General features: G+C 40.1%; 1 protein-coding gene across 1 annotated transcript; it reads left to right on the top strand.

Moving 5' to 3' along the window:
* The first annotated feature begins 57,517 nt into the window (after window positions 1-57,517).
* LOC101475920 (homeobox protein Dlx4a-like) lies at window positions 57,518-70,228 on the top strand. The gene is made up of 3 exons (XM_004570299.3): window positions 57,518-58,404; window positions 61,273-61,469; window positions 68,738-70,228. The coding sequence occupies exons 1-3, from the start codon at window positions 58,068-58,070 to the stop codon at window positions 68,978-68,980; spliced, it is 777 nt and encodes a 258-aa protein (XP_004570356.1). The 5' UTR covers window positions 57,518-58,067; the 3' UTR covers window positions 68,981-70,228.
* The last annotated feature ends 1,861 nt before the right edge of the window (window positions 70,229-72,089 follow it).

Raw genomic sequence — 72,089 nt, 5'->3', positions numbered from 1 at the left:
GGATAAGAACTTTAGAGATACTTCTTTGTTAGTTTTGAATGGTTCGCGGCCTCTCTTCCAAAGACCACCCTTTTCTTTTCTTCTCTCAGCATTTCCATTGCTATAAATACTATTTTGAAAAGGAAAAAAACAGGTATCCACATTCTTGCCAGCATTCATGCAGATTTCTGGCAACTGTACAACAAAAGTGATAACGGGTTAAACCCCATCTTAAAAACAGTAATTCCCAAAGCTCTCAGTAGAAGTGACAGTGTGTAAAAATCAGCATTTTTCACCAAACAAAATGAAAGCGGTCTTTGATGCCTGGCAGACAGCTTGTGGGCACATGCCGCCCTCCCCCCCTGCAGCAACGGAGACACCCACAAATCCCCAGTGGTGCCACCCTGCCACTCTGCCACCCTGGTGCCACACAGAGACATGAAACAGTAAATTAGAGTCAGTTGGGCTGGCAGATTTGGATGCAGAGTCAGGGTGGGCTCATTGGTGTGGTTGGTTATGTTGGTGAAATGTGGTTAGGTGTGGGCACAAAGTATTTATTTTGGTGATTGCGGGCTATATCTGTGTGTGTGTGGTCAGTGTCTGTGTGTGTGTGTGTGTGTGTGTTGAAAGGAGGTCTAGTCTTTGTCCAACCGTGTGATCTCATGATTAAAATGTCACTACGAGGCAGATTGTGAGCTAAACAGCCCGTCAGATAGAGTCACAGGATATCTTACACCAGAGTAAAAAAGACCCCTATCTCCCCACTCTGTTTTATTGTTGGGTATTAGTGAAATGGAATGAAACAATGGAATAAATGTTTTTTCTTTAAAAACACCAAAATTGCATAAACTGGTTGTATTCGGTTAGGATCTTAAAGTTTTACTGAGGGCAAACAAAGAAACAAAAAAACCCCAATGGTGACATTATTATTGAAGTGATACTAGCACAATACGATCGAGGCTTTTCTAACCAAAGTTGACCCAAAGTCCTTTAGAGATAGGCACATTCACAGTCCAGGTCTCCAAAAAACTCTGTTTTTATAGAAAGTAAAAATCACAGTGATTTAGGGGTCATTTAAATATGTTCACAATTTGCAGACAGTTTATCTCATAAGTCACGACACACTGTTCTCCCCTAAACCTGCCTTTTTAAGTTAGAAGTATCAGCTTTGGTACTGGCAAAATATTTACTTGGTATAAGATTGATACAAAAATGTATAGCATTTCTTCCTGTGCCTTACCCATCGTGCATACTGGACGTGAATTAGAACTTCCACAGCAAGACCTATAAATAGCCATGCTGGGAGCAGCGCAGATTACACGGGAAGATTACCTTAAAGTGGAACTCATCCAAATTGAAATACGATTTCTTGCTTTTGGTGTGCTGTCTTTTATTTCACATCATATTTTCTATAAAACTGCAGAAATGTTTGACTGACATATGCACAGTTTTTTCTGTAGTTTGTTAAGCAAGACCTTTAAAGTTTTCCTTTTTCTTAAATTCAGTAATTACATTACATTATTGCAATGGACTAATTACATTAGTCCATGGATACACTGCACAGTCTTAGCGCTGTCATTGTGGAAACTAGAGCTTAACATTGTTTCTTTGCGCACTCATTTGTGATCCTGAGTTCTTGTAGTTGGATTATTCTAGTTGTCTCCAAGTCTACAAGGTTTTAGTTTCATTGGACCCCCGTCTCACACTGGGGTGGTTTGTAGCAAAGTCTGAAGCCATGGCTCTTAGCTGGAAAAGTGTCAGGAAGGAGCTGAGGGAAGGACATGGAGAATTTTAAGTATCTCAGGTTTTTGTTCACAAGGTAGGAGACAGAGTGAGAGATTGACAGGCAGAGCTGTAGTTACGGGGTCTGTTGAGCACGATGATATCTGGGTGCTTCCTAGATGAATTTGTCTTTCCAGCCAGCTTGGGAATGTCCTAGGCTCAAAAGAGCTAAAGTAGGTGGCTAGGGCAAAAGAAAATCTGTGTGTCTCTGATTTTAGATGCTTAGATTACTGCTCCTGTGACCGGCACCCGGATAAGAAAATGGACCAGTGACTAGTTAGAACAGGGGTGGGCAACTCCAGGCCTCGAGGGCCGGTGTCCCTGCAGGTTTTAGATGTGTCCTTGAACCAACACAGCTGATTTAAATGGCTAAATTAGCTCCTCAACATGTCCTGAAGTTCTCCAGAGGCCTGGTAACGAACTAATCATGTGATTCAGGTGTGTTGACCCAAGGTGAGATCCAAAACCTGCAGGACACTGGCCCTCGAGGCCTGGAATTGCCCACCCCTGAGTTACAACCTGGCGGTACTTTCTCGTAAATGCTTTATGGCTAATTTCAAAATAAGAGTTTTAAGAAAAAAATATCTAATGAAATTAATAAAAATAAAATAAATAAATATATAAAAATTCAAAATATTACTATATCTACAGGTATATCATCATTGGCAAGGATTCAAGGAACAACTGTGTTCATTTATATTTATCCTAACCAGCAGTTTCTATAAGGAGAGATCACTTGGAAGAATTCAAGATGATTTATTGAGATAGAGAAATGAATGTATTTGGCGATTAGACTCCAATGACCCATCACAGCAGAATGAAAATCCCAACAGTGATAGAACAGAGAGTCTGAAAGTCTGAGAGTCTGAAAGGAAGCATGATGAAGAGCACAGATTTAAACCACGTGAAGCAGAGGCTGATTGGCTCAAAGAAGGCGGGTGAGAAGATGATTGGACTAGAGTAATGATGTCAGTATTGAGATTGACAGCGTGGGAAAGCACTGTGAAGTACAGCAGCCGACACCCAGGAAGGCAGGCACATTAGTAATTAGTGCTTCACAACAACGACAAAAATTAATATTACTGAAGTGAAAACCATGTACTTTGGTTCAGGATTGATTAAATGGGTCAGTGGGAACAAATGAAAATATTCAGTCTGAGGACTTCAACACACCCATCAGCATCAGAGGATGAATTCTTAAGTATAAAAAAGTACAATATTAATTAAATGTGTAAATGCCACCATGGGCAATAAATAATGAAGACTTTTCATACTGAAGCTCTTTAAACCAGTAATTAGTTTAAACAGGTAATTAGTTTAAACAGGTAATTAGTTTGCTAGTTTTAAACAAGGTTTGCACGACGACTAACGGGAAAAAAATCTAATGCATATATAATATTGCAAAACTTGCACAACACTTATCATTCTGTGGATGAGGAGACTTTCTGTGAAATTCAACTATTAATGCAATGCAACAACATTATAATATACTGACAAAAAACTGTTATATATGTTTTAAAAACTGATCAAAAATGTTAAAAATTGTTGTTTTTATGAGCAGTTAAACAAGAGTAGCAGACATTTTTTCACTTCTTATGTTTAGTCCATTTGTCAAGATATGTAACCATATTTTTGAAAAGTACACTCAAAAATCTTAAAAGTACCCAATTTGTATAAATGACAGGTAGTAATGAAACTTCAGAACTTTGCTTGATCACAGTGCTGCCGAAACACAAAAAGACATCAGTTCAAGTTTGAGCGATTATTCATTAAAAATCATTTGTTTTCAGTTAGCACCGCTCTAGAAGGAGCAGTGACTGCAACAAAAGAAATTGGTACCAACTTAATTCTTGTCACGGCTGCACTTTGTAAATCTCCTCCTGAGTGCACACACCCTGAAAAGCTGCTGAAAAACACCCTCCTTGTATTTAATCCAAGAGTTTTTTTTTTCCACTTAGAACACCCGTCTCTTTTGTTTTTGCCCAAACTCCAGTGAAATTCCAAGACAAGGCGAATGGGGCAGGAGACGGACGGAGGAAAAACATGTTGGAATTTTCTTCTCCTCTCAGATCTTCAGGGTTTCTCAGCAGCAATTACACAGAAGTGTTACCAGATGCTTCTCGCCATTGTCGGACCCAAAAAAACCCTGTATCTGCACAAAGTCAGCCTATCTTTCAAGACTGGGAAAAGGAAATGCTTCCCTCACAAATGCTTTCTTTTGCTTCAGTTTATGCCAATTCAGTTTTGAAATTTCATAATGTATCTTCTTTCTTTCTTTTTTGCAGAATAGCTCAGAGTCGGTCGCTCACTCGATGCACGGACCAACAGGAAAACTTGGATTCTGAGGAAGGAAAGCTGCAGTTGCGTGGTTATTTACCGACAGCAGCAGCATTTGGTTTCTGCCATCTTATCTTATCCTTGAGCCTTGACTCCAAGCTCTCGGCAATTAGTTGAAGAGAAACACACTTTGATGAGTGCACATGCACTGTTGCGCTTCACACACGTTTCTGCGTATGGCTTTACACACTCAGTATTGCATGCCGGCACAGAAAAGTTAGTTTTCCATCTCGACACTCTGTATAAAGCAGAAATGTTAGCATAACATAAAACTAGATTTTATGATTTCACAATTTTTTGCTTTGGTAATTAATAACCTGTGATTTAGTCCTAATCCAGCTAAATCAAATTATCGTTTTCTTCCCAAAACCTCAGTTCTTGAAGCACTTTCTATGCTGAGTGTGAAGGCTCATTCATGTCTGCGTTGACTGTCACATTATGCTGTTGCTCTACAACTATACGGAGACCTTAATTACGTAGTGATGTACACTCTTTTAGAAGATCTATCTGAGTGCACTGGCCAGTTTTTGTGTCCACTTTGTATGTTTTGGATTGCTTCTTAAATAGCTTTATGACTCTGTGACCTCAAAGCACTTTTACAGTACAAGCCACATTCACCCATTCACATACACAAACTCATACGGCACTTTATTCTTTAGTCACATACCAGTGGATACATCAGGGACAATTTGGGGTTCAATCTTTTGCCCAAGGACACCTTGACATGCAGACTGGAGGAGCCTTGGATCAAACCACAGAGCCGCTCTACTTCCTGAGCCACAGCTGCCACATTTTACTGTGTATGTCTGTTCTTTTTCTGTTTTTCCGGGTGTTCCAGTTTCTGTCCACAGTCCAAAGATGTCCGTGTTTAATTGGTGTTTCTATATTGGCCGTAGGTGTGGATGTGAGTTAGAATGGCTGTCTGTGTCTGTGTTGCCCTTCTGATAGACTGGCAGCCTCTCCTGGAGGTAAGAGGTACCCCACCTCTTGCCTAATGTAAACTGAAAAGGCTCCAGACTCCTGCAATTCCAGTTAACTAATGGTTACAAAAATGGATGGATGGTGATTTTTGATTCACAGTGGAAATAACAAGTACTTCATTTGATTTCAATGGAGTATTTCTGTTGTTAGGTACTGAGGCTTCCACATTACATAAAATATCAGAGTACTTTATAGCATGAACTTGGTCATTTTGTTGAAAAACGGGTAATGATATTTTTGTTGCAGTCCTTTTCTCACATGAAGCACACAGCTGGAAATGGTTCACTTCAGACGTGTTCAAAGTACTCTGTGTGATTTAGGCGAGGGAGCTGCCCGGATAAAGTGCAGGAAGCAAAGCACATGACGCTAGTGGTGAATGAAACGGACGATTAGTTGTGCTATTTGCACACTGGCGCAATACAACATGGCACAGACTCTTCACTAAGGAGCCAGCAGGTTAAAAACTGACTAATGTGCAATCCAACCGTATCACACATACGCCTTCTCACTTGTGCACCTCTTTTAGGTGAAAAGTTCAGGGCTTCTGTGAAAATGACTTATGTTAGATTCACAAAACCACAGACTCTACATACCATGTATTATGTCGCAAAATATTTTGATCATTCATTATTTATTTATTAAAACCCCAGAATATAATTCACTAAGACACGCTGGACTGGATGCAGATCCAATGACAGATATTTCTACAAGCTATTTAACCTTAATCCACCAATCACGCGGCCTGCTTTGCCCTTCAGGTCGTCCCCACCTACTTTACAAGGCTAATGGAAGAAAGCGCAATTATGACACATCAGATATTTGTCACACTGGTTACTGTCTCACTGGCTTAACCTCAGTGTGTATCAGCTTTCAGTGTTCAGATGGCAGGGAGCTGGGGGCTGTTTGTAAAGGGGAAACTAAATACCTTCTGTGGGCAAATGAGGGAATTATGGGTATTTTCAGTTTTCTGTGGGTTCAATTTTCTGGCACAGTCTCTTTGGGGTTTCACTTCAGAGCAGAAGCACATTTGATACACACACAAGTGCAAGCACGCATTCCTATTGTAGCATACAGTAAGGATGTACATGGATCTTATCTACACATAGCAACCTTCTCCTCCCATGCACAGTCACTCTTACTCACTCATTCGTGCACCCAGTGAGACGCTGCCTATGCTCTGAGTTTCTCCCAGTGTCTCGGGGGACACAGTAATTACTGCGGAAGCTGAGCTACTGAGCGCCAGCCGTCTGTTTGGTTGATAGGGATCAGTGGGCAAAGTAGAACTCAGCACAACCTTAGAACACAACATACAACAGTTTCCTCTTTGATTCAAAATATTTTTGGAACTATTACAAACTTGTATTTCCCCTCTTAACACTTCGTTTTTCTTATTGGAGATTCTGCTACAGCAGATTGAGGCTTTCGGTACAAGATGGAATAGAAAGCTGTGCAATGAAGGCAGTTTTAATTATTATTTTGCCTTGGACCATTTGTGAGAATTTGGCATCTGGATTATTTTTGTTTATTTGCTTCCATCAATCCATCAACTGTACCAACTTTAGCTGTAGCAAGCCATGTAGCTGTTTATCTTTAGTTCAGCCTCTGACTAATATCAGAACTCTCAAAAGCCAAAGGATACACCCAAAGTTTCATTCAAGCACAAACATTTGAACTTGCACAAACACATCATTTTTTGCCACCCTGGCCTAAACTTGCGACATTGCACTGCCTCTAAAGGAGTCAGTTAATATGACAATAAGTTGTTGCATTCATTGTTGCAACTGAGGTCATTTTAAAGTTTATGGAGCATGAACAAACAAAGATCTTTTTTTAATGTCATTATAACTGTTTACATAACCATAACCACAAGCCATAGTGGATGGAGTTTGAAGAGCCAGGATCTACACTGTACATTGACACTGAAATCAAACCATTTTAAAACGAAGCTACGATCATTTGCAAATTAGGTTCAAACTACAATTTACAATTTTGCCAGTTCTAGCACAAAAATACATGTTTGAATGGCTCCATACTTTGTTAGTATAGTCAAGCATTTCTAAAGTGCAGCCATGGTATACTAAAGACATATATGTGTTAATTTTCTGCTGCATTTCAAGTTGCAGCCCACTTTCCACAGGGACAGTGTGCAATTTATTCCCAAAGCTAACATTTGGTAGAAATTTAAGAAGTGAGGTGCCTTTGATCTAACAGAGTAATTAATGTTACTCACCAATAGTTGGGTGCATTGCCATAAAACTTCTGGTTGTTAGAGAAAGCTATCCTGTTGACTGTTGTTGATTTTAGAGAGATTTGATCAGTGTTTTTATATTTGTAGCCTACTGTCTGGAACTTTTAACATAAAAGTAAGACTTAAAAGTCTGAATTTTGCCATTTCATTGACCATTGCTTAGTCTGATCTTTGGGTAAATTTGCTAGAAGGTCCACTCTTGGGAATATTATGTCTTTGTGCTAACAAATACAAATGCCTGAATGCGTCAGACCAGCAACTTTCCAAAACCTCTGCTTTTGTGGAGGTGGTCTCAGTTGCTGATGATCAGTCAATCAGGTGCATTTGATTTAATGACACTTTAGATTCCTTGATTGAAGCATTAAGGCTGTACTTAGTTTTTTAAAAGACTGTACAGAGTCGTGTGAAAACAAATCATCAGTTGTGTACGTACTGACATGAGAAAAGAATAAGTATTTGTTTCATTTGTGATATTAAAGCTTAAACTGGAGTTGCCATGTGTAGTGTCACAAAAAAGTTTCATGTTCATAATCTGTAATAGAGACTTTCTTTTTACTCTCGATGTTATTGACAAACCTTTTTGTGCTGCATGCAAACAAAGTTTCACCACCTCCACCCAATGGCCACCTGCTTATTTCTATTTAGAGTCCCTGTTCCCTGTTTGATGCTGGCAGGGTGTAAGCCCCTCAGTTCAGTGCTTCAGTGATCAAAGTTCTGCTTCCATAACCGTCAGAGCCTTAAAATAACAACAGTAATTTCCAAAACCTGTCTTTCTGTATCAAAAAATGACTCATCTGCAGTATCTCTTCCACTATGAGGTTATACTTGCAGCGCTGGCAGAGCTGATAACTTGAGTTTCAGTGAGGTTTATTTAGTTTTTCGAGGCTCGACCATCAGGTTCATAGTTGTAGAACGATTAAAACACACCACTAAGGCTATGAGCTTTTCATTTTCATGTCAGAGACACTCTTGCTGAAAGTGACCCTGCTGTCATGTGCTAAAAGTTATTCTTTCAAACTGTAATCAGGTTCAGATGTTGTTAGAGAAAAGAGAGGTACCTTTACTCAGGTATTTTTTAAAAAGCAGGGGTCAAATATTACAAATATATAGATTTATATTATATATATTTTAAAAGGGGAAGCTGCCAATATTCTGTCTATAATAGCAGATCTAACAAGCTGATTTTAACCTTTTCACTCACTTATTTGTGTCTTTTCCATTTAATATAATTCTGTGCTGTCATATATCTGTTTATATTTTTAATACAAAAGAACCATCATTGTCATTAATGAGAGACAGTCCTCCGCTATATTTAGAATCACTAAACTGCCACTATAAGAGCAACATTTCTTCTTATTGTGTTTCTGGTGTGAAACTGACTGCTGATTTATACACTGAGAATGGCAGTTATAGCTAATGACGGTCGTAAAGAGAGTGAAGGCAACAAGTGAAACCGAGAATCAAGAAACCAAATGAATAAGATGTAACTAAAAGGGGAAAGAGACAACGGAAAAGAGAATGAAATAAAGACTGACCAAAGAAAACAAAATTAGAGAAAGACCAAAATTACAAAGCCTGTGAAGTAAAATTATGACTCAACTCTAGAGTGTTGTGGGACTTCAGTCAGGCAGCTCTTTCTGGTATTCTAAGGAGTTTCTGTGTTTCTGTGTGTTTATGTGTTTTCTAGGTGTTTTCCATACTTTTTTTGGTCCAATATAGCCTCACTGCTCAGGGTCGATGATGCAGTTTGCAAATATGCAAATTTGAGCTGTGACGAGAAACCAGTATAGTCAAGTTGGCTGAGTTGGAAAGACATTTTGCAAGTATACCATACAGCTACACATTTATTATGGATGAACTCTGGGATTTCATTGGAATTCATAAGGAGGGAGAGGCGCTGTCCAGTGAGGTTTATGCTCAGAGACTTTACAAAATTATACAAGTAGAAAGAAGTGTCATTAAAAGCAAAGTCCACTTCTGGTTCAAAGGCCATGGATTGTCCAGAGAAATAAAGAGTGTTTCTGGAAAGGTGAAATTTTTGTTGTATCACTGAATCCCAATCAGCTCTACTCCATTTGGGATATTTCATGATCAGATTAAATAAAAACTAGTACAAAACCAGTATATATATGTTAAAAAATATATAATGTTTGTTTATTTGTTTGTTTATTTATAAGGAACCCCATTAGCTTCCACAAAAGTGGTTGCCAGTCTTCCTGGGGCCCAAACCATCAAATACCACCAAATAAAATGTTACACAATGAGTTGGATGTAAATTGTCCACATAATTTGGCTCTTACATCCACAATAAGGTTTTAAAATTCTGAAAATGTAAACATGTAAATATTAAAAATTATAAAAAAAAACACCCAAACAAAATACACAATTTCCATTACAAGTGACATTACCCTCTACAATTTTTACAAATAAATTAAAAACTGCCTAAATAGGCTTTTAGGTGATTTTTAAAATTCTGAATAGAAGCCAATTCTCTAATTGCATTAAATATAACAGAGTTTTTCAAAAAGTCTCTTTTAACTCGAGGAATTACTAAATTGTGGTTGAGAATCGTGTAGCATGATTATGTATTTCATCTGGATGCTGCAACTGAGCATAAAAAAAGTGTGGTGTGTTTACCAGTATTGCTTTCTTTAAAAATACAAGTAAGCCATAGTATAATTTAGCTTGTACAGAAAGCCAAGAAAGTTTATCGTGCATTTTATCAATACTTGTATAATATGAACACCTTAACACTAATCTGGCCGCCCTATTTTGGACTAACTGAAGTCTGTTCAGATCTGTCTTATTAGCTGCTGACCAAATGATTGAGCAATACTCTAGATGAGATAATACTAGTGCATTAATGACATCTTTCATAATTGAAGAAGTGATATAAAAAGAGCATTTCCTAGCTATAGCTATGCCCTGTCCCATTTTCTTAATAACAGAGTTGATGTGCTGAGACCATGAAAGGTGGTGGTTTATGGTAACACCAAGTAATTTAATCAGGGTGACCTGTTCTAATACCGATCCAGCTATGGAAAGATTTAGTTGTGGGCTGTTGACTAAGCGTACTCTACTTCCTATTAACATGGATTTGGATTTAGACACGTTTAAAATCATGTTGTTTTTACTTATCCAATCAAACACGTTCAGCAAATCTAGTTGTAATATGCTTGTCAATTGAGAGTGGCTACTGGCTGAATAAAACATGGTGGAGTTGTCAGCATACATTACAAGATGAGATTTATCCAGGACACACGGCGAATCATTTGTATGCGTTGTACTTATATTATTATATAAACTTAATTCATGGTTCAGGAAAAAGTATATTGCTGCTGCGTATTTGCACTGATTTACTAGCTTATTTAAAGAATATTTATCTTGTTAATGCACCGATCCTAAATGGAGCCCTCTGTTAGACTGGCAGTCTGCCCAGGGTGTATCCCTTCTCTTGCCCAAGAACGGATTCTCAGTAAATGGAAACGGCTGAAAGAATGGATTACAAATGCGTTTTCAGTAGCTAAATCCATGAGTGCTAACGGTCCAGCCCCTGAGATAGTGAACAAACCCTAAACTATGACACCTCTATCACCATGCCTCATAGGTAGCATAAGGTTCTCCTGCCTTGGAAAATTACCTTAGAGTTGTTTGTCCAGCGCACATTATTCCAGCATACTCAGTTATATGACCGTTTATTATTTACTTTTACACTGTGTATACAATGTCTTTTATTTATTCATTACTTTATTTAATAAAGAAACTGTGCTTGCTTGACTAATATGTGATTTTTAACTGTGGTGATTCAACAAAGAAGTCTTTAAGAAGGAGAGAGTACAACCATTTCATATTTAATCTAGAGGCACAATTTAAGGATGAAATGGATGGATTGGTACAACACCATTAATGGATGTGAAGCAACTTAGATATAGCAGACCAAGCTACAAGACTAAAATGTAGAAATATTTGCCAGTTTGGCTGAGCAAACAAGCTAATATTAACTAGTAGTCTCATTTACACTTCCAATGTCATCTCAGAAATGTGAGTAAAAGTCTAAACCAGTGTATCCTCTAGTGCCAATGCGTGTGTGTGTGCCTTTTTGACAGCCATTGTTTGCGAGCTGTAAAACTCAAACACCCGTAGCAGATTTTGAGGTGGGCTATGATGATCCAGAAAAAACATAAAATAAATAAACAAAAAGAAAGAAACTGTGTGACATATTTAGTTTATTCTTTGATTATTATGTTTTGACTGTTTAATCCAACTTGAAGCAAAACCTTTCATGCATCGACAAGTTTTTCTATTTGATTTATGGTTGGTTGGTTAGCTGTGGGCTTGTATTATCGTAGAGTCTTTCTCTTACAGTGCAAAGTGCCTTGAACCAATTGTTTTGATTTGGTGCTATATAAATAACGTTGAAAGGAACTGAATTGAAATCCATCTTTATGTAAAATAGATCAAACTCTGCATGGGCAGTAAGAGTGGGCACTTTTAGCTGTTCACTTATTTACCGAGGTGTTGCACAGCAGATGGATCCACATGTTGATTTTGTGCAAATTTTATACCAGAACTCCCTAAGGCTTGGTTTGTGTCTCCTCCAACTCGTAGGTACTTGTAAGTACAATAAATTGAGGCACGGGTTTATTTATTAAATTTATGAATGAAAATTTAGTCAATACAATGCAGCTAATTGTGCACCTTTTTGGAAAGGTCACATTTTATACCATTAATTAAAGTTAAAAAAAATCTTACCAGAGTTAAGATCAATCTATGCAATGTACAAACCTAAAATGTACTAATAAGGTGGGTTTTTTGAAAGCATAGAAACGTGACCATTTATTTGGATTCATTTTCAGAGTTTTTTAGCTCAGCAAGGCTCATTCTGTGTTTGACATTAAGTTACTAACTTTGTGACTTTATCAGAGCATTTATATAAAAATCACTGTAATGAGACAGAACTGAAACTGCTGCTGATCATTCTCCGGCTGTGGCCTTTCACATGTTACATGTAGCAATTTTATTTTGTCTAAATTGAATTGAAGACTAAACCTGTAAAAAGAAACTGTGACATAATTTCATAATTTTGTCAGTAATAGCTGTTGTAGCTGTTTCAAGTTATTTCACAGGTGAGAAAGTTTTCTTAAATTATGCAGTTACATCGATACTGAAACTCTTCACTCATCCCTGTATTTCTTTTTGAATTTGCTTATGAAATGCACTTTTCAAAAACTGAGTGACATACTGATGTGCTTTCTTTCATGTGGCTGTCATGCTCTTCAGTCACACTGGCGGACAGTTTAATCCGTATCCTACCTTGGAACATACTGTAAACTGTCATCGTCAGCCCAGAGTCTGGGTGGTTCGAGAGGGCGCGGCGTAAACAAACCTTTCAGAGAGATTTGATTTCCACCACAGTGGGAGGACAGCTGCCTCAAGGTCGACAGCATGTTTTGAGTTCTGAAGCCAAATTGAAGAGCGTTAGCTGAAGCTGCAATAACAACAGAGCAACTGAGAGATACTAAGATTTATACGGATAAACCACACACACGTACTGTGATACAAGGTTGCCTAAGAGAAATGGTTCCATCAACACAGTGCAGCCATATATATATATATACATCCATGAGACGATGCGATAATTGTGTGCATTTGCAACACAGGAAAGATGTCAACATTTACACAGGAGAAAATTAATGCAAACACACACACACACAGAGATGGTGGCAGTGGGGCAGACCCCCTACTCTGTCCACATATGGCTGCAATTGACCTGTATGGTGGGTGGATAAATGGCAGCCGACCAATCGGTGGTATAATTATCTGACCAGCCTCTTTATGTAGCCTTAAATAGCAGTCTTGTTTGCACTAAAAATAAACCGTCATTTCAGCTTGATGACATTTGACCCCTGACACCTGGCCCTGGGTCAGAAAGGTCAAAGTTTGGCGGCATTGGTCCTGATGCTAAATATAGCAGGTGGTTCTTTTTTTCCCCCAACCTTGAACCTGAATCTTAAAGAGAGTGTTTTGTTTTTGTTTCAAGCAAAAGCACAGTTAGGTATTTTTCACACTATCTTTTATTGTATTTGATTGGTGGTAAATTTGCAGTTCATTTTACTCCCCTAGAGAAAAAAAATGCTTGAGCAACATCCAAAAACACAAAAATTAAACCAAAGGTAACCATGTGGATTAGATATTATAGACAACAATGTGCAAGGTAAACCTGCTAATATGTCTTGCCTTCTTTTTGTATACACCAATTTTATTATGGCCTTGCACTCATTTTCAGATCAAATTCAGTTTTCAAGCTAGGTCCCCATATGGAAAAGATATATATAAAGCTTATAAAGTTTGTATCTGTCTTGTGTAAAACTTGTATGAAACGTATACAAGAGTGAAAACAGATATAAGATCCCTTGAAAAATTATGTAAATGAAACTTGTATGTTTTGGATACTTACTAAAACAATATATGAAAGTAATGAGAAAGTGGCCACTTTCATGAGTAAATCATAGAAGTTTTTAATATTTTTTTTCCATATGGGTCTTAGGGGTAAACTGCCATATTTGCAAATGGCCTTACTGGAATTCCTTTACCAAATGTTACCAGTATATCTGCATGGGCTGCGCTGTTTTAGAAATGCAGCAGGTTAGGTAGATTTACAACGGGTTCCATCCACCTTAACGTTTTAAGAAGCATTCCTTGGAGAGTAGGAGACAGTTTATAGTTTTATAGCACAGCTCTGTTTTACTTCACTGTACTGACAAGCATTGATTCATCATCATTCATTCTTGTTAAACACATTGCATCTAGTTGAAACATTTGACACTGTCAAACACTGTCAAACACTGTAAATACTTATCAAATCCCCTGGAATCCCCAAATTATGCACAATGGTAAGACTCTTCACGTATGCACACTTACAAAAGCAGTAGAGCACTTCAGTCTCAGGCTTACTTGTGGCTCCTGGGTTTTTAGAGTAGAATGGGAAGCAGTCCCTTCAGCTTTCAGGCCTCTCTTCCATGGAACCAGCCCTGAGTTTAGAGTTTGGGTTCAGACGCCCTCTCTACTTCAGGCTTAAAGCTTTCCTTTTCAATAAAGCTTATAGTTGAGGCTGGATCAGATGACCCTGAATCCTCCCTTAGTTGCACTGCATTAGGCTTATGCTGCTCAGGGTTTCCCAGGGTTTTTTTAATCATTAGTTTTTATTCATCTCTTGCTCTTTCGAACAGCGTGTCTTTTGTCATGTCTCCTGGTTCTGCTGGGTTTCCTTCTGTTAAAAGGGAGTTTTTTCTTCCTACTGTCTCCAAGTGTTTGATCATAGAGGGTCGTGTGATTGTTGGGTTTTCTTTGTTTTACTGTGGGGCCTTTATCTTTATCTTACTAGTGGGTAAAAGCAGAAAAAAAGAATGACTGGAGACAAAACTAAGTTAAAAGCAAAGTTCCCAAACAGGACATGAAGCAGAGTCGTCTGGCTGACAAATTCAAACTTATACCTTCTACTGCGACCCCTCCAGCCTCTATATCTGCTAGTTATTGAGCAGATTGTTCCAAGGACAGTCATGCACCAGTTTGCTTTGATGAATGGTCGTACTTGATCCAGGGTGAGAGAAAATGAACTGAATTAGATGAAAGAGAGAAAACAAAGAATGATGGCACCAAACACTAAAACAATCATTTCATAAGACACAGTGCCAGGTATTTCTGGTCTCAAGAGCTTGCTGAGGAGTGTTGCAAAGAGCTGCACTTGTGGTCTCCAGTGAGACTGATTCTAAGTAACATTGGATTTAATCTGTGGCACTAGAGCACTGAGGTAGCTAAAGCATGAATGGGACGGAGGTGTTACAAAAGTAGGATCTCATGGGGCTACCTGCAAAAGGTTTATCTGTTTACTGTAGCACATATTGTCACAATTCATTGGCAAGAGCAAAAAAACAAATACATAAAAGCAAAGGACTAATTATTATTAGAACCACCAAAATCTGATCCAGTTCATGGTATACTTGCAGCTAAGCACCGTTTGTCTCTTGGACACTCTCTCTTTTGCTTTTGAACACCAGCTCACCACCTGTTCACCCTCAAAACACCCTCGTCTATTTCCCTCTCTCTCACACACACCAAAAAACGTAATGACCCTGACCTGTGATTATGGTAGCCTTTGGCGTTCACCTGCAGCTCTGCTCCAGACACACACACACAGGCCATGACTACAGAGACCCAACACGTGTATGAACCTGCAATAACACACAAGACCAGATGTGCTTGGGCAACTCTCTCATACGCCAAGTTGTTGCCTTCTTTTACACGGGCTCAGAATAACAATATGCTGGACAGACAGATCTACGTGATGCAGACTGATCTTACACCAAACTACATATCAGTAATTTCGGGATACTGAAAGTCAAGTAATTGATGTTGCATGTTTAGTCAGGCACATATGCAGTTTACAGTATTACTGGGGCTAGATTCTGTGTATTTATACAAGTTTTTAAATGAAAACAGATTTCACAGAAAGAAAGCTTTTTTCATATCCAAACATTACATGCATAGAATGATTGAAGAGGATCTTTCCAGCTGGCTTTTAAATGTTCAGTTTTGCATATAAAAAAAGCACATGGTGGGTTTGTATAATTTCTTGCTAAAAAGCTAAAGCTAACAATTCAATTCAGTTTTATTTCTATAGCACCAAATCGCAACAACAGTTGCCTTGAGGACCTTTATATTGTTAGCTAAAGACCGAACAGTAATACAGAGAAAATCTGGCACTTTGGCGACAGTGGGAAGAAAAAACTCTGTTTAAACAGAAAGAAACCTCCAGCAGGATCAGGCTCAGGGAGGGGCAGGGCCATCTCCTGCTACTGGGTGGGGGTGAGGGGAGCAAAACAGGACATGCTGTGGAAGAGAGCCACGGATACAAAATAACTAAGACCAGAGAAATAGACCCAATTGGATGGGAAATTATGGCCTTGCGCTCATTTTCTTAATAACAAACAAAACCTACGTTTCCAAATACAGTGACTACTTTAATCTTATCAGAAAAACAAGTGGATGCCTTCATTTCATTCGACTGTAGAGTTCAAAAACAATTTCTCACCTTTTGCAGTAATTTTATTTATATATTTTGTTTTTATTTGTTATTATAAATAATATTAAATCATGCAACTGTCAACAACCAATGACATTATATATTTTTTTATATACAATGATACATAGTACCATAAGACCCAGTTCTGTAGATTTGTGTAAATATAGGTTTACCGACTGATTTCACAGTGACAGCCTGCAACCTTCAGCAATCAGTTGGGGACACTAAGCAGTAATTTGAAAGTGTCTCCTGAAGGTCTCAACCAGATCACTTTTAGGTGCTAATTAGTCAACTTTGTTTATCATCTTGAACATTAACTTTGTTGCCTGCACTTTGGTAAATTTGCAGGTTCTGTTCAGTGAAATTAGCAATACTTTGTTTCCTTAAAGAGGTGAGAAAACCAGGGTGTACTCCACCTCTTGGCCCAGCCACGGTCACAATCAATGTGATAAGCAGTAAAGACAACGGACAGATGATAGATGGGATGAGGAGATCCGAAGGCCTTTTTGAATTATGAGAAAGTCTTAACATTAACATCCCCCTGGCTACATTTTACTACACTAAGTATTCAGTGGTGTTTTAAGCTGCATATCAAATGTTGTAGAGACTGAAGCACATATGTTGAGTTCATACATCCAATTCACACAGGCAAAACTCTCTTGCCAGTTTTAACATGCATATCCATTTTCAAAAAAATATGGTTCTTATATGTGCTGATGTCGCTGACATGTGCTTAAGCTGTTTGATTTTCTTCTGGGAAGCTACTACAGAGAGTGTAAGGCAGCCAAGACACTCGAGACGCGAGTGAAGCACTCTTTCAACAACATCACATTTGATCAAATATGACATGGAAATTGCTCTTTACAAACACACCACCCAGGCAGAGACTTCATTACAATACCAAAGCTCTAAGATTAAATATTCTACATCACCTTTCTTTACAAACCTCCAGTTTCACATCAGCACCTCACACAAACCACAATTTACCTTTTTTATTTTGCTGTAAAGTCTATGGGACAACGTCTGTTCAGAAAATGAATCAGTCTAGTAGTGTGAAGAAGTTGTTTTTTGGGGGGTTTCACACAAACAGGGATATTTGGGAACACTGTGACACAGCACCGCATGCTGAGAAGTGAAGAAAGATGGCGCGGCCACGTCCGGACGCCTTCCTGACCGCTCCGCTCCGACTATCCACTTTTCTTGTTTTATACCAATTTTTTGCTCTGGTTTACATCCCAAAATCCTCTAGTCTTATAGTATACGACAGTTGATCACTTGTAAACATCGGTGCCAAGGTTGCACATCTAATCTTGGACACTTTTAAACCTGACCCTTCCTGGCCGCCAGAGATTCTACGCGGCGCGGAGAACAACAAAGGACGGGCCGCTCATCCGAGGCGCAGAACAAAGAAGCGCCGGGGAAAACGCGCTGGTATTAGGAACAGACTGAGACAGCAGGCGCATCGCGCACCACTGCCCAGTATCCTACTGGCCAATGTACAATCCATGGAGAACAAGCTCGATGACCTAAGAGCAAGGGTCACCTTCCAACGTGACATGAGGGACTGCAACATTCTGTGCTTCATGGAGACATGGCTGACCCCCACCGTGCCGGACCAGGCCGTAACTCCGTCGGATTCATTCTTTGTGCTCCACACGGACAGAACGGCAGAGTCGAACAAAACCAAAGGTGGGGGAGTGTGTTTCATGATAAACAGAAAGTGGTGTGATGCCAGGAGCATTTCTACTCTCTCCAGCGGCTGCTCGCCACATCTGGAGTTCCTGAGCATTAAGTGCCGCCCTTTCTATCTGCCCCGTGAGTTCACCTCAGTCATCGCCACGGCGGTCTACATCCCACCCCAAGCGGACACAGGTATGGCTTTGTCCGAATTACATGATGTGCTGAGCTCGCTTCAAAACAAGGACCCGGGCGCAGCCCTCATTGTAGCAGGAGACTTTAACAAAGCGAACCTCAGACAAGTCATGCCAAACTTTTACCAGCATGTCTCGTGTCCAACGAGAGGGGATCGGATTTTGGATCACTGCTACACGCCATACAAGCAGGGCTACAAAGCTGTCTCACACCTGGCTTTTGGGAAGTCTGACCACAACGCCATCTTCCTCATTCCCCAGTATAAACAAAGCATACGGAGGGAAGACGTGACCAAGAGGGAGGTAAAACGGTGGACTGCCCAATCAGAAGCTACGCTACAGGACGCACTCAACGACGTAGACTGGGACATGTTCAGAGCATGCGCAGTCGACATCAACGAGTTTACGGAAGTAGCAGTATGCTTCGTCAATATGCTAGCGGAGGAGATTATCCCCACTGCGAGAGTCACCACATTCCCAAACCAGAAACCGTGGATGGACAGATTGATCCGCACTGCAGTAAACGCCAGGACCGCCTCCTACAACACGGGTCTCGCCACTGGCGATATGAGCGCCTACAAAGCGGCCTCATACGGCGTGCGGCGCGCGGTGAGAGATGCCAAACGCCGGTACCGGGAACGTGTGGAGTCCCGCTTCCACCAGGGCGACACACGGAGTATGTGGCACGAACTACGCACCATTACGGACTACAAAGCCAGGGACACTGCGCCGATCAACGCCGACTCTGCATTCACCAACGAGCTGAATCAGTTCTACGCCCGTTTCGAGGTTAGCCAGGCGGCTAATGCTATCTACCGCCTGACTACCGAGGACAGTGACGTCATCAGCGAGAGACCGGTGACCAGCATCGCGGAGCATGACGTCCGAGCGGCACTGAGGAGAGTGAACACAAGGAAAGCGGCGGGGCCAGACGGCATCACCGGCCGTCTGCTACGCTGCTGTGCTGACCAGCTAGCAGGTGTGTTCACTTACATCTTCAACGAGTCCCTGGCGAAGTCTGTGGTCCCCACATGCTTCAAAAGATCCACCATCATCCCTGTGCCCAAGAACAGCAAACCCTCATCCCGGAACGATTACCGGCCAGTTGCACTGACCTCAGTAGTAATGAAGGTGTTTGAGAGGCTGCTGAAGAACATCATCTCCTCCTCCATCCCAGACACCACAGATCCGCTGCAGTTCGCCTACAGATCCAACAGATCCACAGAGGATGCCATCGCCCACGTCCTACACACCACTCTCAGCCACGTGGACAAGAAACAGGGTAACTATGTGCGAATGCTGCTTGTTGATTACAGTTCAGCGTTTAACACAATAGTGCCCTGCAGACTGTTCACAAAGCTGAGGGATCTGGGACTTAACAGCCATCTGTGTGCATGGGTGTTGGACTTCCTCACTGGCAGAACTCAGGTGGTGAGGGTGGGCAGGTGCTTCTCCAACAGCATCACCATCAACACAGGAGCACCTCAGGGATGTGTCCTCTCGCCACTGCTCTACTCCCTCTACACTTCAGACTGTGTGGCCACCCATGGCTCCAACACCATTGTGAAGTTTGCTGACGACACAGTGGTGTTGGGTGCCATCTCCAACAACGATGAGGCGGCCCCCCCCCCCCAATTTTTGCACATGTCGAGGAGCGTGTCAGGCTACATTTCACTGTGTGTTATACTTGTATAACTATGCATGTGACAAATAAAGAACCTTGAGACCTTGAGATGCTTTGCAAATTACCTCTGCTGATGAACGTCATGTTACACACGTGGAAAAAACAAGACAAGCAATAACTTAACATTGAGCTGGTATTGCAGTCTTCATTCTTTGGAACAGAACTTCCGTCTTTTTAATGTAAGATTTTCTGACAAGGCTGCAGTGCAGAAGGGATTTGTTATGAAGGTTCTCTTTTTAGACTAATCGTCACATATTTGATGGTTTCTGCTCATCCCATAACTTTACATCCTGGAAAATGTGGGAATGTTTTTTTTATCAGAGAAGATGCATGAAATAAAATAATATATTGACCTTGTTTAGAGGTCTATATGGAAGATTTTCTTTGGGTATCTGTAGTCACCTTTACTGCAATACCATCGGTGACCACTGGCAGCAGTGATCCATGCTTTATCCAACTACTTTATTACTATAAGTATTCTAACCTTTCCTCTTATCTTTCCTCCTCATCATTCCTCGCCAAAAACATATCTTCCCTCTGCACCTGCAGGACAACTCAGACATCTGCTGGTCTGATCTGCAAAACTATGCGTAAGCTCTTTTTTCTTTCTTTTTGCTATCGTTTAGGGGGAACTGCACTGTGCCCATTCCCTGTAGCATGCCAACAATCAGGTCAAGAGGCTTACAGGTCGGTGATAGAAATCTGACACATGAGAGGACAGATGTCTACAGACACACATACTCACAGACAGAGGAAGCTGGGAAACTAAAGGAAGCTATGGTGACAAACCATTTCCCCTGTTCAGCAATTACCAACCATTCAACTCTGTTCTGAGCCTCATTACACCCAGGCCTGGAATGACATTTGGAAACGGTTGAAGGGGGCCCGTTCAGCTCTGCACTTTGTTGTTGTTATTATTGTCTGTGCTGAGAGCAGCCCATTAGCACATACTCTGGTCCCCCCGCTGCTTCTCACCACCTGCACGCCTTAAACAAGCACACTGTGCTGTTGTTATTAGACGTTGGCTATAATTTTGGGCTGAAAATATGATTATATCTGTTACTTTGTGTTAAACTATATGATTAATGATTCATTTTATTTTGTTTTTGTATTAAACCTTCTATTACTGATCAGTATTACTGATCACCTATAGTTTTACTCCTAGCTCATCATAAACTAAAATAAAAGTGAAAATTCAGTTTTATTCAATTTAATTTTATTCGTTTTTTACACAGTGCTAATAAACAACAAGAGTCGCCTCAAAGCTTTTTATATTGTGAAGGTAAAGACCTACAATAAACTTCAAAACATGATTCACATCACCAACTCACTTGCTTCCTGTAAAACCTAAAGTTAAAAGTCATTAAAAGTATGAAATTAAACTCAGGCCCTTCTTGCTGTGAGGCAACAGTGCTAACCACCATGCTGCTGACTATATCGAAGATTTGCAAATTATTAAGCTCTCAACCTGAGCTGTCAATCTGATGTACTCATTTCTAATCCTGTTGTTTTGTCAGTGCTGTGTGTCTGTGTCTCCAAATCACACATCACAGCAGGCCTCTGCAGTAAACCTTCTCTTTCACTCTTGCTGCTATCACCCCCTTCACTAAACCAGCTTCACCCTGCCTGCACTCTCTTCTTCACCTGTGTAGTGTTGCTTGAAGTAGTTCACCCCAGATATTTAAACTCTTCCATCTCAGTTTCTACTCCTTGCAGCTTCACTGTTACACCTGTCTCCTTCTTATTCACACATGCATTCTGTCTTCTGCTCCTTACTCTCACAGACCACAATCAGTCCTGAAATCATCTCAAAATAGCAACTAGCGTGACAGTGACTTCACTGCACTCAAATGGTCTCCACAGTCAGAGGAATTGGAGATTCCTATCATGGATGTTCAGCTGACAAATCTGCAGCAACTGTTTGATGCTTTTATGTCAATATGGACCAAAATCTCAGAGGAGTGCTTCCTGCACCTTGTTGAATTTGTGTCTGTTTGAGAAAACCACTAATGATGAGGTAAATCATTTCAAAAAAACTTATGACTGAACCTAATATAGTAAATAACGTGTATTGTCTAACAATTTGCTGCTCTTTGATTAATGGTAACGACAGAATTAATTACTTAAGTACTGAGGGGGATCAGCTGTAACTAGAACTAAACTTTCCACTGAAGAAACATTTTCAGTGAAAACTAATCTAAGTATATTGTGAGGATTATCTGGCATACCGAGGATTTTTTATTGAGAAAGGGCAGTTGTATTCACTTTTGTTGTGCTGACAGTGGAAGAGCTGAACTAGAAGAAACTCTGCAGAGGTGGGATAAAAGACAGACATGCTCAGTGGAACCTCAGGAGGGAGTAGAGACTTCCAGGTTTCACAGCCTCTTTTATGGAGGGAAAAGTGTCAAAATTTCCCCGCAGCTCTTTCCACTGCAGATATGCTGTGCCAACAACGACCACAGACACACACACACACACACACACACACACACACAAACACTGTAGGCGCGTCTTTTAAGGCTGCTGGAGAACAATATTACAGACAGTGAAAAATCAGCAACTGTTGTTTGTGACGACTATGAGGAAAGAGAAACAAGGCAGGGAAGGAAAAAGTCAAAATATAAAGCATGTGCAGAAGTTTGTGCATGTGTGCGTATTGAGTGTGGAGTTTTGGCAAGTCACAGAGGCTAAGATTACGTCAGTGGAATATCCACAACACTTCAGCTTTGTTTGCAATCATCAAAAATCATTTGCTTCCGTGTCTGCTTTTCAGTGTTTGGCATAACCATAGGCATTGCTAGCTCTTTGAGTATTGGGAAGATAAATTGGAGATGTCAATAAAGTCTGCATTGTGGTACTTATCTTCAGCATCTAGCCATTAAGCTAGAGCTACAGGAGGGGGCTGAGCGTGGATGGAAAGGAAAGCGAGAAGAGATTGGGGCGATTAAACCGATACTATATGTTTATTTTTCTAACCATGGTAAAAAAACAAAACTGTTTTAAACTATAAATCTGGAAAGCCAAACTTATTTTCCATTGTGGGTGACATACAGCCCTCTTTACCTTGAAAGGGCCAGACCAGCAAACATTTCTGTTAGTGTTTAATTACATACTGAATGTTTCAGATAAGTGCACTTACAGGAGTATTTCTCAGTTTTTCTTCATGATAAAGAAATGTTGCTGAATGTCTTGATGACAATCATCCAGGTAAGGTGGACGTAGCGTTTTCAGTGGTAGAAACATTTCATCACTCATCCAAGTGACTTCTTTGGTCTTAGCTGACTGCAGGTTTCCCCAACCTTATAAGCCCCTTTAAACCCCAAAACACGCTGCGCCAAAAACTGGTCCACCCCATTGATCGGGTCCCCCGACACAGAGTAACATAGTGTACGCTGTTAAGTGCGAGGAGGATTGCCAGGATTTATACATCAGGGAAACCAAACAACCTCTGGCTAAGAGGATGGCACAACACAGAAGAGCTACCTCGTGAGGCCAGGACTCTGCAGTCTTTACACCTACAGGCCAGTGGACACTCTTCCAAGGATGAGGATGTAACATCCTGGACAGGGAGGAACGCTGGAGTCAAGGAGGCCATTTATGTGAAAAGGGAAAGACCATCTCTAAATCAAGGAGGGTACAGCTGTCACCATCTTACAATGCTGTGATTGCAGCCATTTCCCAACTTTCCGTGAATGGTACTGTTGACCAATGGTCTTTGATCAATGGTCATGATAATTTGCATATTAATGATGATTAATGATGATTAACTGACCTCACAGCCCATTGTTCATTCAGTGCGCTGGTTTCAGGTATTATGCAAATATACCGTTTATAAGATTGGGGAAACCTGCAGTCAGCTGAGACTGAAGAAGTCACTTGGATGAGTGACGAAACGTTTCTCCCACAAACGCTACATCCAGATGAACACAATCAACCTTTTGGGAAATGCTGCCGAAGTTAATGGGAAAAAATCTGTGCTGTGCAATACTGAAAATGTTTGTAGTAATCCAAGTAAATATGAGACCAGTATTGCCAGTAGTGATACTGATATTTTCAACCTACAGAGGCAGCGGGGAGATCAGTGTGTCATGATTTATGAGACATCAGTTTGCAAAGTGTGAACATATTTTAATGATCACTAAATCATTTTCCACAATACTTAGTTAACCCTTTAAGACCTACCATAGATCCAAGTCCGCCAGAGCTTATATTATATTTTTACATGCTGTGGAGCCATTTTTTGGAGCATTTCAAGTTGCTATACATCAATACAACCATTATAGCCCACATTTTAATAATATGTCTGCATTAAGTGCATAGTAATTACATAAATTGCAAAAAAGTGCAATAAACTACAAAAAAATTGAAAATCGTTTTTGCTTTTTTAACATATATTTGTAGTTAGAGAAATTTAAGAGGCTTATCCCTCAAAACTGTAAATACAAAAAAGTTGCACAAACTAGTTTCCCACCAAAGGAAATTTATTTTAAGTGTCTTCATAGTTTTATTTTTGAGATACACCAAATTTCATATACTGCAGGAAAAACGAAAAAATATATTATAGTGCAAATTTGCAAAATAACAGCATGTGCATCAAAATAAACTTTCCAGCAGTGCAATATGAGTCCTCAGCATCCCAGAAACGACACAGAAAGTCATAAAGTCAAACATAACTTTTAAAAACACAAGTATAGGCTCATAAGGCCACGATGGTAAAAAACTACATTTCCGCAAAATGACGTCACTTCCGGTTTCGGGCAGGTCATGCGGTCATGCGATAGTTCGCGCTGATGGACGTAGGAAGTGTTACAAACAGCTGATCGGATCGGCAAAGCGTGTTTCTGGAATATTATGTTTTTGTTGCTGTAAGTGCTTTTTATGCAGTTTTTGCAAAGCTATATGTGGAAGGAAACCGTGACCGAGGACAAGCTGATGGCATAAGATGTAAGTACAACTCCTCTGGTTTCATATGCAAAAAGATTATTGCGCTAGCTTAAGCGGTTGCAGTGCTACCGGGATTTTAAAAAAGTTGCGCAAAATGGAGAGTGTCCGCTCCGACCGGCTTTAAAGGGTTAACACAACAAAACATACCTTTCACCTTTTTTATTTATTTTGAAACTGGGGTTTTGGACACCTGGAATGTAAATGTGTCCGTCTCTAAAACGCTTTGGGTCAACCACTGTTTTGCTTAAATGTGCTTTAGGCTACAAAATGAACATTTAAACTTTATTTAACACAATTCAGTGGGCTACGACAAAGTATCAGTCCAATGCCAATACCAGCATCGGTATTGGATCCGACATTGGGATCAATCCACTCAACTCTAGAAGAAATCCATCAGCATGACACTGTGGACTTAAACTGTAATTGTAAGAAATAAATGTGGAAAATTACAGAAAAAGTTCTGGTAGCTCATTGCTCAGACTGTAGTGTAATAATAAAAGTTTTGGCTAATCATTTACGTTATTTTGTTATTTATTCTTTTACTGTGGAGCCACCATAAAAATAGATAATTCTATGAATGACAACGTCAGTAGGAAAAAGCTCAAAAATTTGTTAAAATTACCATAACAAATGAGACAAACTCAATATGCAGGATGTTGCAGATCAGATTGAGTGAGTTTATTTACAGTGCTTATGAAAAGTGACTATTTACACAATCTTCATGAGGCGACAAATCCAACATCTCTAATTACAAGGTCCTAGGAGAGGAAAGTCCATTAATGGGGCTTCAGCACAGAAGAGAGGAACAAGTAAGTAATTGGCAAGGCTGAAAGGCAACAGACACATCTCAGTAACATGGTTACTTCAACGCTCAGGTCAAGACTGAAGGTTCACTCCCTCCATAAGTAGTGAAAGTCCCACAGGATCCTAGCTCGGTCATTCTCCACCACCCTTGGGGGCGTCTCCTATTTTGACCTCGGGACTTCCAGGCCATAAGTGATTTACATGACACAGTCACATCTGTTTTTAATGCAGATCACAATACAGATTTTCACGATTCTCCCTTCTGCACAAAAATTTCTCCAAATTCTCTCGAGTCTTCACAATTTTACATTGAGGAACATTATTCTGACATTGTTCCACAATTTGTACTTGTTTAATAACATTTGGTAAAACAGAGTAAAAACACAAATGAATGGTTAATTAGCATTTGATTAAACTAACACACACAGACACACACAAACAAGAAGCAGGATCAGCACGGCACATCTAGAGTCTGATCTCAACTCTGCTGTATGGTGTAGTTTTGGTCTGTTGACTTTATGACTGGAGGGATGTGTGTGTTTGTATGTGTGTGTTTGTATGTGTGTGTTTTGTATTTTTCAGAGTTCACTTCGTTCTGACCATTTGTGTTTGTGCCGTATGAGGTTTTGTGTCAGTAATGAAATGTGTGTTTCTGTGTGTGTTCCATCTGGGTGGTCAGCCAATAGATTAAGCAATGCAGATGTAAACAACAACCAGCTAATGAGGCACAGTAGCCATGAACCCGATGTTTGTTTGTATAGGGATACATCAAAATGACCGTGTCAGCTGCAGAACCACCTCATGGATACACTGAATTCTTTTCTGTTTTACTCCAAAATAACTCATTGCCATAGAAACTTTAAAGAAAAAACACTACACAGTGTAATAATCACAACGTCTCAGCAACAAAAAAAGGACTTTTACTTGGGGGAATACAGTAACTCGTAACTGTCCCTGCTGTTTCTAGCAAAGTAATTGTAGATGTACAGGAACATGCAAGGAAAGAGCCCGTTAAGAGGAACTTCAACTGGACAATTCAAAATAACTAAAGGATAATTCCTGTATAGGTAAACCTGATGTTAACATGGCTGCTGGGTCTCTATAGGTCAAGGGGTGCTCAAAACAATATGAATTTGGGCTTGTACGGATCAGCTGCAGGATTATTAGGTCAGACAGCAAGTAACCCAGATAGAGATCCCAATTGCACTTGGTAAAATTTCTGTTCTACTTAAATAACGCCAACTAACTAGCTTCAAATCCTTGTTTCCCCAACTCTTTACAGTATAAGTGGAGAATGCAAATTATTGGCCACAGGTGTATAAAATCAAACACCTAGGTATGCAAGACATTTTTGGACAATTTCATGCACTGAACTGTGTTGGAACAGTTTGGGTATGGCTCTTTTCTTGTTCCAGCTTGACTGTGCATCGGTGTTAAAAGCAAGGTCCATAAAGACATGGATGAGTGAGTTTGGTGTGGAAGAACTTGACTGGCCTGCACAGAGTCCTGACCCCAACCCGACAGAACACCCTTGGGATAAATTAGAGCAGAGAATGTGGCCAGGCCTTTTTGCTCAACATCAGTGTCTGACCTCACAGATATGTTTCTTCTAAATATTGTAGGAAGCCTTCACATCAGAGTTGAAGCTGTTAGCTGCAAAGACTTTTGGCAGTATGGTGCCAAAAGTATACTTGAAGAATTGTGACTTTCACATGCCTAGCATGGAAGCGAGACAAGATTAGGCGGTCTGAAATGGGCTTCCAGGCCAGCAATGATGTTGTTGCATGTCGCGAGAGGATGAAGCCCACGCCGCGTGCATGGTCTTGGGCATGGCCAGAGTAGAGCACCATCTTTCCATCACTAACCATCTTCCTGCTTCCTGCCCATCGCATTTCTGAGATGCCCAAGATGTCCATACGGTACGAGTCAAATTCATATAGAAGCTGGGCCAATTTATCTGTTTGGTACAGAGTCCGTACATTCCATATTCCATAACGAGTAGTTTCTTTTGGGTCGAAAATTGGTCGACGCATCGGGCAGTGGACGACCCGAGGGCTTTTCTCCACTGCCGTCATTAAGGGTCGCCGATCATCTTCGCCCTGATTCAGTCGATAATGAGATTCACTTGCTGTTTCCGTAGCAGTTGGAGTTTTTACAGGGTGAGGTTGCTAGCCCCACGCCCAACCCTCATCCAGGCTTGCGACCGGCAATGGCAGAGTTAAGGAAGGCCTCCAAAAGTTGACCGCGGCCCTGCAGAGGGAGGCGACGAAAGTTGGATTAAGAACTAAATAATCAGGCCCCATCTTATCTTAATGACCTTGTAGTACCATATCACCCTATTAGAGCACTTCGCTCTCGCTCTGCAGGCCTACTTGTTGTTCCTAGAGTATTTAAAAGTAGAATGGGAGGGAGAGCCTTCAGTTTTCAGGCCCCTCTTCTGTGGAACCAGCTTCCAGTTTGGATTCAGGAGACAGACACTATCTCTACTTTCAAGATTAGGCTTAAAACTTTCCTTTTTGCTAAAGCATATAGTTAGGGCTGGACCAGGTGACCCTGAATCCTCCCTTAGTTATGCTGCAATAGATGTAGGCTGCCGGGGGATTCCCATGATGCATTGAGTTTTTCCTTTCCAGTCACCTTTCTCACTCACTATGTATTAATAGACCTCTCTGCATTGAATCATATCTGTTATTAACCTCTGTCTCTCTTCCACAGCATGTCTTTATCCTGTCTTCCTTCTCTCACCCCAACCGGTCGCAGCAGATGGCCGCCCCTCCCTGAGCCTGGTTCTGCCGGAGGTTTCTTCCTGTTAAAAGGGAGTTTTTCCTTCCCACTGTCGCCAAAGTGCTTGCTCATAGGGGGTCATATGATTGTTGGGTTTTTCTCTGTATCTATGAAGCGCCTTGAGACGACTTTTGTTGTGATTTGGCGCTATATAAATAAAATTGAATTGAATTGAATTAGCGCCAAAAAACCAAGGTACTCCGAGTTGGCTATGCACGTGCCTGCATTCCTGTCATGATCAACCAACAACGTGCTGAAGAGGTGGAGAATTTTACATATCTTGGCAGCATCATCTCGAATGACGGGGTCTCTGATCGGGATGTCGACGCCAGAGTAGGGAAGGCAGTTGATGTCCTGCGACGTCTCCAACCTATTTGGAACTCGACCTCCCTGAATGTTAGGGTCAAGATCAGACTACTGAACTCTATCGTCTTCCCTACTGCACTTTACACTAGTGAAATCTGGCACTCAACAAGTGCAATTATTCAACACCTGAACGTGCTTCAACAACGTGGCCTGCAGCGAATCCTGAGAATTTCCTCCCGGGACCGAATAACAAATGAAGAGGTCCTACGAAGAGCAGGCACCCGCCCATTAGCCGATGTTGTTGCAGAAAGGCGCTTCCACTTTGCGGGCCATATTTTACGCCTACCCCCTCATCGCCCAGCTAAGATTGCCATGACATGGCGTCCACACACTGGCAAGCGAAAGCAAGGCCGACCAAAGACCACATGGCGTCGAACATTCATGGACGATCTGAGAACTGTCGACATTGCCTGGGACGAAGCTCGAAGCAGTCGCTGCTGACCGACATCGATGGAGATCACTAGCTGCCCGATGCGCCGCCAGCGTAGGAGGAACTAAGTGCTAAGTGTGTGGTGCCAAAAGTGCCAAAAGCTAAAGTGCCAAAAGCTAAATGGAGCCTGGCAATTTAGCTCTCCGTCAGTGCTAAAACACAAATTTTAAAGCAAATCCTAAAATCTTTTGGGAGTTAGTGGAAAGAGTATAAAATAGAAGTGATGTGAGCTTTCTTGCAAAAACATGTTAATCGTTTCGGTGCAGAGTTTGTATGACTTGGATTCATGAAAGACATTTCATGCTTTTTCCAAGTGAATCTAAACACAACACATGACACAGTTACATGACTATTTTTTCAGCCAAAGACTATGTTGTACTTTATGTGACCTGTGGTAGGTACCTATTTAAAATAGGACAGAGCCGTAGGCGCACAGTCAGTTAAAAAGGGTTTAATTTTGATACAAAATAAAAGTAACCGTGTAACAATTAAAAACTCTACTTTATTAAATATGATTAAAAAAAAAACAACGATAAAATTATATGATTGCCCGTGAGACAGCATAAGCGCTGCGGGGAACCGGTTAAGAACAAATCCACATATCACCACGTTAACAAAGAATGGCAACTCACACAGAACACCAAATGGGCACTATAAAATTTTTTTAAAAAAGGCAAATTTCAGTGCCGTCTTCACTCAGGCCCACCGCGCACCGCTTAAAACAAGTTAAAATACACAAGTTAAAATACACTGATGTGTCGGGTCCTTTGCCCGCAGCCACAAATCCAGTCAGCAAAGCAGCAGCTCGGTACTCTGTAAATATAGGCAGGAGATGACTTACGCTGGACAGTAAAACGCAGCGGGAGTATCCCTCCAACTGTATTGTTTTCGGTACCTGTCCACAAGTTTGCGTCACACCCTAATAAATGTGGGTCAGCGGCGATGAAGTCCACTACACGTTTCTGACACGATGTTTCCCACCTACAAGGGTGCAAATAACTGTAAATCTCTGCCAAACAGCCAGAAGTCAAGTGGTACATTTTTCTATAACCTACCGTTCTAACAGAAGGCTAGGGGGCCCGCATCAAACTTTCATAGAAAGAAGTTAAAAGTGCCAACTTGCCCGACTTGGACCAAGCACTTGCAGCTTCAGGTTTGTTAGAGAATACCTAATTGCCCACACCTGAGCTTATAAAAGGGACACAGACCAGCTCCGCCTACCAGGGGCGGTTCCCAGAATCAGGTCTCACCTGTCACATTTAGAAATGTTTCTTATATGAAAGAAATAGGAGCAAGACATAGATTTTATATACAAATGACACCCCATAGAAAAAATAAATATTACACATTTCTTATTACAGTTTGAATGCTGGACTTAGCAGTTAAACAAAAAGAGCCAGGAGCCTGACAGATTTCAGGATATAATTCAGGAGGAGCTATAATCAGGGTTTCAGTCTTGTTGGCATTCACAGCTATTACTTGAGAGCCAATCACTAACCTGTGTTAAAGGAGAGTGTAAATCAGAGCTTGAGGGAGTAAGAGGTGAAAGGCTAAGAGAGGAAATCTCTCTCACTCTGTCTTTCACTCTCTCTCTTCGAAAAGACTGTTTAATTAAGAGATTAAAGTAAGCAAGATGAGATTACCGGAGAGAATCTGTGGATTAAGGTGTTCAAACATGACTGCTAGCTAAGTGCACAACATTTATGGGAACCGTTTCAGCTTTGTTCTGCGTTGTAAAAATGAAAACTTCCATTTCCTACCTGAATTTTGTCTTTATTTAGATGAAGAAACCCTTTTTCTGCCTCCTTTTCTTCTGAACAAAGCTGAACAAATGCATGTACCAGCAGCAGCTTGGATAACTGCTCGCCATTAACTCGTGTTGTCGATACCATACTGTGTCTAAAGTTGACTTTGGCTGACATAATGCACTGTATGGACAAATATACTGGGCCACAACGCTCAGTTTGAATTCTAGTTCAAACTAAGCACATCTGCCTTTACAAACATTTGTGAAAAAAATGGGTTGTTCAAAAGAGCTCACCAAATTCAAAGATGGTACTGTAACAGGATGCCAGTGTTGCACAAGTCAGTTGTAAATTCTTTTCTCTCCTGGTAGTAAAGGGTTTTATTGCAGAAGTCTTTAAGAACCACTACAACTCAGCCACGAATGGGCTGACCACATGAAATTACAGAGCAGGGTCATCGAGTTAAGAGGCACAAAGTGTGTGAAAGTCGCCAACACTCTGGTGACTCTGTAAGTGCAGATTTCCAAACCTCCCCTGACATTAACATCTGCACAAAAACTGTGCACCAGGAGCTTCAGTGTAGCGCGTATCTCCAGTACATTTTGCCCTATAATGCATTTCAAGTGCAGCTTGTTTTTACTGAGGGATCAAGTGTTTGGCCTGCATAGGTCCATCTGGGTAACCCTGAAGTCTAAGTCATCCTAACCCCAAATCCTTACTCACTCTAACCCTATGTTTTGGACAAAAGCAATAAAGGACTTTAAAAAATAAACAACCAATTTATAATTTTTTATTTGTGTCTGTAAGAATCATTATTTGTTTGTCACTTGATTTACAAAATGCTGCTCATTTATTTGGGGTTAGTATCCTGCGTACAGATGGGAGGGATCAAACCACCAACCTTCCAAATAACAGATGAGGTGATGTACCACCTGAGCTACAGCTACCCAAGGGTTAGCCATTACCGATTTAGATATTATAAGTTATAATAGATTTTATAATTTGTGACTTTTATTTACCTGGTTTTATTAATCAGATGCAATTTTAAATACATGGTTTAAACAAGTTAACAAAGCAAAGCAAAATACCTATAGTAAAATTCTATATAATAATATCCATCCATCTGAAGTTAACCAACACCACGGCGTTCCCAGGCCAGCCAAGATATATAACCTCTCCAGCGTGTTCTGGGTCTGCCTTCTTCCGGTGGGAAATGCCCAGAACACCTCATTCAGGAGGCGCCCAGGAGGCATCCTTGTCAGATGCCTGAACCACCTCAACTGGATGCTTTCGATGTGAAGGAGCAGCACCTCTACTCTGAGACCCTCCCGGATGGCCAGAGGTCAGCCACCCTTCAGAGGAAGCCCATTTACGCCGCTTGTATCTGCGATCTCGTTCTTTTGGTCACTACAAACAGCTCGTGATCATAGGTGAGGGTAGGAACGTAGATTGACCGGTAAATTGAGAGCTTTGCTTTTACACTCAGCTCCCTCTTCACCACAACAGAGCAGCACAGCGTCCACATCACTGCGGCCGCAGCACCAATCCGTCTGTCGATCTCTCGCTCCCTTCTCCTGTCACTCGTGAACAAGGTTATAAAATAATATAGTGTGTGATTACAGATAACCTATGCCCATTGTACAGTTTTACTAAAGTAGCACAACTGCCAAATTTTGATCTTTCTTCACGATCTCATCATGTTATAGCTTCTCTGCAGTGGCATCATCAAAAAAATAAGTTTTTTTCCTGTACTTAGCAGGGAAATTTTTGTGAATAGGAGATTTCACTAAATCTTTTCACACTGCATGGTTCTTGTATGTTGAAATGTCTTGTGAAAGCAGTGATATATAAAAGCCTCATGGATTGTGGCTATTCTGACTGCTGCTCTGGCAAGTTTAGTCTTGTATCCCTTTCCCCACCCTTTACTTTAAAGGTGAATGCACTTACTTGCGAGGGCGCATAAACACGTTTTAAGGAAACAGTCTCTGAGCCTTTGTCTAAGATTCTGAGATTAATTTGGAAAAACAAAACTTATATGGCATGGTAGCAAAATCTGATGAACTCAACTCCAGATTAAATGATGCTTTGATTGTATCAAACCTTCAAACTGGAAAACTCATCAGAGAACACATTTTCTCTGTGTTCTGCCAACAGAAAAGAAACAGTAAGAAAAATATCCACATATGACACAACCAGGAAACTTTTCCATACACGAAATCACCAAAAGCAAAGTAAATAGTTATCAGTGCAATCTGAATTAGTGGCATTGCTTCACCATCTAACTTGACCAACACCTAAAACACCTTATAACCATGAAACAATCACATTGTTTGTTTCTTGTTCTTAATTAAGTTTTTTACTTTATAACTGGTTTGTTGCAAAATGGGCTGGAGTCATCTTATTTTTCTCACCTTAAAATAGTTGGATAAACTTTGATGCTCATTTTTAGGGAACTTCTAGATTTATTTGGTGGATATAGGGTTCTGTCATTGCTAAGACAGGCTGTGGTAAGTGCAAGTGTATTGTTGTCCAACAATTCAAATGTTTTCATTGACTTCAAGAGCTGCTGATTTTCAAAGAAGTGGTCTGACAGTTAAAGAGAACTTAGAGTTAACTTACAGAATTTTTAAAGCTTTACCTTACAATATAAAATGCCTTCAGGCAACTGTTGTTGTGATTTGGTGAATTGAAGTGAGCTGAATTATATTAAATATTATGACAAAAGCATAAAATTCATATTTTTTGGCTGCAGCTCTATGGTGACTCATTAATTCAATCTTGTGAAGACAGCCTATGAAACTCAAAGTTCACGTAACAGGACTCGATTTGGTAAGACGTCACCTGGCTGTCCCTGAGAGGACCATTACAGGTGACATCATGCTGTGCAAAGTGTTGGAAACAGAGCATTGTAAATGCTCAGCATTTGTAGCATTTGGCCACAGTTAATATAAGTTTATAATGTGTACATATAATATGTTTTTTTTGTTGTGATTTGGTGCTATATAAATAAAACTGAACTGGCTTGAATTGAATTAAACTTGTGTTTTTTGGTAGTTTTTGTGGGGTTTTGTTGTTGTTTTTTGGGGGCGTTTTTTGCACTGCATAAAAACTGAGTGCACATAAATTCCAGTGTGGAAAATGTTCACACTGCTCAGTCGCATACACAATTTAAGGAGTCACACTGATTTGTATCTGTAAGGCTTGGAGTTCAACACTGGACAGGCTGATAAATGGCTGCAATTAGAGCTTTTTCATTAATGTTGTTTTTAATTCGGTCCATCCGCCTAGGGTATTCATCATCTCTCTTTGGCAGGGCGCATGCATGTAGCTGTGTTTGTTTATGCTTGTGCGTGTATGTTTGGACAGTTAAAAAAGAGAAAAAGGAAGAAGGAGACCAAAAACGAGAAAGAAATCGAGAAACACTGAGAAAGAAACAAATGTCGACTCAGTCTGTTGCTTTTGGCCTCGTGTCTCAGTGGAGTTATAAGCACTGCTTGATTTCAGACACGCACCTGTTAATGTGTCTGTTGTGATCTTCAGTTCAACAAAGACTTTTATGTTGTTGTTTTTATGTTTGCTTCTTTTTTTCAACCTTTATTTAGCACATTTCTCAAGGCTAATAGTGAATTTTTGATCATTCATAATGTATTCACTGCATAGTAGTAATGATAAAGACTATGATGAGCGCTGCTTAGAATTCTTCTGACAATAAGAAGAAAGAAGAAACATTAAAAAAAACGGAGTGATCAAAAAGTAAAATTATGAAATTGTGAGATCTTTAATGACTTAGCTGGATATATACTGCAGTTGTTGCTAATCCAGCACTAGCTACTCAGCATTTTAAATCTCTGCTGGGGATTAAAAGGCTTCAGCATTTCTCTCAGAGCCCACTGAAATACGAGGATGATAAATTCAAAACAACATTTATGACTGCTGAGCCAGTATGAACTGGAAAGAATAAGAAAAGTAATTCACAACATCTCAGATAAATTTATAAGTAAATTTTAAAGGGGTCATATCATAAATTTGTTTATTATTTTGACTAATCCCAACTCAGTTACAGATATTTGTTGCATGGATTTTACTCACTTAGCAGTAGAAATAGTAATAACCTGATATGGCTGTGAAATGGTACATTTGAAGAATTCTGATCATTGTTATCGCCAGGTCACAAATACATGTTTAAAGGGTCTATAACGTGTTTGTGTGCCAGTGTCATCATTGCTGCTAAATGATGTCAGCAATGACACAATGTCGAAAAAACTTATAATTCAGAAAAAATTATGATGAAAATACATAGAAATTATAATATACAAACGTTAATACTCATAATTTTAATGTTTAAGGGAAAAATGAATTACTACTTTTACTAAAGTTTTACAAACAAGTGTTATATGTAAAGTGACCAAGGCGAATTTGATCAAACCAGAAGAAACATCGGGTTGATTTTTATCATTTCATAGAAACTAGTTAGCATGTTTCACTAAACTATATCACAAATTCATCAGGTACATCCTGGTGTATACACAAAGGGTAATGTTTAGGGGTTGAAATGGGCCAGAACGCCTGTTGGAGCAGAAGCCCAGACCAAATGGCGATCCAGCTGATATTTGAAAAGTCTAGCAGAATGTTTTTCTTGGGGAAAAAGCTGCTTATGGAACTGTTTGAAAAAGTAGCTCAAGAATATTTTTTGGAGCTGAATACAGGCTGAGTCCTCCTTACAGCCCTTAGAGCATAACGGGACCCGGTGTTATAAAGTGTTCTTACAGTTAAACATTTCAGTAAAGTCTGTCAATATGAACAAATGAAGTAAGCTGAGAACATTAGTAGGAAGTTGGCATAAATCTGCTTTATCCCTAACATGGAGTGCCAGGCTGACATCACAAGGAAAACCCTGACAAGCTGTAATGACGACATAATGGCACATGTCAAACATGCCATCCACATTAAAACATCAAAACAGCTCTTACATGACAGGAGGACCTGGAAGCAACCAACAAGATACTGTTTTCTTTTTTTATACACGATGCATGTGCATAAGCATGCCCCAAATTAATAGCCATTAACTATTCATTTGATGAACAGCTGCAGGAATTAGTAGCTCCCAAACTTAACTATCCAGTTAATGAATGCATGTAAAAATAAATAAATAAATAAAAAAGATGACTCCAAGAGCTTTACATTTGTTCAGGTTGCCCTGAACCATCCTTTAGTTCTGCTACTACAGGCTCAGCCTGCTGGGGGACTTTACCTTAGTACTTCCTGTCTCGTCTCCTTTATGTGCTACTTTCTCATGCCATTAACGTTGGTGGATTTTTTTCCTGTAATTTGTGTTTGTCTTGTTTGCTGTTTGCGGTCTCCCTGTGCTCCTCTTTTCTGCCTTCTCTATCCCTTCACCGTCAATCCATGAACTTTATTGTGGAAGAAGTCTTCCTATAAAAGGGGATTTCTCCCTCTCCATATTCTTGGTACTAGGGGATCATTTGTAACTTCACAATATATACCCCTATTGTGCATTGCCTCTTTCTGTGTGAAGACACTGACCTGTGTTCTTCTTTTAATCTGCCCGTGATATCAGTTATCTAAATGCACCTTCAAGTGAACCAGCCCACCAAACCCAGAAACCATCCTGATTCTGACATCCACGCATACTCACAGAATTTGTAAATAGAAACACGTTCCCACCCAGTGAAACACGCACACCTACAAACATCAAAGCTAACACACCTGCAGCCTGCATTCACACACCTTGAGAAGAACATAGGGTGTGGAAAATGAAATTGAAATACATCAAAGACAATTACAGAAATTCCTGCAGAACAAACTGGGTTAGTGTATCTCTCGACTTTTGGCCTCAGGGGAAACGTGAGGTGACATCCAGCCAAAGATCACTGTGTTCCAGAACATTTCTTCAAGGACGTCACAGAGTATTATATATGATGAGAAAATAACTCATGGCCTACCTGCCACACATTTAAAAGTGAACAAAAAAGATGTTTGGTAAGGCTTTTAATTGTTCCAAGTCGTGCTCTAAGTAATGCCTTTCTCATCAAAGTGCAGCAGTTTGCTGCTGTTGCCAGGAAACAATGTAGCATCTGTTGTGATATTGTGTGGGTGTGGGTGGAGACAGAAAAGATTTTATTGTCAACAAAGTCAGTTCACAGTGAATGTAATAATTGAATCCACACTGATTTTATGGATTTGATCACATTTATTCCAACAGAAACCGACCGTCAGAGGTAGAGCAGGGCGATATGGCCAAAAATATTTATCACGATATATATTTGAAAATTTGTGATAACGATATAACTGACGATATCATTTCTGCGAGACAAAATACAACTCCACAACTTTACTAGCGCAAAAAAAAAAAATCCATTTATTTTACTTAAACAAGCAGCTGTTTTTTTATGTGTATTAAAGTTATATAAATAAATAAAACAACACTTAGATGGTTTGCTATGATGTGATGGGTGTTTGGACTCTAATGGACAGATAACATAAAATAATCATGCACATCTTTTAGATTTTATAAAACTAATTTCACATGATTTGTGATCATTCAGATTTTAAATAGAGCTACATATATTTAAATTAGTTGGGGATGGCAAATACAGGGTTAAAACCAGGCTAAATATGTGCCTGCCCACCTTTAGACAGAGCACCAGATGTGTCAAAGATAGGGTTGATTTCTAACGTTATAAATTTTGTCCAACAATGCTTGCTTGCGACTCAAGTGATGCTGAAAATGAACAGAAAAGCCTATGCTTAAAAAGGAAGATCTTTTTTTTACTTCTGGCTGAATTCCTGGATTTTTGAGCTGTAAGTCTGCTCTTCCTTATTCCCACACTGTCAAACTCAGTTCTAACAAAATTATCCTAGACCAGCTTCCCCAATCCAATCAGCCTTCTTTCCTCTTCTGTTATTCTGCTTTTTTTCACTCTCAGATCTTGTGTGATCTGCCTGCTCTGCATTTCTGCCTCATCCTGGTCGTTCAGAGCCTCCATCTTCATCTCCACTATCAGCAGTGACTGGACTCCAGGAAGTGCTGTCCTAATCCATATCATTGCTGGGCATTTGTTCTTCTATGTTTGGAAATCGGAGTCTAGTTTTTAAATTTACTTCTATTTCTGAATAAATCATGTTCAGTTCTTCGAAATGACCTCTCCTTACAGAATTAGGCTATGTTAGTAGGACATCTACTCTGAAACTCTTTTTCTTTACTCGGCCTCTTCTCCTCCTGCCTGGCAGCTCGATAGTCAACATCCTGTGCCCAATACATCTACTATCCCTCTTGACCTGAGCTGTCCCCCTGATATACTCATTGTTTATTCTGACCATTCTGCTGACTCCCAGTAAAAGTCTTAACATCTTCAGCTCTACTCCTGCGCTTTCCGTTTTGTTAGTGCCACTCTCTCTGTGCTGGTGTAGTTCTTCTTCCCACCAGCAAGAGTCGCTACAGTTCTTTCATGCCAAGATTTGTTTGTTATTAGCTGTAGAGTTAGTAATGCAGCACACTTTGAGAAAAGACTGACTCAGCATGTTGTTCAGATAAACATCTGCATCCATCCTCTTCGTTGTTTTACAGAAAGCATCGCTTGTGAGTATTTAAGTTGAACAAGAGTTAATGCAACTATATTTGCTATTATTTATGCACTTTTATGGTTAAAGGTGTACTGTATTCAGATTTACTTTCTTTCCAATGTTAGCTAGTTTAGCCAACTGATTTGCATTATCGTGTGAATATATAGGCTGAATATAGCTTATTTCTTCTGTTTGTAGTTTCACTCTGTTGATAATTGAAGGCAGCGTCAATAAAAGGGACGATACACCTGTCAGTTGTCGAGGAGTTTATCTATCTGCATAACTGTATCCAGTGTAGCAGTGAGGGCAGAATAGTGAAAAAGCGTCCTTCTACAAGACAACCTTTGGATGTTACGTCAACTCAGCTACATCAACCATGTCTGAAGCAAGACAAGATAAAGCATCATCTGTCCGTTCAGAGAAATCATATGGGTCAAAAGGTACAAGTAGGTCATCTGCCAGTATGGCCGCCCTAAACGCTCGAGCCAAAGCTGAAGCAGCACGCAAAAGAGCCGAATATGCTAAAAAGGAAATCGAAATGCAAGTTAAGAAAGCAGAGCTTAAAGTAGAGGAAACACGTCTAGAGGCCACATTACAAGCCCTCCAACAAGAACGTGACGCGGAAGCGGCACACGCCGAAGCAATAGTTTTTGAAACAGCAGTCAATGATCTTGAAGAAGAACACGTGAGTGTACCTCAAAGGGTTGACACTTTGGAACGCACCTTTAACTATGTGAAAGACCAGCTCATCATCAAAGACAGCACAAGCCCAATTGGCCATACCGAGTATAATTCAATGCCTGCACCAAATGTCACATTCCTCACGCCAAAACAAGAGCCAACCAGGTCGGACACCTTAAAGGAATATGTCCTTCAACCTCTGAGTACTGACAAAGGAGAAAACGTTTCCCAGTCTCCGAAATTAATGCAGAAAATGTCACCAGGTACTTCACCGAGATTTGAACATAAGGTGAGCATGCAACAAGGAAACATTTGTGACATAGCCAGGTTTCTTGCAAGACGCGACTTACTCACCGGTGGCCTCCGAAGGTTCAGTGACAAGGCAGGAGATTACTGGGGATGGAAATCTTCGTTTGAGAATGCAATTTGTGACTTAAACCTAACGGCCAGTGAGGAACTGGATTTGCTGATTAAATGGCTTGGCACAGAATCAGTGCAATATGCATATCGTTTAAGAGCTGTGCATATTAACAATCCCTCTGAAGGACTTGCTAAGGTGTGGGAAAGATTAAATGAGTGCTACGGCTCCCCCGAAGCTATAGAGAACGCACTGCTCGACAGATTGGACCGTTTCCCAAAAATCTCATACAAAGATCCACAACTGTTGAGAGAACTACAGGACCTGCTCCTAGAGATAGATGCCGCAAAGAGTGAAGGTTACATTCCAGGTCTACTCTACCTCGATACAGCGAGAGGCATTAATCCAGTGGTGGAAAAACTCCCCTATGCTATGCAAGAAAAATGGATGAACTATGGTTCTAAATACAAAAAGGACCATTGTGTGTCATTTCCACCATTCTCTGCATTTGTGGCCTTCATCAGTAGAGAAGCAAAAATGCGCAACGACCCCAGCTTTAGGCAGTCTGTGCCGCCTCCTCCTGCCCTTTCAAAGACGAATAAACTTTACGAAAAACACGCTAAAAGAGAACCTATCTCAGTCATCAGAACCGAAGTTGTCAGTACGGAGCCGAAATCAACTCCTACAAACATTGAGGACCCAAATAAGGAATGTCCTATCCACAAAAGACCTCATGCTCTCAAAAAATGCAGAGCATTCAGGGAAATGCCACTGGAGGAGCGAAAGGCCTATCTCAAGAAAAACATGATATGCTTCAGATGCTGTGCTTCTACAAACCACCAGGCAAAGACATGTAAGTCAGAAATACATTGTACAGAATGTGATTCAAAATTACACATTACAGCTCTTCATCCGGGACTGGCATCAACGACTACTGCGACAGCTACTATTGCAGAGCCGGTAACAGTTGACGGCGGGGAGCGCAATGCAGCACGGCCCACAGCTATCTCGACATGCACACAAGTATGTGGAAGTGAATTTGAAAGTCACTCATGTGCCAAGATCTGCCTTGTGTTCATTTACCCAAAGAACTCACCTGAAAAGAAACTTAAGGCCTATGCCATCCTAGACGACCAAAGCAACAGGTCACTCGCAAAATCATCGGTTTTTGACACATTTGGCATCACAAGGAACTCATTTCCATATAAATTGAGAACCTGTGCTGGATTGGAGGAAGTGACAGGGAGGAGAGCTTTTAACTTCATTGTGGAATCGGCAGATTGCACGTCACGTCTTGAGCTCCAGACACTTATCGAGTGTGATATGCTACCCGACAATCGCAGTGAGATTCCCACAGCTGAAGCTGCTCGAAACCACACCCACCTTCAGGAAATCGCAACCGAAATCCCGGCTCTCGACCAGAGTGCTCAGATCCTGCTGCTCATTGGAAGGGACGTTATTCAAGCACACAAAGTTCTCGACCAGCGCAATGGACCTCCAAATGCGCCATTTGCACAGAAGCTAGCTCTTGGATGGGTGATCATTGGCAACGTTTGCCTGGGTGGAGCTCACAAACCCGTGCGTGCTAACATTTTCAAAACGAACATCTTAGACAATGGTCGTCCAAGTCACTTCCTTCCATGCAAAAATGCCATTCAGGTAAAGGAAAGTTTCAACTCGCAAGGCTACAACAAGGTCAACACCCCAATGCGAAGAAAGCACTCTTCGATTGGAGAAACAGTTTTCAAACAAACAAGTTTGGACGAGAGCCTCGGCTACTCACAGGAGGAAAGGGCCTTTTTACAGATAATGGATAAGGAAGTCTACCAGGACAGTGCTAACAGTTGGGTCGCGCCACTACCTTTTCGTTCACCCAGGCCACGGCTGCCGAACAATAAGCGGCAGGCTATGCAACGCCTTACATCGGTACGCCACATGCTGAACAAACGCCCTCAGGTAAAAGGTCAGTTTACAGACTTTATGCAAACTTTGTTTGACAATGGCCACGCTGAGATAGCGCCACCACTCACTAAAGAAGAAGAGTGCTGGTACCTCCCCTTCTTCGGCGTGTACCACCCGCGCAAACCAGAACAAATACGCATTGTCTTCGACTCAAGCGCACAACACAATGGAGTATCCCTCAACGATGTTCTTCTTACTGGGCCCAACCTCAACAATAGCTTGTTGGGTGTGTTGATGCGACTCCGTGAAGAAAAGGTGGCAGTCACAGCCGATATCAAACAAATGTTCCATTGCTTCGTGGTCAGGGAGGACCACCGGAACTTTTTGAGATTCCTCTGGCACCAAAACAATGACATGGATCAACCGATCGTGGAATACAGAATGACTGTACATGTCTTTGGCAACAGCCCGTCGCCCGCGGTTGCAACTTACGGACTCAGAAGGGCATCAGAGGACCGAGACAAGCAAGACATCACTACACAACATCTGGTGGAACGACATTTTTACGTAGATGATTGTCTTGCCTCCTTCCAATCAAGTACTGATGCCATTGTTGTTATGCAAAACGCTCAAGACACTATGGCTTCATCTAATCTGAGGCTACACAAGATTGCATCCAATGACATGGACGTAATGAAGGCATTCCACAAAAACGATCTAGCCAAAGGTCTAAAAGACCTCGACCTAGGAGCTGACATTCCACCTATGCAAAGAAGCCTTGGAATAAGCTGGGACATTGCAACAGACAAATTCACGTTTCAAGTGTCCACTGCTGAGAAGCCCTATACCCGCAGAGGGGTACTTTCAGTTGTCAACAGTCTGTTTGACCCTCTCGGGTTTGCAGCTCCGGTCAGCATCAAAGGCAGAGCTCTCCTTAGAGAACTTTCCACAGACATATGTCAATGGGATGATCCACTCCCAGAAAAGTTGCTCCAAGAGTGGAGTGCATGGAAAGAGTCCCTGAAACTTCTCGAAGAAGTCAGAATACCGAGAATGTACACCTCTATATCCTTCAATGGTGCAGAAAAAAGGGAGCTCTGTATATTCTGTGACGCGTCTACAAAAGCAATCGCTGCAGTAGCCTATGTCAAGCTAACAGACTCAGAAGGCAACAATGAACTGGGATTCATGTTTGGCAAAGCAAAACTCACACCGCAGCAAGAAATAACAATCCCCAGGCTCGAGCTATGTGCAGCTGTTCTTGCTGTCGAGATTGCTGACATTATCACAGAGGAAATTGATGTTCCCTTCCATTCTACAAGATTTTTCACAGACAGCAGAGTGGTACTTGGATACATACAGAATGAATCCAGACGATTCTACGTCTATGTATGCAATCGCGTACAGAGGATTCGAAAATCGTCCAACCCAGAGCAGTGGAACTGCGTTCCAACAGAGCTTAACCCGGCCGACATAGCTTCAAGATCAATCCCAGCTAGTGCACTCTCATCAAGCACATGGCTCAAAGGACCAGATTACCTACTGAGAGCAACTCCTGAAGTGACTAAACATACCTTTGAACTAGTCAATCCTGAATCAGATCCTGAGATCCGTCCAACAGTGACATCACTTTCAACCAATGTCGTGGCTTCTTTCCTCGAAACGAGACGATTTGCGTCTTTCTCTACTTGGGGGTCACTGTTGAGAGCAATAGCAAGGCTCATTCATATTGCAAGGTGTTACAGGAATAGCACTCCCCCAAAAGGGTGTCATGGCTGGCATATCTGCAAAAGTCTTAGTCCAGAAGATTACAGTAAGGCAAAGAGCGTTGTTCTGAGTGGTCTTCAACACGAGGTTTACCCTGACATCTTCACATGTCTTCAAGCCCAAAAAGACATTCCAAAACAGAGCCTTCTCAGAAAACTCTCTCCTTTCAAAGACAATGCAGACTGTCTCAGGGTTGGTGGTCGCCTTTCACAAGCCAGCATGGAAAGCGACGAAGCACACCCCATTATCATCCCAGGCAACCACCATTTAACTACTTTACTAATCCGACACTACCACCAACAGGTGCAGCACCAGGGGCGCCATTTCACAGAGGGAGCCATGAGATCCGCTGGCTTCTGGATTGTTGGTGGGAAACGGAGCATCAGTTCAGTCATCCACCACTGTGTAATTTGCCGCAAGCTCAGGTGGAACACAGAAACGCAAAAAATGTTAGACTTACCCATCGATCGTGTGACAGTCTGCCCCCCGTTCACTTACGTCGGAGTTGACGTCTTTGGACCGTGGACAATAAGCTCTCGGAGAACAAGAGGAGGCCTTGCTAGCAGCAAACGCTGGGCCGTCATCTTCACCTGCTTGGGCATCAGGGCCATTCATGTTGAGGTCATCGAGACGATGGAGTCGTCTAGTTTTATCAATGCTCTGAGACGATTCATCTCTATCCGAGGACCAGTAAAGCAGCTGAGGTCCGACTGTGGGACCAACTTTCTGGGAGCGTGCAAGGAGCTCGGAATAACTTCAAAACACTGCGGCAACCAGGAAATTCAAGACTTTTTATCCAAGACTGAATGCACATGGATCTTCAACCCTCCTCATAGTTCTCATATGGGAGGAAGTTGGGAGCGCATGATCGGCATCGTGAAGCGTATACTGGACTCTATGCTAACTGTCAACTCAGTTTGCCTGTTGACCCATGAGGTTCTCGTTACCCTTCTAGCAGAGGTAACCGCTATTGTAAACTCTCGACCGCTACTACCAGTCTCATCAGATCCAGATTGCCCCCTTCTTCTTACGCCTGCTACCCTCCTTTCGCAGAAAACTGGATTACCACCTACACCACCCGGACACTTTGACAATAAAGATATGTTCGGACGCCAATGGAGACAAGTGCAACATCTTTCAAATGTCTTCTGGCACCGTTGGAAAACACAGTACCTGCCGACACTCCAAGAGCGAAGAAAATGGCAATCTGTGAGTCAAAACCTTCAAAAGGGAGATCTAGTTCTTCTAAAGGACAGTCGAGCTAAAAGAAACCACTGGCCCATGGGGGTGGTTGTTGAGACCTTTCCTAGCCAAGACGGACATGTCAGAAAGATTGAGGTAAAGGTCACTTCTGGAGGAATATCTAAAACCTTCTTAAGACCAGTGACAGAGACTGTACTCCTGCTGCGAAATACTAATAGAGACATTGATCCTTAAAGATGGTGATGACATCCAATAGATGTCAGACGGGGAGTGTGCTGGTGTAGTTCTTCTTCCCACCAGCAAGAGTCGCTACAGTTCTTTCATGCCAAGATTTGTTTGTTATTAGCTGTAGAGTTAGTAATGCAGCACACTTTGAGAAAAGACTGACTCAGCATGTTGTTCAGATAAACATCTGCATCCATCCTCTTCGTTGTTTTACAGAAAGCATCGCTTGTGAGTATTTAAGTTGAACAAGAGTTAATGCAACTATATTTGCTATTATTTATGCACTTTTATGGTTAAAGGTGTACTGTATTCAGATTTACTTTCTTTCCAATGTTAGCTAGTTTAGCCAACTGATTTGCATTATCGTGTGAATATATAGGCTGAATATTGCTTATTTCTTCTGTTTGTAGTTTCACTCTGTTGATAATTGAAGGCAGCGTCAATAAAAGGGACGATACACCTGTCAGTTGTCGAGGAGTTTATCTATCTGCATAACTGTATCCAGTGTAGCAGTGAGGGCAGAATACTCTCCAAAGCATACATGATAGCAGCTCACACACTGCTGTCTCATGTGGAAACTGGTGCTGTTGCACCTGAAGCAGAATAAGATTCAAGGTTCCCACTGAGGAATTAAAGGCTCTTTAAACAAATTATCCCAAGGAAGAATAGTAAAAAAAAAATCAGGCGATTAAAACTTGTAAAGCTAAAGAACAAATAGCATCTCTAAACCATTTCCTCAGAGGGAAAACGTGATGAAACATTTGATTTGGACAAAGAACTACCAGCATTTCACTGTGGATGTCTCGATAAAAGTTTCACAAAAGGTTTGAGTCTGTTTCCTGAATTTTCTTTCTGCCCCAGTGAAAGCAACTGCCTATTTTCTCTGATTTGCATTTTTACAGAGGAGGATTCAAAATGCCCAAACACACCTCAACACACACCAAGAATATTGGACTTTTCAATGAGATTTTTTAACAAGATTCAAAATGTATGTGACATTTTCTTTACTTGTGGTCTCACATTTGTACACCCAGTTGTGGAGACTCAGATTTGAACCACATATGTTAACATATACGGACTTACCACCGAGTCGACTGAAGTGTCATTAAGAAAAACAGTAAATACAGGCCGGCCTGAGGGTTTCTGTATTAACAAACGGTTCTGGCTTTGTTCCCAGTACCTCTTCAAAAAAGTGATAATTATGATCATGAGGTATTTCATTTTGAAGTGATAAAGCAGTTTAACCGAGGTAAATTACAGGCAACTTTTTCTGAGTGATACGAGCACAAACATGGACTCGTGCACAATGGAAAACGTCAAAAGTATTTTGTTGACTAATGTGTAATCATTAAATTCTCTTCACATAAAGATACTTACAGACAATTTCAATCAGTATTTTTTGATCAAATGTTGGGTTTTACATCTATTTCTAGTGAAGTCAAAGCATCACACTAGAAGCTGCCCTCACCAAGTGTTAATATGTGGAGAGCCAGGACTAAGAATGTTTCATGTATTCAAGTTTTAAAGTAATTGGAGTTTTGCTATGATCTTTTTTAATATTAGCGTCTTCTTGGATTATTTGACAGGTCCAGGGGACAGACCATCAAAGGTCTGTTTTAGCTTAGTTTAGTTATTGCGTTTACTCTCCTACATACCAATGCTCATTGGTTTCCCCAGCTAGCTTGTAGTCCTTATTGTCCCATGTGATTAATAAATCTATTTTCTTGAACCATTATGGAAGGACAGGCCCCTGCACGGTATGTGCCACCGGCAGATAGCGGAGGTGGCTGATACCCAGAAATCCTACCAGTGGCTGGACAAAGCTGGATGAAAGACAGCACAGAGGCACTAATCATGACAGCACAGGTACAAGCTCTGAGCACAAGATCCATAGAGGCTGGGGTCTATCACACCAGGCAAGACCCCAGGCTGTGTAAAGATGCCCCAGAGACAATCCAGCACATAACAGCAGGGTGTAAGATGCTAGCAGACAAGGCATACATGGAACGCCATAACCAAGTGGCCGGCATAGTGTACAGGAACATCTGTGCCGAATATGGCCTGGAAATCCGGAGGTCAAAATGGGACCTCCGGACTTGCAACGAGAGCTTAACTTCTGTCTGGCTAGCTTGCCCTGCGCTCAGTGAATCTGCATTTGACTAATCCGCCTAGGCTGCACTGTCGAGCGCAGATCCACTGAGCGCTCAACACAGACAGCATCGTCAGAAGGAAAGTCGATAAAATAAATTAAAAATTTTGTATTGTTCGATACATATGCGTACCGCACTGTATCGAATGGTTCAATATCGATACAAGTATCGTTGCACCCCTAATATATATATATAATTTTAAAAAACACCCAGCACGCCCCTGCGGGCGGTTTATCCTTCAAGTTCGGGTCCTCTACCAGAGGCCTGGGAGCTTGAGGGTCCTGCGCAGTATCTTAGCTGTTCCCAGGACTGCGCTCTTCTGGACAGAGATCTCCGCTGCTGTTCCCGGGATCTGCTGGAGCCACTCGCCTAGCTTGGGAGTCACCGCACCTAGTGCTCCGATTACCACGGGGACCACCGTTACCTTCACCCTCCACATCCTCTCGAGCTCTTCTCTGAGCCCTTGGTATTTCTCCAGCTTCTCGTGTTCCTTCTTCCTGATATTGCTGTCATTCGTACAGTAAATTGTCTGGATTCTCTGAATCTGTTATTATGAAATGTCTCAAATCTTTGAAATGTTTACTTTGAAGAATGATACTTGTAAATTGACTCGTCCACTGTGGAATGTTCTTGTTTTACCCAATCATGTTATTACTCATCTTAACCCTGAAATGTTTCACATTTTTAGCTTTACATAAATCTTCAAGTCCTTTGCTTTCTCAGCTCATTTGAAATTGAATTTGAATTGTCAACTTAAATGAATCATAAATCCAAATGATTTGAAAATCACATAATTTTGTTTATATTTCCATTTTATACAGCTACCCACAATTTTTAATGTAAGGCTAATGCTACAGATGAACTGTGGCTACTCGGCTCAACACACAGCTCTTCTAGCAGTTAAAAGTTGGCTGTTCATCAGAAAAGTCTGCTTTTCTCTGTGAAAGAGTCCCTGCATCTGGTCCATTTGTCAATTAAGACATGCTTTCCCTCAGAAACACTCTTAGTAGACTAGTTTAAATTGGTTCCTAAATACCCGGGGGTCAGCTGGGGGATAGGGGCAAGATCTGAGAACACAGCTGCTGAGGCTGTTATCATATGTTCTTTCATCAGTATTTTTTTTATTCTTTTTTGTCTGCACTGTTAAGTTCATTGAATGGTCAAACTGTTTCAGAAAGTCCAAATGAAAATTTGGTACAGTAACTGTAATGTCACAGTACTGACTTTGCTAAATATCATGGATTTCTTTCTTACTGTAGAGGTTTTGGCTTTGTACACAGTAGACTGTAAATTCTAATTAAATGGAGAGTCTAAATGTTTGACTTGACAAGATGGAATGGATTTCTCACGCTGCAAACTGCCCTTACTTGTTTTGGCACCTGAACACCATCAGCTCATGTTTCAATTCTACGGGATTAAATGCCAGAAGAATTTAACCGGCTATCTAAACAGAGTATCAGCTATACAAAGTAAACCCTCGGTAATAGCATCTAATCCCTCACAGGGTTTTCACTTTAAATTTTGTCATAATGATGATGTCTTTGAAAGTTTTAATGTAAGCTCATGCGGTTGGCAGATTTCTAGCAGATCTTTTTTCTGGGCTGTTGTTGCTGTGGTTTAGGTGAAACGTCTAGTAAAAACATACTTGGATGGTTAAACATATTCTGTATTCCTTTGGTTCACTGCTGTGTTCTGAAATTTTATGATAACTTCTTTCAGTGTCAACATCATGTTTACAGTACGCAAAAAAAACAGCACACAGGTTTGTTGTGTGACCGGAGTGAATTGTGAAAGTACTTTTTAACAATATGCGAAACACATATAAACAATGTGCCATATGCCAACCATAACAATATTCAACTGTGTATTGTGTCAGTCTGTCCCTCTTTAGCTGGAGAGCTCAACTCTCTCCATTCACTCTACAGTGCATGAGGAAGCATTATGGCAGCACCCAAATCACAGTCAGTGTAATTAAATGTGACAACCAGTGGTGAAAGAGGTTCCTCTGCTTAAGTAAACAAAACAATGCAGCATTGTGGAAATGCTGTACTGCAAGTAAAATGTAACTATTGAAACTTCTGTGGCACTGTGGTTGATACTTTGTTATTATATATGATATGTTGCTAAATACACTGTTACTGTTAGAGATATTAACACAACACGTAGCCAAAGTTTCAAATAATGAGGTCATATTTCCAATTAATTTTTGGCACTTCAGTTGGTCATACAAAATTTAGACAACAACAAGCAGTTGTCTTAAACAGTTAGCAGTCCAACCTCCCTGAGGTTTCTTCCTGTTAAAAGGGAGTTTTTCCTTCCCACAGCTGCCAAGTGGTGGCTCATAGGGGCCGTCTAATTGCTGGGGTTTTCTCTGTATTATTATATTATTATTGTTGTTGTCTTACCTTCAACTTAACTTGAGTTGTGGCACTATATATAAAAATAGACCTAAATTGAATTGAATTGATGTGCCCCTTTTTATTCCTCCATATCTATACCGTTATGATGGAATGATCACTTGGAGCACAAGTGATCAAATGAGATAATATACAATAAAAATCTGTAACCACATGTCACCAGTTATGTTACATTTTGCCAAATTCTAACTAATGCAACATTGCCATTATGAATGTGTTTGTAGGGAGTACCCCTTACAGACAGCTTCATCTCTCAAGAATACTCTTAAGCCTTTCTGACATGTGATAATAGGAAAAGCACAGTTATAGATGAATAATGGTGGCTTTACATGCTTCAGTTTTATGATCATCATGTTATACACTCTTGTACTCTGTGACACCATCATGAGTTACTGGAACTCCTGCAAAGACAAGAGTTACCTTAATGTTATCAGGAACACCTGTTCTTTTTCTGCAACAACAAGTCAAAACATCTGCTGTGAAAATGATCTATTGGCCACCCATTCCACCTCTTACTCAGCAACAAAATACACACTAAACATACAGCCACCCTGGCACACCTGAACCAAGGAGATGTATCCTTTTTATCTCTGTTTATCACGATGGTGAGCCTGGCTCAGTAAACCATACCTGGATGGTCACAGTAGCAGATACATGCAGGTGTGCTTGAAACCTTGACCCTTCTTCAAACTCTCTTGTATACATGTGCAACCTACGCAATGTACAAACATGCAAACCCATCACAGTCTCTCTTTCTCTTTCCTTGTCTCACACACGGCATCCCCCCTTTCCAGTCTCTCATACACACACACACCTAAGGAGACACACGTGGGAGGGTTGACGCCGGGCTGTCTGCAGTGCATTCAGGAGTATTGTTATTAACTGCAGTGTGAATAGAGGCGGCAATAGAGCCGGCTGCTGCAGAGCTGCAGGGCTCGCCTTTGTTCTGCACTCCATAATGGCATGCCATAATTACAGTCTTAGCAGAAAAGATACGCAGGCACCGTCTACCTTACCCCTTGCCTCACCTCACCTTGCTGGGTAACACAGGCACATGCAGTTAAACGCCTCTATTATGTGTGAACTCTTGTTAACAAGTACGTTTGTGTTGTGTGTCACTGAGATGTGTTCACACTTACTTATTGGAAAATGCTAAGGCTTGTCCTGTTCCAGCTCTTTTTTTTCTCACAGTCTTTTAAAGAAGTCACACGGCATGAAAGGATAAAATTACTCAAACATTCAGCACGCTAATCACTAATACGTCTTTTCTTGATACGTCTTTATGATTGGCTTATCGATGATGGCATCACAATTGTAATTCAAACTGGACATCTATTGTACCTAAACTGATGAACTAAAAGTTTAGCACTATACCTGCCAACGTTGTTGATATTTTCTTTGCAGCCAAATCAACTCCACCAAGATATGAAGTCTACATAAGCTTTAAATGTTCCCTGTTATAGAAGGCCCCAGGAGATTAGAGCATCCTTTAAATAATGTATGTTGCATGATGAACATCATCCAAAATCTAGCTGCAGTGATCCCACAAGTCTTGGTTTTTTGGAGTTGGTAAAAACTGACCCTAAATTGACCTTTAAGCAGATTTTTTTTTTTCTGATGGTTGCTGAAATCCAAAATACGTTGGCAAGAACAAAATAATTTAAGCAGAATAATTTTTAAAAGCTGAAACATATCTAGATAATCACACTCAAAAGTTGTTATTACAGTGTAGTAAACACTGCTCGCAAAGATTAAGGGAATGCTTTTTAATGGTAAATGGACTGGTTCTTATATAGCGCTTTTCTACTCTTCTGAGCTCAAAGCGCTTTACACAACTTGTGCATTCACCCATTCCCACAAGCACATTGTTCTAAGTAGCATTCACATACATTCATACTCCGATGCATGCATTGAAGAGCAATTAGGGGTTACTATCTTGCCCAAGGATACTTGGCATGCAGACTAGGGGAAGCCAGGAATCGAACCACAAACCTTCCGATCAGTAGATGACCTGCTCTACCACCTGAGCTACAGCCACCCCCTAGCCTTAAACAGAGTGAAGCAACGCCTGGGATATTAATCTGGTTAGTTAAGTAGGAGATTGGGTAGTTGATCATTTCCTGACTAGTTTTAAATTTTGCTAATATCACTGTCACCACTGGTAGCATTAGGGAAATACCTGGACCCTACAGAGGTTTGCACAGGTAGTCATTCTCCTCCAGGATGGCACATGACAGTGACATCACATATGACATCAAGAGCATGGAGGAGAATACATCCAGCAAGACCGGTATTTGCTCCTTTGTACAAGGAGGAACAGGATGAGCACTGCTGGAGCTACAATAGGCCTCCATCAGGTCACTGGTTTGAATGCCTCTAGAAGCAGGTGGGGGCTGACAGTCAGGAGTACCATTTTAAGTTGATACAATGAAAGTTCAGCAAAACAGACCAGAATGCCACTTTTTTTTCACTATGATTTCTGGTTTGTCTTTGAATTCAGCCCTCTGTAGGTTGATCATTCTTATTTCCATCAAACAACATGACATCCTTTCATTCCTAACACATGACGCTCTCCGTATGAGTATGGATATTCAGCATGACATTTTTCCATTGAGATCTGATGTGTTTTCAAATTATTCCTTTAACTTTTTTGGCACGGTGTAGAAATGAGGACAATGGTGGAGAATGCTTGTGGGTTCTCAGTGATCCGGCTCATCTTGAGAGCTTTAAAAAAGAAGGTAATTAGACTTGTTTGTAAGATGTTTCATCTAATATCCAATAGACTTCTTCAGCCTTGTTAGGATGAGAGGTCAAAGACCTTCACAACTGCTAAAAATTTCCAAAAACAAATTCAGAAAGTTCAAAGTTCAAAATAAAAATGTAACTCTGAATTAGTCTGGTGGATGTTAAGAAAACAAATAATTTTGCAAAGACTCAAAGAAATAAAACTTAAAGGAGAGAAGGATATTTTTAAACTGGTGAAGTCTATGCCTTAAGCAGGAAATAGGGGGGCATGAGAAATATGCTGAGCCATTTCTGCCATTGAATCTCTGGTTTCTTCATTGAAACAGTGACATGGTAGTAAGATGTCATCTTAAACCAACTTAATGGGGACAGCCAGTGTGTAATGAAACAAACTTGGTTCTAGCTGTTTCTACATTTCTACTTCTCAGCCACTACAGCACATCAAACTATGCCAGCAGCACACAATGGCATTTGTGTAACATTTTTGGCACATCTGTTTTGCAGTTGAAAAAATATGAGATTTGGCTAAATATATAAATATATTAATAATGTGCTTGAACTGAAATAAGCTTAGTCTTTTTTAAAAGCCACTCTTCATAAAAACACAATCCATGCCACTTGTATCTTTGCACTGTCCTTGTACACACTTAATAGGAAGCACATAGTTAGTCTTGGTTCTTATCTAAGCATTCGATTCAATGTAATTTTATTTATACTGCGTCAAATCATCACAACAGTCGCCTCAAGGTGATGTAGACCCTATAAGCAGCAAGAGGACTGTACTGCCTAGTGACTGACAACCTTATTTTGAAAAGAAAAATACTTCCAACACTGGGCTACACTCATGTAAACATCTTTTACATGAGTTTTAACCCAACATTTCAAACTAGATCATCATTTGTGCTGTGCCTCTAGCTTTTCTACAACTTGTCTGTCACATAGCCATATTTCAACAACAGATGTACCTCGATCAGGGGCATTTTAGAAGAAGAAGAATTGAATTGAATTGAATTGAATTGAATTGAATTGAATTGAATTGAATTGAATTGAATGATGTGGTGTGCTTTGGGATGTTTGACCTCTCTTGGATAATGCCAAAAGCCTTACAGTATTATAGCAGCTGCTGGAGACCATACCACAATTACAATGAAAGTGAACGGACGACTGGAACTACAAATGAATAGTAATGTTAGTCCAGGGAAAACAGAATGATTAACTTCATGAGGAAAGTGTATGGAAATTTTTGGTTTGAAATTTTGCTGCCCACAAGTGGCTACAACTGATTACTCACACAGGAAGAAAGCCATGTGTTTGTTCCACCCCACCCTTTATATTCCAGTGGTGATTTTGTTGCTGATTTTAGTCTCTCAACAGAAGTATTAGTATTGTGAATCTGAAAACACTCACAGACTGTCATAAGCAATCAGTTTTTGTATTTCGATGTGAAGATGTGCTGTAGTAAAATAGTGTCAGTTTATCTCACTCATCTTGATTTTCTTTCTCCCTGAAGGGGTAAACTGACCTGCTCATGTCCCCACAAGCTGCCTCATTTGAGTCTCTGTCTGTCTGGCGGACAGCAACTCATCTCTCCCTGACAATCGATGACAAATTACCTTCCTTCAGGCCAGCAAATCCATGTGGGTGCTTGAAAGCTGTTATCGGTCTGTCTTATTTGTTGAATAAAAGGTGCAGGCAGAGTAGATCAGTTATAATTCATCTCACATCTACTTCATAGTATACAGTGTGGCCAGAATAAAGCATAGCTCAATTTTGGGTTACATGATAAAATTTTCATTAGACTTCCACTGAAATCAACTAGATGACTAAAAGAACTTTTATCTTTCAGACTTGCACAACTGACTTTAAAGGATAACTGCACCTCTATCCAGTCCTGGCAACTCATTACCTTTCCTTTGAGTCTGCATTACAAAGAAAAAAGAAGAAGAAGAAAGAAAGAAAATTTGACGACTTAGCAAGACTGTACGACTAAATAACAGCATTGACACAGCGAAGGTGGGTGTGCCTGGTGCTCGGAGAGGTGAAATCAGGGAAGGGAGGAATGTTGGCTGTAGATGAAAGCTGGAGCACAGGCTGGGATGTGTAATAAGTCTCCACATATCAGCCTGTTGGTATAATAAGCCGGATCCTAGAGGCAGTAGAAGAGAAAAGAGAAAGATACATGCCAAGACATCTCTCAGTTGGATGCATTCTCTCCTCCTCCTCTTTACTGTCTTTCTGTATTTGTCTGCAGTACCTTCAAATTATTGCGTTTTCCAGCTGGCACGGCAAAGGCTATATTGTCAAAACAGTACAGTTTCATTCTAATGGGAGCTTTTTAACAACATTATTTGATATTTGTTGGTTCATGTTTCACATTCAATTCAGCCAACTTTATTGGTATCACAAAAAACTTCCAATAAAAGAAAATGAATTCAATTGTTTTTATCGGTATCGTTCTAATTCTCTAGTTCTTTAACTGTTAAGTGTTACGTCAGAGAATCAGTGTCAGTAAATCTACTGTATTAAACAAGATATTCTAGCATTTTAAACTCCATAGAAGGACCTAAGTTTTATCAGCCAGCTGAAGTATATTTTAGCAAGGAAAATGTCATGTGCCCATGATTGTTATTAGTCCTTTATTTATCCAGGTAAAAAATCTCATTTTCAAGAGAGACCTGGCAGATGTACTACACTGTTGTGTTTACTGCAGTAGCTGCTCGAGGTGAAGCTCGTTTTTGCAACTTATACTCATTATATTTTAAGGCTACTTACAAAGAAATCTAAATATTGTTATCTTAGAACAGATATATTTGATTAGATTTGTTTTATTAATATTTGTATTGGCATTCAAATAAAAAAGACACATTAAAAACATTGCTTATACCAAATGAATCATCTTGTTCTGATCCTGTTTTTTTGTTTTGTTTTGTTTAATTATCTTGAGACATTTATGTTGATATCTCCCTAAATACACAAAGGTGTAAAGCACACAAAAAGGCAGATGAGTCGACATTTGGAGGAAGGCAAGTCACAGCCAAAGTATAAACCTGGAGCCTTGACTTCAAGTCAACTTTTACGGTTCACTTTACTGTCGCTTTCTCTTAATTTTGATTAAAGTTGGGAAAACGATCAGGTAAAATATGTGTTTTGTGATGTTAACACATTAGAAAGCTCCAGTTTCCAAGTTCAGTGTGTGCAACATCCTCACTGTGTAAAGCTGCCAGTACTAGCACACACTTTCACACGACTGTTAGGTGTCTAATAACTGCTTTAACAAATGGCCTTTGTTTTTCAGACTGATGGAGACGTATCTGAAAGTTTGCCATTGTCAGCATATTGATCAGCCTGTTACAGTAACAGTCAATATTTCAACCTGACTTAAAGGTTCAGATAACGACCTATATTTTTGCCAATAATATGTTGGTTGTCTTGGAGACAGAGGCTTTGGGAGGGCAAAATGAAAGTATACACAGGCGGTAACCCAGTAAATTTACTTAACATACATTAATTCTTTACTTGAGTATTTTAATTTTATGCTACTTTTTAGTCTATATTAAATTCAGTAGGAAATGTTTTACATTTTACTTCATTTTACAGTATTTATGTGACACCTGTAGAAACCCATTCCTTTAGAAAAGTGTTGGACTTTTGAAAAACCATTTTCTTTATTCAGCTCACCAATAATAATATTTTTACACAATGTTTCAAATGTTGAGCCTCAGATGTTGCGAAACATCTACTTCTCATATATGAGTGCTGTAAAATATCCAAGTACTTCCTCTGGAATCATTTAATATGGCCTAACTCCAAACTCAAAGAGAGTAGTGGGGCCGCATCAAAAATGAAATGTTTATAATACACATATGAATGTACAGTAAGTAATCTGTGCAACTGAGATCATCTGAAAACATTTGTTCCTGCTCCACCTCCTGAGTGTCAAAATAGAGACACAACACACAATAAATAGTTTGATGATTTCAAAATGATTATTTAAATTTAACTTTTCAGTAAAGCTGGGATTAGCGCAAAGTCAAAATGTTTAGAACCCCAATAAAGACCATTGTTCTCCTGTAATGTCCCTGCCCTATAAACCTGCCTTTACAAATAAGAAGCGCTCCAAATGACCTGAGTAATCAGCTACTTAAAATACCTTAGCTGACACATCACTGTTATTACCAGTACTGTCATCACTGACACTTCGTGGGCTTCCTTTCATTTCTGCATCATAAGAGAATGTAATCAATACAGTGATGATTCTCAATATATCAGTAAATTTCATTCAAACCTAAAAGCATGTTGTATCAGAGCTTGCAAACAGCTGGAATTTGTGATTATACGTCATGATACAGTAGTAGGTCTTAATTTCCATTATTACCCTTAATTCCCCCTTTTTTAAAATTTGATCACAATCGAACGATCCTGCTGACTTTATCTCACGTCATTCTACTTTTTTCTTTTCGTTTAATTAGCAGCATGCCCACAGTCCGGGATTTCCACCGCAGATGAGCATAATGACCATGACTTCAGCGAAATTACAGTGTCCGAGCTTCTGCTCTGCCAAAATCACAAGTTTTGAGTTTCTCTGGAAGGGCAGTGTTTGTTATGATTGTCCTCCAGGTGTGGGGCCGCAGTCAGTGTGTGTGTGTGTGTGTGTGTGTGTGTGTGTGTGTGTGTGTGTGTGTGTGTGTGTGTGTGTGTGTGTGTGTGTCGTTTCTACATTAACGTTTTGCTTAAATGAAAATGAAAGAAATAGAGCAATAACTTGAGAACTTTTTTTTGCTCTGACAGTGTGTTTAATAAAAAATATTATAAAATAAAAACATTTAAAAACACCAACTTTTCGCCAGCATCTTATAAATATCAATCATCCTCATCCGCCTTATTTGGCTTTCTGGCAAACAGGAAGAATTTTATTTTGGGAAGGAGTTTAATGAGGCGATCTGTCTGCTGCTCTCAGAATTACTAATGACTTTAAAATAGGTTATGTATACATTTTATTGTTATTTCTGCCAGAGGGTTCGAACATCCTGTACAATAAATTCCTGTTAATACAATGTACTTTAAAAAGTTTAGCACCAATTCCGTTAAACACCAGAGGACATTTACGTCCTCGCAGATTAAAGAAGCGAATCGTTTTCACAGTAATAAATACACATCAACCCAAAAATAAGCTCGTCAGTCAGTATTAATAAAATGCCTTCGTTAAACTGTTGTGATCCAAGCAGTTGTTGACCTCATGAAAGGAAAATATGTCTGCAGTTTTTTATTTATTTATTTTTGTACATGTTGTCACACTTGCGGAAAAATGTTTTAATGGCCGTTCTTAACTTGAAGGCTTCTTTCGGCATTCTTAAGGCCCTCTCTCCGCCACAAGCTCCGGGAAGAGCCGGCTGCCCCGCCGCTGCCGGTTGTGATTTGTGTGACACGGTTAAGCCCTGCAGCCAATGAGCGCGCTGCTTGTGCCAAATGGAGGCAGAGAGGGGGTCAGAGCAGACGCGCAGTGCGCTCTCAGGTTCGGAACACTCTCCAGTTCTCTCCGCTGCCAGGAGTCTCTTTACAACAAACGGGGAATCGAGCGGGAACCTGGTTGTTTTGGCCCGAGAGTAGGAGGACGTCGAAGGATATTCGTAATTAAACCTGCTGCTTGGTTAAGAGTTCCTGTTTTGTTTTCTCTGTTCGCTGACTTCCCCTGTTGGTCTGCGTGTTTCCCTGCCATTCGTCCAGTCTTCTACTGTTGGACTTAATGCTTTTAAACACTGAGCGTGATGTTTGTGGAGCTTTCAGCTGGGATGTAGCGGAGGGCAGACCCACCTAAAGTCACTCCACGGGAATACAGAGACGCTTTGTTTTTAAAGAGCTGCTTCTTAAAGTCTTCTGTTTTCTTGTGGGGTGTTTTTCTTGTTTCTTTTTAAACCAGTTGCCTTATCATGACCCTCATCTGTAGGTCATAGCCGACCCGTCGTCCTCTCTCCCCTGCACATCGCTGCCCCTCTCCCCAATGATGACTATGAGCTCCATATCAGACACTTTAGTAACGTCCGATCCGTCCAAATCCGCGTTTTTGGAGTTCGGTGGACACAGCTACCCTGGACACCCTGGACATCAACAACCTTCGCCAGGCTTATCCCACAACCATTATCCGGTCCACGGACTGCACGCTGTCGGACCCTCGCAGCACGATGGGCCCTTCTCCTCCGGGGCTTCCTCTTACGGTCGCCCGCTGGGATACCCACCCTACCACAGTCCAGTGAGCGCGCATCACCCCGGTGCCTACCTGCCTTATCAGCACGGTGGTCACAGCGGCGCGCTCGGACACACCAGACTGGACGATGCGGGTAGGTTTACGCACAGAAATGAATAAATGTTTGCTCATTTCCTTGTTTCTACACTTTGGTCTTTAAATATGTTCGTGGGATTTTAGTTTAATTTATTTGTCAGTTTAAATGTGCTGAAAGATGCCATAAATAAATAAATCCGACAACAAGCTAAAATACATTATTAATAGTTCGATGTGTCATTTTTAATAGTAATTCAGTCTGAAATTAATCACAGAGGACATTAAAAGAATAAAACATGCAAAACTAATAAGGATAATCACAGCGGATGAACTCGGACCATTAAAATTCTTGAAGTGGGTCTACAGAAACATGAAAATAAGCCGCAGCGGAACGCAATAATTGGATCCACACACAGGTCGGCCACAGCGTTGTGTTTAGCGTATTTTGGGGTTGGCCGGGAGATGTGTTTAAGGCCTGCGCAGACTGTGTGACTCTCCGGCACAGGCCCTGTGGTGTCCCGCGCTCCCCACCAAAACCCAAAGCCTCATCCTCATGCTCCAAATATTAGCCGTCACGTTTCCCTCTGAGCAGACACCAAAGCCTGTGATCTGACTTATCACACTACCACAATAAACAGAATTAACTAAATACGAAATGGACGAAATTAAACGAAAATGTCATTTTAAACGAAAAAAAGTGTTTTATAGATTTGAGCTTTTTTTTTTCAAAGTGTAACAAAACTAAAATCCAACCCAAAGGGAAAAACCTGATACATTTACTTCATATTCTTATTTATGTCTTTGCTTCATTGACAAAGACGTGCAGTTATTTTGTGTAATATGACAGATTAAAGCTACGAAAAAAACAATAAACGCCAATAAAAATAAAACTCCACGTAAGATGAAAACGTCTCGTCAGAATTTGGCAGCAGGAGCAGTTAACAGATACCGGGACGATTACGACTGTTTCTTTTGTTTTAAATAATATCCCAGTGCAGATCACTTTTCTTTCACATTTTCACTTTTTAAAAAAAAAATTTGCTCTTAATTTTATATTTTTATTTTCATCATTATTATTTAAAGAATTTACTATTACATAAAAAACACGTTCATTTAAACTAAATCTTTACATAGGATTATTTTTTTTGTCTATACTGAAAATGTCCTTGCCTCACATGCAGTATTTACGGTCATTTCAGCATATATTCAGCTTAAAATCTGGTGACTTATTTCACCAGTTTACAAAATATTGAGATGACAGGAACGCTGACAGAGACTCTCAGAGAGACAGAAAACAAGCGTCTTGTATTAGATACACATAAAAAAGGGCAGAAAAGCTTAAAAATGAAAATAAAATTCTGAAAAAGTACACAATGTTTTTATGTTTTCTCAAAAAGAAAAAAAAGTTCTCCATAAACATGACGCAGGTGAACATGACGCAGTACTTTCATCAGGTTTACTCGACTGGTTTTCTAAATAAATTCTGCTTCTGTAAATGCGCATCGACAGACGAACAGATGGATCAGCTCAAGGCCCATTTCACAATCCTTCACAGCAACTGCAGTTTATACATTTTTAAAGCAGATTTGGAATCAGTGGCAGGGAAAATGATCAGTTACAAAAACACAAATAAATACGACAGATTTTCATTGGTGCTCACCCAAAATCTGTCTTCTTGGACTTTTGCTGTTGGAGTTTTACACCACGCTCTAACTCACCCAATACATACAAGTTAAACATCACTTTACACGTTAACTGTGTTGTACAAATCTTGGTCTGTGAGGGACTCTGCAGGGCTTGTTGACATGGAGTTCTTTTTGGACACTTTGGTCACCTTTATGAAATGTCCAGTTTCTTGGAACAAGGGTCACACCTTAAAAACATACATATACGTTTTATTATATATGGATGTGTCAGCCAGATTGAGCTAATAAGTGTTTTACACACTAGCGCGTTTTCTTTCTAAAAGAAACCTTCCCCTGTCAGGTCGTTTCTAAGCACCCACTGTGCTTCTGTCCCCCGGTGTTGCTGCGCGTCAGCTCAGAGCGTAGCTCAGATACAGAATGCAAGCATCTTGTGGGGCCTTGGCTTTTCTACAACTGTTCTTTCCTGCCACTGCAAGCTGTGAGCTCATGTCATAACAAAGATCAGAGGGGGTGTACGTACGCACAATATAGCTTTCCTGAAAAAAATACACAAATACAAAAAACACAAAGAAAAGCTGAGCTGCTTTGATGTCTGGATAACTGTAAGTCAACATGGTTTGAAAAGGACCACCACTCACTATCATTGCACATGTCATAGTTGTGACGCTACCTGATCTTTAATCATTACATAATATCACTGGGTAAAAATGAGCTGCTGTGGGTTGATTTACTGTAGCTGTAGTAGTTTTAGCCAGTATCAGCGGGTTATTTTCCTCCAGTGTTACTTCAGGTTCCTGGATTTTTCTAGCCTTGAGTACTGGGTGAAGTTAACTACTGCTTCTGCGCTATATCCATTTTTAACAGCACCATCCAATTTTAGAGGGGAGCTTATTAATAATTGTTGTTAGTATTTTGAATCCAAAATCTTTGAATGCCAATTTTTTAATCAACACACGTAGAGATTTCTTTTTTTATCTTTGAATTGTAGATGTTGGGACAGTTTTCACAAAATACTTTTCAGTGTTATTTATACTTTTTGTACAATTTCTAATATAATAAATGGTTAAAAAAGAATTTATGTCAAAAACATTATAGTATAAACCACTTTTTTTGTCCAACATCAATTTTCAGTGTTCACACATGAATATTTTATATCTCGTAATCATTTAAATGTTAAAATGATTTTCTACAGTCTTTTTGTGACATAGAAGAGCCCAGCTTGAAATCCCACTGTTAACATTTTTCTGAACACCGTCCTTCTGTCCTCCCTTCTAACGCAGAGCATGAGAAGCCCACAGCGGTGATAGAAAATGGAGAAGTGAGGCTCAATGGAAAAGGGAAAAAGATCAGGAAGCCTCGGACCATCTACTCCAGCCTGCAGCTACAGGCTCTCAACCAGCGCTTCCAGCAAACCCAGTACCTCGCCTTGCCCGAGAGGGCCGACCTGGCCGCCAAACTGGGCCTCACGCAGACACAGGTTGGTATGAGCTATTCACACATGGACAAAGCATGCACAATAAAGCAGTGTAGACGGTCCCTAAATTTGAACATTCGTAATATGTTAGGCATTAAAATGTGAGCAGGATGGAATGACACTTTAAGAATACGTGTAAAGCGTTTTAGGAATATAATTAACCTGTCTAAGGTAAAAACATTATTGCCTATGATGTGAAGATTTGAAAACATTTCCAGTGTGAAGTGACTCTAATAGAGGGTGTGAGTTGCAATTTCACCCTATTTTCCAAAGTATGCATGACACAAAATTAGAGCTACTTCTTAACCGAGCTCAATCACACCTCTGATTGTTTTCTTTGTTCTCTGCTAAGCCCAAACAAGACGAGCGCTGGTACATTCATGCCGACTGATGCCAACATTCCTTCATCTGTAAATTAGACATTGATGTAGCCAAACATAAGTGCAATATGGCATAAACTCTGTCATGAAATCTTCAAATGCATGAGATGGGAGAAAACATTTGAAAATGCAGAGCAGTGTGCTGGAAACCGTTTGCGCAGATTTGTCTCCACGTGTCACCAGAACAGGTTCAAAATTGGTTCACTGGGACTTTCTGCCTGTTTTGCATCTCTTTGAAATGTGTGTGCGCACTCATACACATGTGGAGACACCAGCAAACGAATCCCAACAGCTGCTGTTTTGTCTGTGAAGCTGCATCGTGTTGTTGTGGCGTCTAGGTAAAAATGATTTAATTGGATATTTTAACATTTATTTATAATTCACATTTTTTATAAATGTCCATAAAGGTTGAACCACGTTAGCCAGCAGCAATCCAGCTTTTATCCAGTCAACAACACTTCGATATCTGCTGTTCTGAATCTTTACGTTACAGATCAAATCCCCCAATCCTCAGTTTTATCATAGCGTTAGAAAAACAGGCAAATGTGTGAATGAAGGTGCATTTTCTTCAAAATACGAAATGTAGTAACTTACACATTTTGCAAAATACATGGACTGCTTTAGAAATAGGAGCCCTAACTATATATTCAATACAAAAATATTTTATGTACAGTTGGAATCCACAAAGAAACGTGTAGTTGGTTGTAATGATTCGTGTATAGGCTGATTATTTCACCTAACATCATGCACTGCTTTGAGTATTATGACTGGACCCCATGAAACTAATTGTGGGGAATGGAGCATGCTTGTGTAGTACAATGTGGAACACATTGCTAATGATTAAAGGTAGATTTTGTAGTATTTATTTAACAAATACAAAAAATGTAGCACTATATACATTTGGCACTGACCATTTTAGGATCAAATATATCTTATTTTATTTATTTACTTTTTTGGGGGGGAGGGTAGATTCACATTTCTTTATAAGGCACGTGTTTTTTGTGAGACTCAACTTTATGGGACAAGTGATAAAAAACAAAGTGTGACACCTGGTTGGTCTCGTTATGAGACATAATGAACATTTTTAAAACTTACCAATGCAAATGACATAATCGTAACAGAACTAATGAAGAAAACACACTCATAGACCAGAGAGATGCTTTCCATTCCAGCGTGTTTTCTTTGAATAAATCCTTTTTAATGATACTGAAAAACTGTTGTGTTTTTCATTGGGGCTCATCAGCCATAAATCTCTATATCTGTGTAACTGACAAAGAAAAACAGTGGAACGTGTTTTACTAACTGCTTTATTTTGTCAGTGTCTGTGTTTACTACTGGGCCTGCTTAAATTAGCAATGTGCTCATTTAAGCTGATTGCTGATTCTGATTTGCTTTGTCGGGCAGTTTTCCTGATATTGTTCAACACAAAACTTCATTTGAGAGGTGCCAAGAAGTCACGAGGTAGTGACGCTGGAAAATCCAGATTACTGACAAATTTTATGTTGATATTTAGCTCCAGTGATCCACTGCTGTCAGCTAGTGTAATACTGACTCAGTGCAAGAGAAGGCTGTAAGAGGCATGGCTGTGTCGTCTCTTTTGTTGCACCTCTATTGCCAACTTAATGTAATTCATTCATCAATTCAAAATAAAGTAATAATAACTTTGTTTATAATTTCATATAATTGATACAATTAAAACTTAGTTTAACACTGTGATGTCCAAACGCTTGTTAAAGTGCTTGAACTAGTGATGTATTATTTGAGTTGAGCTAGTGTTTTTGCCATCATGGTAGCTCATGGTAGGATGTATTTACTACCAAATTCATCTGCACTAAGCAAACTGACTTACCAAGAGGAGAGTCAGTCATTGTCTGTAGTTTCTTAAATATGATAAATAAGTTGGTTTCAGCTATTTTCTAGTTAATGAAAACTGAAAAAGTGGAAGTTTCACATAAGCACAGCCAACAACGACAGAGTCTGACAGTGATATTATTAAACATTTTGTTTCTCTTGGGAGAACCAGTGCAGAGCTGGAAAACAGGAAGTATTGTCCCTGTGAGTAACTGGTACATGTAGACTGTAGACAAAGTGGCCAACTCTGTCAGTCAGCAGAGTCGTTGTTATTTATGGATAACAGGAATCTATAACAACAAATTATAGCAGTGCCTTACTTCCATGGGCTTATGACACTGTAGGCTCTGTGTAGAATAATCACAGATACATTGCGCCTGTCCAAAAGGTGAAGAATAAAGGTTTGAATAGACAGCAGGTGTCCGACTGGGGAAACATTAGATGACACTGTTTTGGAATATTTGAAATACGATCCATGCTCGCCTGCATGTGTGTGCACACTCAGCAACCATCAGCATTTGATCATCAGCTGAATTGTCCTAATCCCATATGAATTAACTGCAGCAGCTATGTTTACACTAGAAGTAAGAGATGATCCATTCATTTGTCTTCATCTTTTGTAGTGGTATAGTGGTTTGCTTTTTTATTGTGGTCTGCTACAAGTCATACTCACATGTATGCTCATTGAGAAGCACCATTTTTGAACTCGCTCCTTGTTCTTCAAGGTGTTTTGGATCAAAGGCAGTCAGTTTGTACGGATCAACACAGTATGATTCAGCTGATTGTGGAGTACAATGAGAGCACATGTGATGGTAGTTTGAGGAATGGCAGCACATTTGTATGTTGGATTGTGATGTTTAGCGTGTGGGAGTCTTATTTCTTTGAGTTCCCATTTCAGAAACACGGCACAAAGTTACTGAAGTTACTTTTATTAGTATCACATACCATTTGTTACATTTGTTGCATTTCTGTAGGCTAGGTACAAAATAACTCACTACTTTTTGTCCTTTTATCTGGATTTTTTAAATGTCCAGTTCCTGATGTGTAAATGTTTCCATTATAACACACTCAGAAATTCCACAATAGAACGAAAAAAGCAGCATTCGTTAAATACACCCTATGCACAACGCCACATGTTGAAGATGATGGTGCCTTTTGTGAAATGTTCATATCCAGCTTACAGTTGATAGTACAGTTGGTGTACACGGTACAGTTGATGTGGTGATGTGGTTGGGGAAAAATGTTGCACTTAAGCGTTGTTGAACTTCAGCATCTTGTATACACAGCCCACTATTTTCAGGGGATCAAAAGTATTTGGGCAAGACACTCATAAATAAAAAGGTTTACTGCCTTCAGCTTTGACACAGTCTTCCGCTTCTTTAATCAAGAGTTGCCTTGCCTGTACGTTTCAACCTTGATTTTTATTTTTCATCCAATTCTTGGTTCTATTAGCAAATTTAACTTTAATTTTTCGGAACGTGGCAACAGTAATGGAAACGGGTCCAACTAGCCAGTAAATAGACAGATGGGAACAAATATATTAAACAAACCAAGAGATTAACTAGATTAGGTACAATGTTTTAACACTCTGAGGTCAAAGTCATCCTCAGTGTTAACCCAAACCCAAGCCCTATATTTTTAGGGAGGAAAAAATGACTTTTCTGGAAAAGAGTGAAGAGCTTTTGCTGTGTCAGTTAGAATAATTGTCTTTGTTTCCCCTTGTACTTATATGTCAGATCATGTCATGCACGAACTACGATACACTGAAAAATTATCTGAATCAGGAACTGAGGATGAATATTGGCTTATATTAATAATGTATATTATTAATGTACTGGTCATGTAGAACTAAAACCCTGCGATCCTTGAAATTTTATTATTTTCTTTCATTTTCTCTAATAAATACTTTCTATTTTGTTTACTTTCCACTCCTTTTTCTTGGTCAAATGATTTTGAAACATAAAAACCTCTGATGTTTTAGGCTAGGCTAACCAGTATTGCTGTAAATATAGAGAATTGCAGGTAAAATATGTGCAGTAATTTTAAACAAAAAGCAACTTTTTATATTTTTAGGCTTCTTTACGACATAATTAATAGAAGACACAGAACAAGTCCTACTGAAACCCACAGTCAGCTGCATCTAGCCTGTGTGCTTATATGTGTTGGCCCGCTGCGTCTGCTGTGCATTCCTCACGTACACGGGTGCGCTTTTCTGATCACGGGCACACTCATGGAAAACATACGTAGTTTATGTGCACGCATTCACCCACGGCCACGTAAATGCACGCGCACACACACACTCGCACACACTTGAAGATAGCGATCATGCCATTAGGCTGCCAGCCAGCGACTGACCACTTTCCATCGAAAAATAATGTTCCCAACGCAGCTGAGAAATGGCACGTAGCACTGTTCTAATGTTTTTCCTCGAAACGTTCCCTATCTCTGTCCATCTCTCTCACACACACATACACGCCATCTATACAACTTCCAAATGGAAGACATCTGGACAAAAAAAACTTTTTTGACAAGGACTTTAGTATATGCAGACAATTAAGTTTGTTAATTTTCACACACACTCTGTGTCCCTCAGTGGTCTTTTGCCTGCCTTTCAGCCACCGTCTTCCCTTAAAGTCAGAGTCATTAGCCACACACTCAGAAAACTGTCAGCTCCGTGTTGCTGCTGGAATATGAAACCAATAATTACAGATGACATGCTCTCACTGAGGATGCTGTTGATTGACTCCTGGCCTCTTAAGCTACACTCCAATCCTTCAGGTTTTCATCCACAGTGTAATACTGCAGGGGATTATTATATAGTATTCAATGCAGTGTGTGACTATCACTTTTTATATTAAGATTAATATTATATTAATTTAATAATTGAACTTTAATATGATTTAAAACCTTCCTAAATGTTGCAGCTTGAAGAATTCAAAGTGGATAATTTACAATTTAATTAGTTTTAATTTCTGAAAAGCAGCATTATCGCCTTTAATTTTCATATATTATATCGTATATTTATGGAGTCTATGCTTTTCACAGCTGGTGACTGGCGTCAGTGGATATATTGGAACAATAGAGTTTAAATTAAATGTCAAATTTCACTCGGCATGATTTCTGGCTGTTTCAGTTCAAAAGCTGGGTGTGAAAGCTGCACATTTTGGGATTACTGGGAAAGGGATAATTTTTTCCACATATTCCAAATCAATTACAGCACTCTGAAATTAGAATTTTTATAGATTAAAATATCTTCCATAAAACCACTTCACAACAGTCTTCATAAATACCCATAAACTCCCCGGGTAATAATTCCTAGGACTGGAGAAGAAAACACTTTCAGGGCCAAGAGTGTTTTCTTTTCTTTTGCTCACTCTTTTATATTTCTTCTCCTTTGTTGCTAGCCAGAACTGTGCTATGGGCGCAGGTTTTTTCCCCTTTACAGCACAGTTAAAACCCATTTCAGACAAAAGTATCCTTCACTGCCTCTGTACAATTATACATGATTCACTCGTTCCCGCTAAGCTGACAGGTTGGCCGACAGGCATATTTGCGTAATTTGATGCTCAATTTGCAAGCATGCTGGAAACAAAGAAATGCCAATTATATTAACAACGTAACTAAATCATCTGTAACCACTGATAAATGATTGAAGTGATATTCATCTAAATACTTTGAGATATTTTAATTATATGATACCTGTAGTCACATATTAATATTTTTGTATGAACCTGCTGGCTAATATACTCACAGGATTGGGTAATATGCTGACCATCAGTTTCCATTGAACCCGTCGTTCTATAAGATGCAGGCGTTCCAATAAACAGCTTTATGTGTCACACCAAGATAGTTTTTAAAACCCTAAAGGAGCTGTATGCAGAGTAGTGTGGGTGTGACAGTGTGATTCAAGTACCTTATCATGTGCTGGTGTTTTTAGCTGTAGGAGCTAACTATAGTTTCCCTGTAATATTACTCCAAGCTTACTCTCTGTTAGTACCGCATTGAAGTATAGGCACATCTTACGTGTGCTGCCTATTGTTGCCTGGTTTATGTAACCTTACACTGCCTTATTGTTTTGCTTTGTTTTTGCCTGCCGCAGGTATCACATTATCACCGCTACATCATTAGGTATCATTGCTAACATGTGCTAAACCTTTTAATGTTTCCAAAAACTAAAAACAGAAACAGTTGTGCAGAGAAAAACTGCTTCCTCGCTGAGTTCAACTTAGAGGAAGCACCTAAGCTAGCACCTAGATTTAAGGAGCCCAAAGCTAATGTTAATCTGCTCATGCACATCACTTACCTTTGGTCATCACAGCTGTTAGTGCTAGATAGCAATGACTTTATAATGATTCAGTTATCAGGTCATCTATATCGAAATCTTTTCTTCTTGTCAGTAACTGTGGTGAAGGAGGGTTCACTCAGGCTTAAGGATGATCGGATTAGATTTTACTGTGATCCACTGTTAGCAACACATTGAGGGAATTTCTTCAAATTTGGCAAAAAAAACCCTCCATTTGAACTCAAGGAAAAACTGATTAGTTTTGTGGTTAATGGCAAAATTATAGGAGAGATTGTGACAACACCCACCTTGATTTTTAGGTGATTGTACAGTTCTTTTGGGCTGCTGGGTTGACGATGCTAATAAAGCACATATTATATGTGCCTTGGTAAAGACAGTTGTAAACTCCAACTTGACTTGTTGGTATTCGTATACAACCACAAGGGTGCAATGAGAGTTTAACCTGATTTGATTTTAGTTGTGAACAAAGTGTTTTTAGATGTATATTTATGGTTAAAGACTCACCCACTGTTGTGTTGGTTACTGATTTTTTAAAAACTCGAGGAAGAAAAAAAGAGGACAAAATAAGAACACGGTGCTGCATAATTCTTTTAAATAAAATTATTTACTGAGCCCATGACCTTAAAATAAAACAGTCACTTTATGATAGTTTTGGTCTTTATCTTGTAATAAATCACTCAATCCAATCACAGCGTTTCCTGTATGACTCTTAACTCTTGTACTTTTTCTTTTTCTAGGTGAAAATATGGTTCCAAAATAAACGATCTAAATACAAGAAGATCATGAAGAATGGGCCCTGTGGACCCGAGGGAGAACACCTTGCCCCTCCACCACCAGCCTCCTCCTCGCCGTGTTCCTTGTGGGATATCAGCATGGCTGCCAAAGGTGCACCGGTGCACTCAGGAGGATATGTGAACAATTTTGGACACTGGTATCCCGGACACCAGCAGGAACCCATGCCAAGAACTCAGATGATGTGACAGACGGGGAGATGCGACGCTTCCGGGACAAATTGCGGAATTATTCCGGCAGGCTGAACTGAAGCTCTAAGAGACAAGGACATTTTTTAGAGTCTGAGCCACTCTGGAGGCAAAAATATAAGCAGCAGCTATGCAATAAAACTAAAGTGGACAGATATAGGGGAAACTGCTAAAATAGCTGTAAAATACACAATATTATAACAGAAAGAAATACTACAATCAGTACAATTTTCAGACGAGTTGAATTTACTATTAGCTGTTAGCGGTGTGTTGATGATGTCTGATAAGCCTTGGAATAAGGGATCGACAAAGTGGCTCAGGTCTCATTTGTAAAATATAACTAGCGAGATATGAATATTGATAAACTTCTCCGAGACTCAGCTATGAGGAGTGAATCATCAGATCTACCAGGCTGAGCAGTAAGTGTTCGGTACTTACACAAAGCCATAGCACTGTGTATACCTGTTTGAAGTATTTCACTGTCATGTTTTTGGTGTTTACTTTGCCAGTTGCCTAATATCAAACTGCGCGTATCCGACTCCAATTTAAAGCGAGACTGCATTTGTACTGGTGACCACGGGTCCAGGAAGTCTCAGTTACAGTATAAATATGGTAAATGTCAAATGTAGCTTTACAGTAGCAGTAGAACTCAGCTTTTCATTTGTATGAGGAGGAATTTAGCTTTAAATATATTTTTTTTAAAATAACCTTACCTAAGTTAAAAAAAAAAAGCCTAGTTCTGCCTCCAGAGCAGCTCTGCCTGCTAAGACATTTTGATAAAGCTACAAGTTAACACTATAACTCAAAGCTAATGCCACCACTGCTTCCGGACTTTTCCGGAGGCTTCTTTTTTTCTTTGCCTTTTATTTGGGTTTACACTCGGGCAGGTACATGTGTAAAAAGAGGGCGTCCTCATAAATATTTTTTAATGAACAGTTTGGTTTTTTAATGTTAAATACAGATCAAATTAAAACACAGATGAAAACAAACGTTCTTGTGATGCTGACATTTGTGTGTTTGTGTTCTGTGTAGGATCCAGTGCAAAAGGCAAATATAAAAAAGTACTAATAGCACTTATATAGTATATAGTGTCAGTATAAAGAGTCATTTTAGGGTGTTTCGTAAAAGCCTTTCATTTCTTTCTTTCTTTCTTTTTTTTTGGCTCACTGTTTTTTCATTTTTATAATCCACATAAGTGAAAAATTGACTAAATTAAAATAATTGGACTTCATGCTCCTCTCCATTCAACTCATTGTTCACTTCTTTCCTCAGAAAGCTTTAGTGGGATTGGGGTGTTTGGTGGAAAATAATAGGCTGATTTACATTTTTATGAACTTTTCATTTTATTTCACCAATGAATTACAAAGACCGTCTCCATAAGTTTCAACTTTAAATTCCAAACTTCTTTTTTTTCAACTCAACGACCTCTTAAAATCCCAAATTATCAGTTTGCCAATAGCAGATTTAGGTTAGCCTTTGTTATCTGAAATAAATCAAACCTATCGCTGATTTTGTTTATTTAACCTAAATCCGTAGGTGGATGTAATTTGTCTTTGCACCTTTGATAGAATATCGAATTCTGGCAACAGTAACTTGTTGCTAAAATAACACATCCCCTCCTCAGTTTAAGTTCTTTGTGCGTCCCTGTGGCCCAAAGCCATTTTCTTTAAAGTCGTAAATCAGAAGAAGCAAGTCACGTCTTTCACCCCTGCAAACATCTGGAAATGCAAAAAGAGTCGTCAAACATTGTCAATGATTTTATAAAATGACCACGTCAATTATAGGTAATTTAGGACACAGCTTGTTAAATAAAGCTTTCACTCTGACGCTGTAATTATCTGTAATTGTCAGTCAAGGGAATATCCTTCTGCCTCCAGCCCTCGAGGGAGAAGTCTAGGAAGTAGTGGATTGCATCAAACTGGATTACTGAGGCTTAATCCTTTCGCATCAAATTGATTTGCTGAACGGTTTTTGAAGATTTGCGTGAAAACATGAGTTTCATGTTTTCTTCGGACCAGAAAAAGCAAATCCCTACAGTGCCGTGATAAACTCCCTAATTTCTTAGTTTTTTTCCATATTTCTCACACGTTTTAGATCATCAAATACATTTTAATGTTAGACAAGGTAAGATGAATAAATACAAAAGCAGTTTCATTTATGACGAGAAATAAACTATACAAACTTATCTGGCCCTGTGTGGAAAAACTTCCCTTCTCTGTTAAATTATTAATTAACTGAGATTAATAAAAAAAAATTGGAATGCTGAATTTAATTTCACTAGCCTCACTATTTACTGCCAGATATGCTAAATAAAGAAATCTCTTAAATAAAACCTGTCTGACAAAGGCTAAACTATTTCATAAAGCAACTCATCATTCCACGATCTAGAAGATGAAACCTAAGAACGACTGAGAAACAAAGTCTGCCAGTCATCTATCATTCTGGAAGGAGCTGGAAAGCTATTTCTAAGGCTTTTGGACTCCAGTAAACTATGGTCATTATGAACTATGGACAAAACTTGGAACAGTGCTGAACCTTCGCAGGAGTGGCCGGCCGACCAAAATAGTCCCAAGAGCGCATTGGTGATTCATCCAGGAGGTCACAAAAGAACCCAGAACAACATCTAAAGAACTGCAGGTCTCACTTATCCCAGTTAAGGTCTGTTTTCATGATTCTGCAATAAGAAAGAGACGGCAAAAATGGCACCCATGGGAGAGATCCAAGGAAACAACACTGCTGACCAAAGTCTTGATGATTCCCAAGACTTTGGGGCAAAATATTCCGTGGACTGATGAGAGAAAAGCTGCACTTACTGGAAAGCTTGAGTCCTGTTACATCTGCTGTAAAACACAGAATTTCATTAAAAAAAACATCATTGCAACAGTCAGCATGGTGGTGGTAGTGTGATGGTCTCGAGCTGCTTCGCTGCTTTAGTGCCTGGATGACTTTCCGTAATTGATGGAACTATGAATTCTGCTGTGTAGCAGAAACCCTGAAGAAAAATGTCCGACCATCAGTTTGTGCCCTGAAACTGAAGTGCACGCAGGTTATGCAGCAGGATATTGATCTGAAACAAACCAGTAAGTCCACCTCTGATTGGTTGTCAAAG

The sequence above is a fragment of the Maylandia zebra genome, linkage group LG4, assembly GCF_041146795.1.
Source record: "Maylandia zebra isolate NMK-2024a linkage group LG4, Mzebra_GT3a, whole genome shotgun sequence".
NCBI lineage: Eukaryota > Metazoa > Chordata > Actinopteri > Cichliformes > Cichlidae > Maylandia > Maylandia zebra.
This window is presented reverse-complemented; position numbering and strand designations above follow the sequence as displayed.

Excerpts from the sequence above, each read along its gene's own strand:
- LOC101475920 (XM_004570299.3), top strand. The coding sequence starts at position 58,068 with ATGATGACTATGAGCTCCATATCAGACACTTTAGTAACGTCCGATCCG. Across the intron at positions 58,405-61,272 it reads CACCAGACTGGACGATGCGG|AGCATGAGAAGCCCACAGCG; the intron begins GTAGGTTTACGC and ends CTTCTAACGCAG. Across the intron at positions 61,470-68,737 it reads TGGGCCTCACGCAGACACAG|GTGAAAATATGGTTCCAAAA; the intron begins GTTGGTATGAGC and ends TTCTTTTTCTAG.